The sequence below is a fragment of the Petromyzon marinus genome, chromosome 43 (assembly GCF_048934315.1).
Source record: "Petromyzon marinus isolate PM22_M1 ecotype Great Lakes invasive population chromosome 43, UKy_Petmar_22M1.pri1.0, whole genome shotgun sequence".
In the NCBI taxonomy this organism is placed as follows: domain Eukaryota; kingdom Metazoa; phylum Chordata; class Hyperoartia; order Petromyzontiformes; family Petromyzontidae; genus Petromyzon; species Petromyzon marinus.
In genome coordinates this window covers 9785547-9857635 of record NC_133709.1, presented here as the reverse complement: position 1 = coordinate 9857635, position 72089 = coordinate 9785547, and the positions used below count along the sequence as shown (strand labels likewise).

The window sequence follows — 72089 nt, the reverse complement described above, 5'->3', positions numbered from 1 at the left end:
AAACATCGCCAGGAGAGAGACAAAGGCAGCCGGGGCGTGGTGTTGGCCACCCACCCCCATCGTGTGCCGTTGCGGCTATCATAGGTGCTCGCAAACAGCACTTGCCCCTACACACTGTTGCAGGCTATACGGGGGCGGGGGGGAGGGGGGGTGGTGGTGGATCTTTGTATTTGGTGGCGATCTTTGTCTGCGTACCGTAGTATGCGCGCACGAGTGTGGGAGCGCACCGCATTACTCCCCCTCTAAGCCACTACTCAGAAGGGAACTCGCCCCTCCTAAGCCGCGGGTGTCACGGGAGGGATCGTGCGGGATTAGTCGCCCGCAGGTGTTCCGCCAGTAGGAGCAGTCTCCTGCACAGGTAAAGGTTAAATTTAGTCTCACTTGTCTTGACGGTTTGTTTCGGGGTTTGTTTTTTTTGCTGCTGCTGCTGCTGCTGATGCTGCTGATGCTGCTGATGCTACTATCGCCTGCGTGACAACACCAAACGCCCCATCGTGATGATGATCAGCAGCAGCGGCATCAGCATCATCAGCAGCAGCAAAGCATTCATCATCAGCATCACTATCAGCATCATCAGCATCATCATCAGCATCATCATCAGCACCATCATCAGCATCATTATCATCAGCATCATTATCAGCATCATCAGCATCATCGTCATCATCAGCAGCAGAATCAGCAGCACCAAGAGCAGGACAAAACTATCATCAGCGGCGAAACCAGCAGTGGCAGAGTGGGCGAGCGTCGTCGTCATCATCATCAGCAGCACCAAATCGTCAATACCTGTAGCAACGGAATCGGTCATCTTGATCAGTAGCAGAATATCAGAACATGTAGCATCAGCAGCTGAATCATTGATATCACCATGGGCATGAGGTGTAAAGTCATTCAGTGGCCAATACCATCTACATATTTAGAGGACTCCAGAGCTTTGAGCAATTGCTGGCAGCGCCGTCTCCTCGCTGTGGCTGCTGCTACCTCCCCGCTCGTCCGTGGTTCTTCCTCATGGCGCCTCTGAGTCGTCCTCTCTCTCTCTGAGTCGTCCTCTCTCTCTGAGTCGTCCTCTCTCTCTGAGATGTCCTCTATCTCTCTGAGTCGTCCTCTCTCTCTCTGAGTCGTCCTCTCTCTCTGAGTCGTCCTCTCTCTCTGAGATGTCCTCTATCTCTCTGAGTCGTCCTCTCTCTCTCTGAGTCGTCCTCTCTCTCTGAGTCGTCCTCTCTCTCTGAGTCGTCCTCTATCTCTCTGAGTCGTCCTCTCTCTCTCTGAGTCGTCCTCTCTCTCTGAGTTGTCCTCTCTCTCCCTGAGTCGTCCTCTTTCACTCCCTGAGTCGTCCTCTCTCTCTCTGAGTCGTCCTCTCTCTCTGAGTCGCCCTTTCTCTCTGAGTCGTCCTCTCTCTCTGAGTCGTCCTCTCTCTCTCTGAGTCGTCCTCTCTCTCTGAGTCGCCCTTTATCTCTGAGTCGTCCTCTCTCTCTGAGTCGTCCTCTCTCTCTTTCCGAGTCATCCTCTCTCTCTGAGTCGTCCTCTCTCTCTGAGTCGTCCTCTCTCCCTGTGTCGTCCTTTCTCTCTCCCTGAGTCGTCCTCTCTCTCTGAGTCGTCCTCTGTCTTCCTGAGTCGTCCTCTCTCTCTCTGAGTCGTCCTCTCTCTCCCTTAGTCACCCTCTCTCTCTCCCTGAGTCGCCTTCTCTCTCCCTGAGTCGTCCTCTCTCTCTGGGTCGTCCTCTCTCTTTTCCTGAGTCGTCCTCTCTCTCCCTTAGTCACCCTCTCTCTCCCTTAGTCACCCTCTCTCTCCCTGAGTCGTTCTCTCTCTCCCTGAGTTGTCCTATCTTTCTGGGTCGTCCTCTCTCTCTCCCTGAGTCGTCCTTTCTCTCTCCCTTAGTCACCCTCTCTCTCTCCCTGAGTCGTCCTCTCTCTCCCTGAGTTGTCCTATCTTTCTGGGTCGTCCTCTCTCTCTCCCTGAGTCGTCCTCTCTCCCTGAGTCGTCCTTTCTCTCTCCCTTAGTCACCCTCTCTCTCTCCCTGAGTCGTCCTCTCTCTCCCTGAGTTGTCCTATCTTTCTGGGTCGTCCTCTCTCTCTCCCTGAGTCGTCCTCTCTCTCTCCCTGAGTCGTCCCCTCTCTCTCAACGAGAGCGAGGAGCGGTTACCGTGTGTTTGCGTCGCAGCGTTAATAACTCAATATTTTACAGCCGCTTCTTATTGTTGTTGTTGTTGTGTTTTAGTGTTTTGTTGTCCATCCCCCGCACACTCCGATTCGCACGGCCGGCCACGTACGGTTGTGCAAGAAGTCCACCGCACGTACACGCACGTCAGTCTCTCTCCCTCTCGTATCACCACGCCTCCGTCTCTCGCCTCTTCTGTCACCTCGCTCGAAGTTGTTCAAACACCGAGGGGCGAGCGAGAGAGGCGCCTCCTCTGGAGCTCCCTCAAGCAGTGACGCCCCGCCCCCCCCATCCGCCAGCAGTGTCACGGAGCGAGCCGTTGCATGGCTGCGCCTTTACCTCTGCTGCAAAAAAAAACCACTCATCGATTAAGCGTGCCAATTATTTTGTTTGATCCACTCCACCCCCCACCCCACTTTGTCATCCTCCAGCACCACAGCCGCCGCCACGAAAGCACCACGCGCGTTCTCAACTCGCGACGGCTAAGTCGGGTCAAGCAAGGTCACCGTGCCTCGCACGCTTAGCGATTCTTGCTGTCAAACAGCAACTCGCGCGACTCACGTCTCTTACTCTCCTTGCCACCCACCCCCCCACCCCCACCGTGTGTGTGTGTGTGCGGGCACACTTGTTCATTTATTCACCCGCCTTGCTCCGCGCGTGCGCGCGTGTGGGGAGCGGTGGTGCAGCGGTTAGCGCGCTACGGACCTGGCGACCCGGGTTCGAGTCACCGCTCACGGCCAACGCCGGTGACGATTTACTTGGACCGGTCGCGGGCCTCCCCAAGGGTCGACTCAGCTTCAAATAAGTATCCGATGCGGTGTGTGTGTGTAGTAAACATCGGCACCGCGGGGGAGACAAAGGCGGTCGGGCGTGGTGCTGGCCACCCACCCCCTCGTGTGCCGTGCCGACCTTCATAGACGCTGCTCGCTATCACAGCACTTGCCCCTACAGTCTGTAGCAGGCGATGGGGGTTGGTGCTCTTTGCTGTTTGTGTGTGTGTGGGAGTTCGCGCGCTGCGTTGACAACCCTGCATGGTAGCCCGAGTTCGACTCCCCTCTCACTACTGTCAACGTCGGTGACGATTGTCTGGGCCGGTCGCGGGCCTCCCCTAGGTCGACTCAGCCTCAAGCGAGTACCCGGTGCGGTGTGTAGTAAACATCGTCACTGTTGGGGCCAGGCACGGTGCTGGTCATGCATGCCGTACCGGCCTTCATGGGGTGCTACTCACCAACAGAACTTATCCCCCGACATGATCAGAATCGGAGCAAGTATTTCGACCGCAGGAGCAATCCGATGAGCTGTGAAGCTCTTTCCGCTCCACAGACGTTCCAGCGCAGCCTGCGCATGTGCTGTGTTCGTGCTCACGTGGTCGCCTATCCATGATGTGCATCTCGTAATTGATCTACTTTCAATGCCGCTGTTTGCAGTTTAACCTCCCCCACCCTGCCACCACCACTTTAAGCCCCCACCCCCTGCGGCGATTATTGGGGGGGGGGGATTAGGATAGGGAGGGGGGGCTAAGGGGGGGGGGCAGGAGGAAGCGCCAATCTCGTGTCGAACGATTACCGCCTAAGTCCCCGCAGTGATTGTGGCGAGTGTCCCCAGCTCCCTCCATCCCTCCCATCCTCTCACCTCCGCTTCCCTCTGATCTCCCCCCCCCCCGTCTCCCTTTCTCTCGCTCCCCCCTCTCTCTCTCTGTCTCTCTCTCGCTCTCTCCCCTCGCGTGTCAGGCTCTCCTCAACTCGGTCAGATCGCTCCTGCCCACAGTTGCTCGTCCCACGCTATCTCCCTCTTGCGGTTCACAAGCCCTCCTTCCGCCCGTGACGTCTCATCGTCTAATAATTATCAGCTCTGCGCGATTGTATCGGACCGTGTGACTCGAGGAGCCTATGGGTCTCCGTGGGGGCTTATGGGTCTCCATGAGAGTCTATGGGTCACTTTGAGATCCCATCGGTCTCTATGGGAGTCTATGGGTCTCCGTAAAGGCCCATGGGTATCTATGTGAGTCTATGGGTCTCTATGAAAGTCAAAGGGTCTCTCTGGGAATCTATGGGTCTCTATGGGAGTCTATGGGTCTCTATGGGAGCCTGCGGGTCTCTATCATAGCACATGGGTCTATATGGGAGTCTATGGGTCTCTGTGGGGTTCTATGGGAGTGTATGGGAGTCTTTGTGAGTGACTGGTGACCATGCAAGGACTATCGACTCCCTTGACTCGAGCACCCAAGTTCCCGCAGTGGCTGTCAAACCACAATGCCTCCCCCCCCCCCAAACCTCTCCCCCCTCCTGTCTCATCTCCGCTTCACCTGATCCCACGCGTGTCACCTCTCCAGCTCAGATCTCCTCTCCTCGATTTCCTCCTCCTCCCACTCGCCCCGTCTCCGCCGCGTCTCCCCTCCGGCTGTGATTTCCCCTCGCCCCATTCTCAGCTCACGCTCTGTACGAGTGTGTGGGTCTCTGTGGGAGTATGTGGGTCTCTGTGGGAGTCTGTGGGTCTCTGTGGGAGTCTGTGAGTCTCTGTGGGAGTCTGTGGGTCTCTGTGGGAGTATGTGGGTCTCTGTGGGAGTCTACGGGTCTCTATGGGAGTGTATGGGTCTCTGTGGGAGTCTGTGGGTCTCTGTGGGAGTCTGTGGGTCTCTGTGGGAGTCTGTGGGTCTCTGTGGGAGTCTGTGGGTCTCTGTGGGAGTCTGTGGGTCTCTGTGGGAGTCTGTGGGTCTCTGTGGGAGTCTGTGGGTCTCTGTGGGAGTCTGTGAGTCTCTGTGGGAGTCTGTGAGTCTCTGTGGGAGTCTGTGGGTCTCTGTGGTAGTCTGTGGGTCTCTGTGGGAGTCTGTGGGTCTCTGTGTGAGTCTGTGGGTCTCTGTGGGAGTCTGTGGGTCTCTGTAGGAGTCTGTGGGTCTCTGTGGGAGTCTGTGGGTCTCTGTGGGAGTCTGTGGTCTATGTGGGAGTCTGTTGGTCTCTGTGGAAGTCTACGGGTCTCTATGGGAGTCTGTGGGTCTCTGTAGGAGTCTGTGGGTCTCTGTGGTAGTCTGTGGGTCTCTGTGGGAGTCTACGGGTCTCTGTGGGAGTCTGTGGGTCTCTGTGGGAGTCTGTGAGTCTCTGTGGTAGTCTGTGGGTCTCTGTGGGAGTCTACGGGTCTCTGTGGGAGTCTGTGGGTCTCTGTGGGAGTCTGTGGGTCTCTGTAGGAGTCTGTGGGTCTCTGTGGGAGTCTGTGAGTCTCTGTGGGAGTTTGTGGGTCTCTGTGGTAGTCTGTGGGTCTCTTTGGTAGTCTACGGGTCTCTGTGGGAGTCTACGGGTCTCCGTGGGAGTCTGTGGGTCTCTATGGGAGTCTGTGGGTCTCTGTGAGAGTCTACGGGTCTCCGTGGGAGTCTACAGGTCTCTGTGGGAGTCTACGGGTCTCTATGGGAGTCTGTGGATCTCTATGGGAGTTTGTTGGTCTCTGTGGGAGTCTACGGGTCTCCGTGGGAGTCTACAGGTCTCTGTGGGAGTCTACGGGTCTCTATGGGAGTCTGTGGATCTCTATGGGAGTTTGTTGGTCTCTGTAGGAGTCTGTGAGTCTCTGTGGGAGTCTGTGGGTCTCTATGGGGGTCTGTTTGTCTCTGTGGTTGTCTGTGGGTCTCTATGGGAGTCTACGCGTCTCTATGGGAGTCTGTTCGTCTCTGTGGTTGTCTGTGGGTCTGTATGGGAGCCTATGGGTCTCTATCGGAGTCTATCGATCTCTATGTGAATCTATTAATCTCTACGAAAGGCTATGCGTCTCTAGGAGAGTTTTTGGGTCTCTACGTGAGTCTATGGGTCTCTATGGGAACCCATGAGTCTCTATGGAAGTCTATAGGCCTCGATATGAGTCTATGGGTTTCCCTGAGAGCCTGTCGGTTTTTCTACAAGTGCACGTGGCCTGGCACAGGCATCATAGCGACGTGACGGCCACTTAGCGGCTATCGGTGTTGCTGTGAAACGAAGGGCAGAGGAGCGACGCTCACAACAACGAGCAGAGTGCCGGGGCGGCTAAAACGAAGCACGGCTGGCATAGTGGGGCGTGCACATCCGGTGCGTCGGCCGATTATCTCAATCAGTCAACCCATGGCACCTGCAAAGCTGTCAACCCCTTATCAGTGCCCTACCTTATTAAAGACCAATTCAGATATTATTGGTTACCCCGTGCCCCCTTATAAACTTGAACGCTCATCCTACAAAGTCCCATCACAAGTGAGAAACACAAACACATAGACACTTTTTTTGCATTGTATTGAAACGGCTGGACCTGAAAACTCAATTTCCTTGGACAAAATGTATGGGGTAAACCGTATAGGTTGACAGGTGTGCTGTCCCTATCACTATCCATATCACTATCTATATCATTATCCTTATCACTATCCCTATCACTATCCCTATCACTATCCCTAGCACTATCCCTATCACTATCCCTATCACTATCTATATCATTATTCCTAGCACTATCCCTAGCACTATCCCTATCACTATCCCTATCACTATCCCTTTCACTATCCCTAGCACTATCCCTATCACTATCTATATCATTATTCCTAGCACTATCCCTATCATTATCCCTATCACTATCTATATCACTATCCCTATTACTATCTCTATCAATATCCCTAGCACTATCCCTATCACTATCTATATCACTATCCCTAGCACTATCCCTATCACTATCCCTAGCACTATCCCTAGCACTATCCCTAGCACTATCCCTATCTGACACGCCTGTCAACCCCTTATCAGTGCCCTACCTTATTACAAACCAATTCAGACCTTATTGGTCACCCCGTGCCCCCTTATAAATCGCAACGTTCATCCTACAAAGTCCCATCACAAGGGAGAACACACAAACACATAGACACAAAATTAAACAAAAAATGTGCCCGTTTTCAGACGGCTGTACGTGGTAAGGACCTGAAAACTCAATTTCCCTGTGGGAGAATACGGCGTGAATCTTGATTTGAAGCTTTCGTGACTGCAGGAATCCATGCTCTTTGGTTCTTTCGGTAAAAGTCATCACGTAGGTAGCAAAACAAGAGATCGCGACGTTTCGATCGCAACTCAAGCAATCGTCATCAGGTGGGACAACCACAGCAGGACTTTACCGAAAGAACCACAGAATTCGGGGTGAGCCGTGTGGGTTGACAGCGATGGCACCTGGGTCTAGTGCGGGGGCCTCGTGGCCAGCAGCGAGCCTTCGACGCTTCGCGTGGCCTCAAAGTGCCACCCCCCCCCCAGCCTGGCACTAGCGCTGTGGCGACGTCAACACCACTTAGTGGCCAGTGGTGGCTGCTGCTGTTGTTGTTGTTGTTGCTGTTGTCGTTGTTGCTGTTGCGTGACCCTCGGGGTGTATGCGGTCTAGAGACAGACTGCTGGTGCATGCTGACCGCCGCGCGGTGTGGTGGTGGGTGGCCTCGACGCTCCACGCGGCCGCCTGTAACCCAACGCTGTGTCGGAGGCGGCAGCGGAGGGGTTGGTGGACCACCGCAGCACCGGAGTCCCTACAGCACTCCCTTCTTACCCGCGGATGGGCGTCGAGGAGCAGCATGGGGGAGTGCCGTAAAACCCAGCGGCTCTGCCAGGAGTCGGCGGTACGACACCGAAGCGCGAGACTACATCGCCATCGATTCGTAATCATCTGTACGGGGGGGGGCTTCCCCGAGTCCTCCGGGCTATGCTCCACCACGTGAATGATAAACGCGATCTCAGCAGTGTCATCGTCGTCGTCATCATCATTCGGCTGGACAACAACGACGACAACAACAACACGAACATCTTAGAATCGAAACGCCAATGGGGCAGCGGCAGGACCCTCCTGAAGAAGAGCCACGCGACTTTGCAGTGGCTCTCCCCTGGACCACGTGGTGCTGCTGCTGCTGCCCGCCATGGCGGTTGGTTAGTTCGGGACGGGAGAGGGGGGGGGTACGGCAGTGATGGGGTGAACACCACGACTATTAGGGTTAGGGGGAGGGGTTTAGAGGATTGGGGGGCACAGTGATGGGGTGGACACCACGACTATTAGGGTTAGGGGTAGGGGGTTAGAGGATTTGGGGGGCACAGTGATGGGGTGAACACCACGGTTATTAGGGTTAGGGGGAGGGGTTTAGAGGATTGGGGGGCACAGTGATGGGGTGAACACCACCGCTATTAGGGTTAGGGGGAGGGGATAAGAGGATTGGGGGGCACAGTGATGGGATGAACACCACGGCTATTAGGGTTAAGGGGAGGGGTTTAGAGGATTGGGGGGCACAGTGATGGGATGAACACCAAGGACTATTAGGGTTCGGGGGAGGGGTTAAGAGGATTGGGGGGCAGTGATGGGATGAAGACCTGGGACTATTAGGGTTAGGGGGAGGGGTTTAGAGGATTGGGGGGCACAGTGATGGGATGGGGACTTGGGACTCTTAGGGTTAGGGGGGAGTTTAGAGGATTGGGGGGCACAGTGATGGGATGAAGACCGAGGACTATTGAGGTTATGGGGGAGGGGGTTTAGAGGATTGGGGGGGGGGGGGCACAGTGATGGGATGGGGACCTGGGACTGTGAGCGATGCCTCGGGCTCACCAACCTCGCCCCTCGTGGCCAGGACCCCGCCCGGGCCCTGCGGGAACAATGGGGGACTGCTTCTGGTGATTGTGGCCGCTGCTGGGCGGCCCCCCTCCCCGGCCCCCCTCCCCGGCCCCCCTCCCCACCCACTCCTCACCCCCCCCCCCACCCAACTCACCCCCCGCATTGTTTCGCGCTGGGAAAAAAGCTGCAATAATTAGATTCTTTGGCGGTCGAGGGAGTCCGGGGGCGGGGGGCTCGAGGTACTGTGGGGGGTGGAGAGGAGGAGGCGGAGGGGGGGCTGGCCCAGTGTTTGTTTTGTTTACCGGTGGTGGTGGCGGTGGTGGTGTGGGGAGCGGTGGTGCAGCGGTTAGCGCGCTGCCCCTACGAACCCGGCGACCCCCCGAGTTCGATTTCACGCTCGCGGCAAAACGCCGGTGACGATTATCTGAACCGGTCCTGGGCCTTCCCTAGGTCGACTCAGCCTCAAATGAGTCGCCTGTGCGGTGTGTAAGCAATCAACATTGTGTTGGTTGCTCGCCACCCACCCGCTCGTGTGCCGTATCGTCCTTCGTAGGTGATCGCTAAAAGCACTTGCCCCTCCAGTCTGTGGGGGCTATACGGGGAGCTTTGTCTTTGTGTATGCGTGGTAGTGGTGTGAGTGAGTGTGTGCTCGTGTGTACACGTGTTTGGGTGTAAGTAGAACCCTCGTACAAGCTGTAACAGACTGTTGGGGGCAAGTGCTGTTAGCGAGCACCTACGAAGGCCGGCACGGCACACGAAGGGGTGGGTGGCCAGCACCACGCCCGGCCGCCTTTGTCTCCCTAGTGCCGATGTTTACACATCGCACCAGGTACTCAGTTGAGGCTGAGTTGACCTAGCGGAGCCCCATGACCGGTTCAGATAATCGTCACTGGTGTTTGCCGTGAACGGGAATCGAACTCAGGTCCGCCGGGTTCGTAGTGTATAGCACTAACCGCTACATATACATACATACAGACACGCGCATTCACACACGCACACCCCACATCTCATAGACGTTTCCCTTTGGGAGAAGCCAAATTAAAAACCAATATCACACACACACACATTTCTATAAATACAAAGCCATAAAACACTTAAAGCCCAATAGCCTTTGGTGGACTGTTGGGGCAAGTGCTGTTAGCGAGCACGTGTTTAGGCCCGTAGGAAACACGAGGGGATGGCCAGGAATACTCCCCGGCCACCTTTGTCTCCCCAGTGCTGATGTTTTTACACACCACACCAGGTACTCGTTGAGGCTGAGTCGACCTAGGGGAGGCCCAGTACCGCTTTAAATAATCGTCACTGGTGTTGGCCGCGATTGGGAATCGAACTCGGGTCGCCAGGTTTGCAGTGAGGCGAGCTAACCGATACACTACCGCACCCCACGTACACACACACATATACACACACACATACACACATAATACACACATACACACACATACACACATACATACACATACATACACATACACACATACATACACACACATATACAAACACACACATACACACACATACACACAAACACACACACACGCATTCACACACATACACACACATACACACATACATACACACACATACACACACATACACACACATACATACACACACATACACACACATATACAAAAACAAAGACACATACATGCACACACATACATACACACATACACACATAGATACACACACACGCACACATACACACACATACACACACACACATACACACACACATATAAAGACACATACATACACACATACACACATACATACACACATACACACACATACACATACATACACACATACACACACATACATACACACACATACACACATACACACATACACACACATACATACACACACATACACACACATACACACAAATGCACGCAGGCGCACACACAGTCACGTAGAGACTCAAACACACGCACGAACACACACACACAGATACAAACACACAAGGAGTTACAAAGGCAAGGACACCCATACAAAACACACACACACTCACACACACAGACACAGACGTCACTGCAGAGCACTTAATAGTTATTTCCCTCCGTGGAGAACTTAAGAGGAGCCTCACACACACACACAGAGAGACAGACGCGAACACGCACAAATCCCCGTGCGAGTCAAAGTCCGAAGCACTCATATGTGTCCGTGACCGTGAGGATTAGCGACGGCTTTACCCATGGAACCATCTCACCCCTATTCCCCATCCACACCCCATCCTCTCCGCCAGAAACGCAGCTCCTTCCAGCGACATCGCGTTATGTCACCTTTGCGTAAATTTCAGCTGCTCAATTTGACACGCAGGTGGGTGTGTGGGTTGGGTTGGGTGGTGGGGGAGGGTCAGAGGCTCTGATCCCCCTGCTCTGATTCAGAGCCCATCACGAGACGTTGTGAGAAACATAACCGCCGCCACCACCACCATCATCATCACCGCCACCACCACCATCATCATCACCGCCACTACCACCACCACCACCATCATCATCACCGCCACCACCACCACCATCACAAAAGCGGCTCCCTGCGAATCCCCTCGCGCTCGTTCACACGCGACGCAAGTTGGCGCACGCGTTACAAAGACGAAGGCAAAAAAATGCCCCGTGTAGTCTTTTTCTCTTCTTTTTTAAAAGAAAAAAAACGACAGACGGCCTCCCGTGGCGAGTAGCACACCCCACGAAGGCCGGCATGGCACACGGCGGGGGGGGGGGGGGGGGCAGGCAGGTGGGTGGATGGGGTGGGTGGCTAACACGACGCCCGGCCGCCTTTGTCTTCCCGGTGGCGATCGTTGCACACCGCACCGGGGTGCTCATTTGAGGCTGAGTCGACCGAGGGGAGAGGCCCAGGAACTGGTTCAGATATTCGCCACAGGTGTCGGTGGTCCGGAGCGGGTATTGAACTCAGTTTAACCGGAGTGTTGGTGGTCCGGAGTGGGTATTGAACTCAGTTTAACCGGGATGTTGGTGATCCGGAGCGGGTATTGAACTCAGTTTAACCGGAGTGTCGGTGATCCGGAGTGGGTATTGAACTCAGTTTAACCGGAGTGTTGGTGGTCTGGAGCGGGTATTGAACTCAGTTTAACCGGGGTGTTGGTGGTCTGGAGTGGGTATTGAACTCAGTTTAACCGGGGTGTTGGTGATCCGGAGTGGGTATCGAACTCAGTTTAACCGGGGTGTTGGTGATCCGGAGCGGGTATTGAACTCAGTTTAACCGGGGTGTTGGTGATCCGGAGTGGGTATTGAACTCAGTTTAACCGGAGTGTCGGTGATCCGGAGCGGGTATTGAACTCAGTTTAACCGGAGTGTTGCTAGTCTGGAGCGGGTATTGAACTCAGTTTAACCGGAGTGTCGGTGGCCTGGAGCGGGTATTGAACTCAGTTTAACCGGGGTGTTGGTGATCTGGAGCGGGTATTGAACTCAGTTTAACCGGAGTGTCGGTGATCCGGAGTGGGTATTGAACTCAGTTTAACCGGGGTGTTGCTAGTCTGGAGCGGGTATTGAACTCAGTTTAACCGGAGTGTTGGTAGTCCGGAGCAGGTATTGAACTCAGTTTAACCGGAGTGTCGGTGGTCCAGAGCGGGTATTGAACTCAGTTTAACCGGAGTGTCGGTAGTCCGAAGCAGGTATTGAACTCAGTTTAACCGGGGTGTCGGTGGTCCAGAGCGGGTATTGAACTCAGTTGAACCGGAGTGTCGGTGGCCTGGAGCGGGTATTGAACTCAGTTTAACCGGAGTGTTGGTGGTCCGGAGCGGATATTGAACTCAGTTTAACCGGAGTGTCGGTAGTCCGAAGCAGGTATTGAACTCAGTTTAACCGGGGTGTCGGTGGTCCAGAGCGGGTATTGAACTCAGTTGAACCGGAGTGTCGGTGGCCTGGAGCAGGTATTGAACTCAGTTTAACCGGAGTGTCGGTGGCCTGGAGCAGGTATTGAACTCAGTTTAACCGGAGTGTTGGTGGTCCGGAGCGGATATTGAACTCAGTTTAACCGGAGTGTCGGTGGTCCGGAGCGGATATTGAACTCAGTTTAACCGGAGTGTCGGTGGTCCGGAGCGGATATTGAACTCAGTTTAACCGGGGTGTTGGTAGTCCGAAGCAGGTATTGAACTCAGTTAAACCGGGTTCGTAGCGCAGCGCGCTCACTGCGACACTCTCAATGAGCAGTGCCCAGGTACTGCTCATCTAAGGCCGAGTCAGGGTCAGAATATTTCTTCGTGCTGGAGAAATCCGATGAGCTATGAAGCTCTTTTTTTCACAGATGTCCGGTAGGAGTCGACATAGTTAAGAGGAGGGCACCAGGACCGATTTCAAATAATATTCGCTGGGGTCGCTTCAAATATGACTCTTGCGTGCGATGGCGACGTGGTTCAGGAGCTCCATGCCCTACGTCGAGTTCTGCGTCTGCTGCTGGCCACGACGAGAGAGTTTCAGCAGAGAGAGAGAGCGAGAGTTCGTGTCTCGTGGCGTATCCTCCTCCTCCTGCCCCCTTGAAGGAACACAGAGCACAGTGGGTTTACTGTGCGCTCCATGGCTTGGCTTGCGTGTGCCACAGTTAGTCGCACTGCTGTGGCCGTGACTTTCAATCCATGTCGGTGCGTCTCTGTGGAGTCACTCCGTGGCCCAGTAGTTTCTCTCTGCGGCTACGGGCTTACTCAGTAGTCCATAGTTTGGGCTGCATTGCCACACTCGCACCATCGTGGCTTGCGTCTTTAATGTTCCATTTATTGCAGTCATTGTAACCGTCCGATGGGAATGAACTTGAGGGGTTGTTAGAACGGGCTTCATATGATATTCGGATGACAAGCATAACAACAAGACACATTTGTGAATAACAGTCTGTGTGCGTGGCCTTCAAATTAGACACTCATTATAGGCGACGTTCCGGGCAATGGGGCCTTTTTCATGGCACCACGTGGCAGAAGGCTTTCCCGAATAATTAATGCTGCAGGAGAGTTGGGCTCAGGGTAGCTATGGGCAAACGAGATGCCGATTGCAAGCAAGTCCGCTGTGCCACTTAGAGCTACCGTATGTGTACAGACTGTTCTCCGACAACTGCCGCGTGTTGCCTTACAAAACGCCAATTGGATTCAACGCGATGATGAATGCATCAGGGAACGCATTTTTGCGTGTGTGTGTGTATATCTATATAACGCGGACGCGAATTGGATATCACGCGATTGAGTGAACAGAACGACGTCGCGCGAGTCGGAATATCGCCACGGCGGGATGCTGCTGGATGCTTCTAGACCAGTGGTTCTTTACCAGTGGGTGCGAGATGCCCTTTCCGAGAACCGCAGGGCTGCAGTGACGGTGAAGAACCACTGTTATGGGGCTACTATCACGCCCGAGTCGTTGCCGGGCCTGCATACGCATCATGCCGCGTGCTATCGCGGGCTGAGCTTCAGCCTCTATTGTTTATTTTAAACGCGATTTATGTTTCCAAAGCGCGGCGTTCTTCAATAGCGCAACCACCGCGTGTGTCACAGGAGAACACACTGTACCTTTGAACTTCTTTCGCACCGTACGTAGCCAACCGTGCTCGTCGGAGATGCGGAGGGCAGGACAAAGGAACTGAACGCAACAAACAGCGCTAGAGAAACGAGTTTGTCGACTAGATGATGTCTTAAAAAGTGGAACGGCTCCCAGTGGCTTCCTAACATCGGAAGGAAACAGCGCGTTCCAGACGGCCGCCCGAATCGCCATCTGAAAGCGCCGCGCCACGATGCGGTGACCACCGCCGCCTCCGTTCGACGCTTTACAGCCACAAATCCGCCGCTGCTGCTGCTGCTGCTGCCGCTGCCGCTGCTGCCGTGAGGATGAGCGGAGGTTCGCGCGACTGTTTGTGCCCCTGGACGAGATCAGCGAGGTGTCGCGATGCGTTCGTGGCGAGCGAGAGGCACCCCTTGTTGCGATGTGGTCGTGCGGAAGGACTCGTGCAGGGCACGCGCGTCAACGCGCGCGCGTGCCCACTAAGGACGGATGCCAACGACCTGAGCAAAACGAAGGCAGACCGAGATTTTATAAAGATGGGAGACCACTGCATGGGGCCCGGAGGCTTGCTCGAAAGCCGGACTCGATATTGCAGCGCGCAACGTGGCAATGGGCAAGCACATACGAGCGCACGCATGCCCACCGTCTTGTAAGGGACACAGTAGACACCCCCGTGTGTAGCCGTTAGCAGAACTGCTGCGGTAAGGGCTGTTAGCGAGCACCTATTAAAGCCGTCACGATCATCACCATTATCATCATCATCACCACCTCCGTTAAATGTAACATCGTCAGCCACCACCATTCTCATCATTGTCAACACCATAATCATCACCATCACCACCGCCACCACCACCACTATTGTCAACATCATTATGACCACCACCATCATCATCATCGTAGTCGTCGTCAACATCACCCCCATTGTGTTGCAGCCTCACCCCATCACCATCACAACATCACACCATCACGCAATCACACTGCCGCCCTCCTCGCTGCCGTGAGTTACGACTGCCCAGGAAGTGACTCAACCCATTGTGTTGGGCAAGCTATTTAAAAATAAACAACACACACACACACAAATGCACACACACACGTGCACACAGAGCCTCTCAACACACGACCCACACAGTGACAAGGTCTCGATACAACACGCGCAGAGACACCGTCTCAACACAACAAAGACAAAGATCCCCCGTGTAGCCTTAACGGACTGTCGGGGCAAGTGCTGTTAGCGAGCAGCGCCTTAGAAGGCCGGAACGGTACACGAGGCGGGTGGGTGGCCAGCACCACGTCCCGGCCGCCTTTGTCTCCCCAGTGGCGACGTCTTTACACACCGCGCCAGGTGCTCATTTAAGGCTGAGTCGACCTAGGGTAGCCCCAGGACCCGGTTCAAATTGGCCGTGTGCGGGGATCGAACTCGGGTGGTGGCCGGGTTCGTAGCGCAGAGCGGCGCTAAGCGCTGCGCCACCGCTCCTCCCCCCCCCCCCAACACAGACAAGGGAAGAGGGAATCCCGACACGGCACCGGCGTCCTCTTGGCAACGCTGTGGGGCATCTCTGGAGGAGCAGAACAGAAGGAAGGTTTTTTTTCTTAATCTCCAACTCCAACGTTGTGATGAAGGGGGCTCTCTTAAAATGTAATCTCCAACGGAGAGAGATGACTTTAGACGTGAATGACGCTGATGATGCTGGTAATCGTGAGGCCACAGATGATGATGATGGTGCGGTACTGCTGATGGTGATGATACTGATGATGATGACGACGATAATATTGGTGATGGTGAAGGCACTGTAAATAGGATGCTGCTGATTGTGATGACGATGCTGCTAATACGGTGAGCGGTAGTGTAGCGGGAAGCGCTACGCTGCGCTACGAACCTGGCGACCCGAGTTCAATTCCCGCTCACGGCCCACATCAGTGACGATTGTCTGATCCTGGGGAGGAGGAGGGGGGGTGTAGGGCAATGCTACTCAGCCAAAAAATGGGTACCTGGTGCGGTGCGTAAAAACATCGCCACTGGGGGAGACAAAGGTGGCTGGGTGTGGTGCTGGTCACCCACCCCCTCGCGTGCCGTTTTGGCTTTCACAGGTGCTGCTCACTAACAGCACTTGCCCCAACAGTCTGTCAAGGCTATACGGGGGATCTTTGTCTTTGATGCTGCTAATGCGGCGATTGTGATCATCGTGGTGTTGATGGTGGTGATGATGGTGGTGGTGATGATGGTGGTGGCGATGATTGTGGCTGTGTTGTCTGATGGTATAATGCGATCCGCACCTCCGAGTAGCCAGCCGAGTGATCTGCCCCTTGACTGGACATCTGTAAACAACAACAGCAACAACAGCTTCATGGCTCATCGGATTCCTTCTCCCAGTCTGAATAAATATTCTGATTTCGATTCTGAGTAGTTTCTGGGGGCACTGGCAGCCCCTCGAGAGCGAGCGGTTACGAGTTAAGCAGCCAGCCAGCCTGCCGCTAGTAGCCCCAGGGGGGAGAGTAGGGGGGGGGGGTAGGGGAGTGGGGGGGGGAGTGGGGGGGGAGTGGGGGGCAGGGTGCACGTAAACGAGTTGTAAGTGAAAGGGAAAGGCCGGGGGGGGGGCTGTTTGTTTGGGGGGGGGGGCAGGGGTCGGGGTGATTCTGTGATCATTATGATTTTATTTTTAACCTAAACAGGCGAGGCGACGGGAAACAAGGGGGGGGGGGGAGTGGGGGGGGCACAGAGGAGGAGTTGGTGGTGGGGGGAGGGAGGAGAGTAGGGGGGGGCAGAAATGAGGCGTTGGTGGTGGTGGTGGGGTGTGGGGGGTAGAGTGGGGGTGGGGGGAACAGAGGAGATGTTGGTGGTGGGGGGAGGGATGAGAGCCAGGGGGAGGGATGTGTGGGGGGCACAGAGGAGGAGTTGTTAGTGGGGGGAGTGGGGGAGGAGAGTGGGGGGGGGGCACAAATGAGGCGTTGGTGGTGGGGGAGTGGCGAGGAGGAGGAGGGGGTAGGGCAATGCTGTTTAAGAGGATGTTGTTGTTGTTGTTGTTGATGATAGCCGCTGATAAATTATCGCGTTCGGAGTCGTGCGCGGCGTCGGTGCGAAGTGGGTGCCGGGAAACTGATGAAGTGGAGGCGTGACAGCAGCGCGCGTGGCGGGGAATCGCTATGCCCATAGACTGGCATAGAGACCCATAGACTGGCATAGAGACCCATAGACTGGCATAGAGACCCATAGACTGGCATAGAGACCCATAGGCTGGCATAGAGATCCATAGACTGGCATAGAGACCCATAGGCTGGCATAGAGATCCATAGACTGGCATATAGAGACCCATAGACTGGCATAGAGACCCATAGACTGGCATAGAGACCCATAGACTGGCAAAGAGACCCATAGACTGGTATAGAGACCCATAGACTGGCATAGAGACCCATAGGCTGGCATAGAGATCCATCCATAGACTGGCATAGAGATCCATAGACTGGCATAGAGATCCATAGACTGGCATAGAGATCCATAGGCTGGCATAGAGATCCATAGGCTGGCATAGAGATCCATAGGCTGGCATAGAGATCCATAGGCTGGCATAGAGATCCATAGACTGGCATAGAAATCCATAGACTGGCATAGAGATCCATAGACTGGCATAGAGATCCATAGGCTGGCATAGAGACCCATAGACTGGCATAGAGATCCATAGGCTGGCATAGAGATCCATAGACTGGCATAGAGACCCATAGACTGGCATAGAGATCCATCCATAGGCTGGCATAGAGATCCATAGACTGGCATAGAGATCCATCCATAGGCTGGCAAAGAGATCCATAGACTGGCATAGAGACCCATAGACTGGCATAGAGATCCATAGACTGGCATAGAGACCCATCCATGGACTGGCATGGAGTCCCATAGACTGGCATAGAGATCCATAGACTCGCATAGCGATCCATAGACTGGCATAGAGACCCATAGACTGGCATAGAGACCCATAGACTGGCATAGAGATCCATGGACTGGCATAGAGACCCATAAACTGCCATAGAGACCCATAGACTGGCATAGAGATCCATAGACTCGCATAGCGATCCATCCATCCATAGACTCGCATAGAGATCCATCACGTAGCGAACCAACCGCCCGTGCTTCAAGAGGCGTTTCGCGTGCAGAGAGTTCATGGTCTCCGATGACTGTGCACGACAAACAGCGACGCATTTGTATACAATTCCGGCGGTTACAAACACCGATGTACGTTTCGACTGCCATGCGACGAGCACGATTGGTAGGGCAAGACCATAGTCACGAGCAGTAGCTGCCGATCAAGCCTGCATGCAAGAAGGGAACAGACCAGTGCTGGATCAAGCTCGTGCGGGGCCTGTAGCTTATGTTATAAAGGGGCCCTAAAAAAATAAAACTTAAATATTAAAACACGTAATGTTTTTACTTGCACAGTAAAGTAATTGTATTTTTTCATTTGCTATACAGCCAGATAATACGACAAATCCCTAACCTTAAGCACCTAGTCGTTCATAAAAGTTGAAGGGCAGTATTGTACTATAGTAATAGAGCGAGTGCAGAATCAGTGAACCGGAATCGATTGCTTGAAAGCATTTAGCGTGGGGCCCTTGAAAGTGCGGGGCCCATAGTATTTGCAGTTACTTGTGCTACATGTGTAGCTACTTGTGCTACATATGTAGCTACTTGTGCCACATATGCAGCTACTTGTGCCACATATGCAGCTACTTGTGCCACATATGTAGCTACTTGTGCCACATATGCAGCTACTTGTGCTACATATGTAGTTACTTGTGCCACATATGTAGCTGCTTGTGCCACATATGCAGCTACTTGTGCTACACATGTAGCTACTTGTGCTACACATGTAGCTACTTGTGCTACACATGTAGCTGCTTGTGCTACACATGTAGCTACTTGTGCTACATATGTAGCTACTTGTGATACATGTGTAGCTACTTGTGCCACATATGTAGCTACTTGTGCTACACATGTAGCTGCTTGTGCCACATATGTAGCTACTTGTGCCACATATGTAGCTGCTTGTGCTACACATGTAGCTGCTTGTGCCACATATGTAGCTACTTGTGCCACATATGTAGCTACTTGTGCTACACATGTAGCTGCTTGTGCCACATATGTAGCTACTTGTGCCACATATGTAGCTGCTTGTGCCACATATGTAGCTACTTGTGCTACATATGTAGCTGCTTGTGCTACACATGTAGCTACTTGTGCTACATATGTAGCTACTTGTGCTACATATGTAACTGCTTGTGCCACACATGTAGCTACTTGTGCTACATATGTAGCTGCTTGTGCCACACATGTAGCTGTTTGTGCTACATATGTAGCTACTTGTGCTACATATGTAGCTACTTGTGCTACATATGTAGCTACTTGTGCTACACATGTAGCTACTTGTGCTACACGTGTAGCTACTTGTGCTACACATGTAGCACAAGTAGCTACACATGTAGCTACTTGTGCTACATATGTAGCTACTTGTGCTACACATGTAGCTACTTGTGCTACATATGTAGCTACTTGTGCTACATATGTAGCTACTTGTGCCACACATGTAGCTGCTTGTGCTACATATGTAGCTGCTTGTGCCACACATGTAGCTACTTGTGCTACATATGTAGCTACTTGTGCTACACATGTAGCTGCTTGTGCCACATATGTAGCTGCTTGTGCTACATATGTAGCTACTTGTGCTACACATGTAGCTACTTGTGCTACATGTGTAGCTGCTTGTGCTACACATGTAGCTACTTGTGCTACATATGTAGCTGATTGTGCTACATATGTAGCTGATTGTGCTACATATGTAGCTGCTTGTGCCACATATGTAGCTACTTGTGCTACACATGTAGCTACTTGTGCTACATATGTAGCTGATTGTGCTACATATGTAGCTGATTGTGCTACATATGTAGCTACTTGTGCCACATATGTAGCTGCTTGTGCTACACATGTAGCTACTTGTGCCACATATGTAGCTACTTGTGCTACACATGTAGCTACTTGTGCTACACATGTAGCTGCTTGTGCTACATATGTAGCTACTTGTGCCACATATGTAGCTACTTGTGCTACATATGTAGCTACTTGTGCTACATATGTAGCTACTTGTGCTACACATGTAGCTACTTGTGATACATATGTAGCTACTTGTGCTACATATGTAGCTACTTGTGATACATATGTAGCTGCTTGTGCCACACATGTAGCTACTTGTGATACATATGTAGCTACTTGTGCTACACATGTAGCTACTTGTGCTACACATGTAGCTGCTTGTGCTACACATGTAGCTACTTGTCCCACATATGTAGCTGCTTGTGCCACATATGTAGCTGCTTGTGCTACTGGGACAATCGGGCACTGGGACAGACGCGCGTGTGTTCGGACGCTGCACGGAGCGACACGCGAGCGCCGCCTATCGCTCGACCGCCCTCCACTCTTACGAACCGCCGGGCGAGATGTCAAACGCCTGACCGATGGACATTTACAACGAGGCTTTGAGAGTCCAATGAAGCGCAATAGGGCCGGGTGAGAGCCCCGTTGATTTGTTAGCAGGTAAGGCGCACTGAGCTACGTAACTCGTTTATTTTTTTCTTTCCAGAGGCAACCTGGCCACAAATGATAGCCCACCGAAGCGGCTTATCAAGTGGAAATTTCACAGCAGCCAAAAACGCTCGAAACCAGTGATTCTTCACCTTCACTGCAGCCTGCACCCTCTTGTTTCTCAATCTTAAAAAAAATAGCCATGTGCAATGTTAGTAAACGCACTTTTGTCAAATTTTCTTGTTGTGGTTTTCACACCTGACGATGATGATTGCTTGTGTTGCAGTCGAAACGTCGTGAGAATTTAATTTAATTTTTATTATTTAATTGTTTCCCTTCTAGGTGACTTTACCGAAAGAACCAAGAATATAAACGCATAGGGGTTTCATGAAACGAAGTAAGTTGTGCTTACGGGCCCGTGCTCATTTTGTGTTGTCGACGATTCGCCATCTAAAGAGATCTGGCCACGTATCGCAGGCCCCCAGGATTGGCACCTCGCACCGCCAGAGGCGCGCTGCGCGCACCCCAGGTCAAGAAGAGCCGCTGCTGCTAGACGCGCGATGTTGATTCAGCTTGACGAGGGAAGCCCCGGGGGACCCGGAGAAAAAGACTCCACGCGACTCCGGGGAGAGAATTGCTGAACACCAAATATGCAGCAGCAGCAGCAGCGGGCGTCAGGGTCGGGATCTGAACCCTCGGACCTCCTGTATACCAGGCGAGGTAGTTAACATCTCACCACGGCGGCGCCCACACGTGCGAATTTATCATCGCCGCACGGAGGAATTTATCGTAGCAGCCAGACAATAAAAACGTGCGTTGAATCTAAATGTGTAGGGGGGGGGGGGGGGGCGGTAGGGGCATAACCGGAGTGAGAACCCCGGAGAGCGATCCACGCAGAGAGAGAGAGAGAACACGTGTACTCCAGGTACACAACAAGAGAGAGAACACGTGGACTCCAGGTACACAACAAGAGAGAGAGAGAACACGTGGACTCCAGGTACACAACAAGAGAGAGAACACGTGGACTCCAGGTACACAACAAGAGAGAGAGAGAACACGTGGACTCCAGGTACACAACAAGAGAGAGAGAGAACACGTGGACTCCAGGTACACAACAAGAGAGAGAGAACACGTGGACTCCAGGTACACAACAAGAGAGAGAGAACACGTGGACTCCAGGTACACAACAAGAGAGAGAGAGACAACACGTGGACTCCAGGTACACAACAAGAGAGAGAGAACACGTGGACTCCAGGTACACAACAAGAGAGAGAGAACACGTGGACTCCAGGTACACAACAAGAGAGACAACACGTGGACTCCAGGTACACAACAAGAGAGAGAACACGTGGACTCCAGGTACACAACAAGAGAGAGAACACGTGGACTCCAGGTACACAACAAGAGAGAGAACACGTGGACTCCAGGTACACAACAAGATAGAGAACACGTGGACTCCAGGTACACAACAAGAGAGAGCGAGAACACGTGGACTCCAGGTACACAACAAGAGAGAGAGAGAACACGTGGACTCCAGGTACACAAGAGAGAGAGACAACACGTGGACTCCAGGTACACAACAAGAGAGAGAGAACACGTGTACTCCAGGTACACAACAAGAGAGAGAGAGAACACGTGGACTCCAGGTACACAACAAGAGAGAGAGAGAGAACACGTGGACTCCAGGTACACAAGAGAGAGAGAGAGAGAACACGTGGACTCCAGGTACACAACAAGAGAGAGAGAACACGTGGACTCCAGGTACACAACAAGAGAGAGAGAGAACACGTGGACTCCAGGTACACAACAAGAGAGAGAGAGAGAACACGTGGACTCCAGGTACACAACAAGAGAGAGAGAACACGTGGACTCCAGGTACACAAGAGATAGAGACAACACGTGGACTCCAGGTACACAACAAGAGAGAGAGAGAGAACACGTGGACTCCAGGTACACAACAAGAGAGAGAGAGAAAACACGTGGACTCCAGGTACACAACAAGAGAGAGAGAACACGTGGACTCCAGGTACACAACAAGAGAGAAAACACGTGGACTCCAGGTACACAACAAGAGAGAGAACACGTGGACTCCAGGTACACAACAAGAAAGAGAGAGAACACGTGGACTACAGGTGCACAACAAGAGAGAGAGAACACGTGTACTCCAGGTGCACAACAAGAGAGAGAGAGAACACGTGGACTCCAGGTACACAACAAGATAGAGAGAGAGAACACGTGGACTCCAGGTACACAACAAGAGAGAGAGAGAACACGTGGACTCCAGGTACACAACAAGAGAGAGAGAGAACACGTGGACTCCAGGTACACAACAAGAGAGAGAGAACACGTGGACTCCAGGTACACAACAAGAGAGAGAGAACACGTGGACTCCAGGTACACAACAAGAGAGAGAGAGAACACGTGGACTCCAGGTACACAACAAGAGAGAGAGAACACGTGGACTCCAGGTACACAACAAGAGAGAGAGAACACGTGGACTCCAGGTACACAACAAGAGAGAGAACACGTGGACTCAAGGTACACAACAAGAGAGAGAGAACACGTGGACTCCAGGCACACAACAAGAGAGAGAACACGTGGACTCCAGGTACACAACAAGAGAGAGAACACGTGTACTCCAGGTACACAACAAGAGAGAGAGAGAGAACACGTGGACTCCAGGTACACAACAAGAGAGAGAGAGAACACGTGGACTCCAGGTACACAACAAGAGAGAGAGAGAGCACGTGGACTCCAGGTACACAACAAGAGAGAGACAACACGTGGACTCCAGGTACACAACAAGAGAGAGAGAGAGAACACGTGGACTCCAGGTACACAACAAGAGAGAGACAACACGTGGACTCCAGGTACACAACAAGAGAGAGAGAGCACGTGTACTCCAGGTACACAACAAGAGAGAGAACACGTGGACTCCAGGTACATAAGAGAGAGAGAACACGTGGACTCCAGGTACACAACAAGAGAGAGAACACGTGGACTCCAGGTACACAACAAGAAAGAGAACACGTGGACTCCAGGTGCACAACAAGAGAGAGAGAACACGTGGACTCCAGGTACACAACAAGAGAGAGAGAGAGAGCACGTGGACTCCAGGTACACAACAAGAGAGAGAGAACACGTGGACTCCAGGTACACAACAAGAGAGAGAGAGAACACGTGGACTCCAGGTACACAACAAGAGAGAGAGAACACGTGGACTCCAGGTACACAACAAGAGAGAGAGAGAACACGTGGACTCCAGGTACACAACAAGAGAGAGAGAACACGTGGACTCCAGGTACACAACAAGAGAGAGAACACGTGGACTCAAGGTACACAACAAGAGAGAGAAAACACGTGGACTCCAGGCACACAACAAGAGAGAGAACACGTGGACTCCAGGTACACAACAAGAGAGAGAACACGTGGACTCCAGGTACACAACAAGAGAGAGAGAGAGAACACGTGGACTCCAGGTACACAACAAGAGAGAGAGAGAACATGTGGACTCCAGGTACACAACAAGAGAGAGAGAGAACACGTGGACTCCAGGTACACAACAAGAGAGAGAGAGAGAACACGTGGACTCCAGGTACACAACAAGAGAGAGAACACGTGGACTCCAGGTACACAAGAGGGAGAGAGAACACGTGGACTCCAGGTACACAACAAGAGAGAGAGAGAGAACACGTGGACTCCAGGTACCCAAGAGAGAGAGAGAGAACACGTGGACTCCAGGTACACAAGAGAGAGAGAGAACACGTGGACTCCAGGTACACAACAAGAGAGAGAGAGAACACGTGGACTCCAGGTACACAACAAAAGAGAGAGAGAGAACACGTGGACTCCAGGTACACAACAAGAGAGAGAGAACACGTGGATTCCAGGTACACGACAAGAGAGAGAGAGAACACGTGGACTCTAGGTACACAACAAGAGAGAGAACACGTGGACTCCAGGTACACAACAAGAGAGAGAGAATACGTGGACTCCAGGTACACAACAAGAGAGAGAGAACACGTGGACTCCAGGTACACAACAAGATAGAGAGAGAGAACACGTGGACTCCAGGTACACAACAAGAGAGAGAACACGTGGACTCCAGGTACACAACAAGAGAGAGAGAGAGAACACGTGGACTCCAGGTACACAACAAGAGAGAGAGAACACGTGGACTCCAGGTACACAACAAGAGAGAGAGAGAGAGAGAACACGTGGACTCCAGGTACACAACAAGAGAGAGAGAGAGAACACGTGGACTCCAGGTACACAACAAGAGAGAGAGAACACGTGGACTCCAGGTACACAACAAGAGAGAGAGAGAACACGTGGACTCCAGGTACACAACAAGAGAGAGAGAACACGTGGACTCCAGGTACACAACAAGAGAGAGAGAGAACACGTGGACTCCAGGTACACAACAAGAGAGAGAGAGCACGTGTACTCCAGGTACACAACAAGAGAGAGAACACGTGGACTCCAGGTACACAACAAGAGAGAGAGAGAACACGTGGACTCCAGGTACACAACAAGAGAGAGAGAACACGTGGACTCCAGGTACACAAGAGAGAGAGAGAACACGTGGAGACACAGACCTCCTGTATACCAGGCGAGGTAGTTAACATCTCATAGCCACCGTGGTGATGATGATGATGAGAGAGAGACACAGACCTCCTGTATACCAGGCGAGGTAGTTAACATCTCATAGCCACCGTGATGATGATGATGATGATAGAGACACAGACCTCCTGTATACCAGGCGAGGTAGTTAACATCTCATAGCCACCGTGGTGATGATGATGATGAGAGAGAGACACAGACCTCCTGTATACCATGCGAGGTAGTTAACATCTCATAGCCACCGTGGTTATGATGATGATGAGAGAGAGACACAGACCTCCTGTATACCAGGCGAGGTAGTTAACATCTCATAGCCACCGTGGTGATGATGATGATGATGAGAGAGAGACACAGACCTCCTGTATACCAGGCGAGGTAGTTAACATCTCATAGCCACCGTGGTGATGATGATGATGAGATAGAGACACAGACCTCCTGTATACCAGGCGAGGTAGTTAACATCTCATAGCCACTGTGGTGATGATGAGAGGGAGACACAGACCTCCTGTATACCAGGCGAGGTAGTTAACATCTCATAGCCACCGTGGTGATCATGATGATGGGAGAGAGACACAGACCTCCTGTATACCAGGCGAGGTAGTTAACATCTCATAGCCACTGTGGTGATGATGAGAGGGAGACACAGACCTCCTGTATACCAGGCGAGGTAGTTAACATCTCTTTTGCGACCGTGGCTGCAGGCACCAAACAACCACACTGGAAACTAGTCTCCCAACGCGCGGTTTATAGTCTTCGAGGTGCACCTCGTCTTGAGAACGCGGTCTCGTTCTCTCTGTCACACACACACACCTGTGTAGCACCACCGTGCGTGTGTTGCTGCACCAGTGTCGCGGTTTTCCCCGGGATCGTCATCTTGTTCGAGGTAGCCGTCCTGCAAAATCCTCCGGTTTTTTTTTACCTCCACATTTTTTTTTTAAAAAAACGTGCGTTTAGAATATTTGGCTGATATCAATGTCCACGCGATAAGCCGCTTCTTTGGGCTATCATTTGTGGCCAGGTCGCTTCTGAAAAGGAATCTCGTAGCTCAGTGGGCCTTACCTGGTAAAATAAACGTTTTTTTTGCGAGTGATTTGCTTAACTTTCCCATACTTTGCACTAATGTCGTGTTGTCGTATTGTTTGTTGCTGTAACTTTGTGACCCCCCCCCCCAAAAAAAAGAGCTTCATAGCTCATCGGATTCCTCCAGCATAAATAAAGATTTTGATTCTGTTACAGCTGTCTCCCCCCCCCCCCCTCCCAAGGGTGTGCTTTTAAAGTCCCCTTCCTATGATCACTGTTACATTGTTTTTATAAATGTATTTTGGTGATTTTGAAAACGTTTTGGTTTAGCCGTGTTTGTTTGTCGTAGTACAGAGTTAGCCTGACAACTTTAATCTACATTGTCTTGTGGTTGCTATTGTTTGACTTGCATCCCACTGGGATTTTTGCACACAGCGTTGAAATGCGGTGTCTTTTCTGGAAGACTTTGCTGGGTTTTTCCAGGATTTTTCTGTTGCGCGCAGTCACTTTAAGACAGGGGTGGGCAAATTTTTTGACTCGCGGGCCACAATGGGTTCCAAAATTTGACAGAGGGGCCGGGCCAGGAACAGATGAATGGAGTGTTTGTGTGAACTAATATAAATGACGTGTTAAAAATCATCACGTGAAAGGATTTGGCCTTTAACAGGTAGCAAAGCATTTATTTGCAAGGCAATTTAACATATTGCACGAACATGAACAATACAAAAACATGTCGTAACTCCCGGTCAAAGTGCGCCATCTAATGGGGAAATGGGGGCATTACAGGAGAAAGGTAAAATTTAATTTAATAATAATAATATTTGGACAAGTTCGGCGGACCGGATTAAAAAGCCCAACGGGCCGTACTTTGCCCATGTCTGCTTTAAGACGTTTTCTCTGTTCATGTTTTGTTTTGTTGCGGTTGCACCCGAGTCAAGAACCGCATGACTCACAGGGCTATACCGAATGAATGAAACTGAAGTGAAACTGAAGACGGTGGCTGCCTTCGCGTGCAGTTGCTACCCCGTCCAGTGTGGCGAGATCTCCTTCCCCACGACCGACCAGCTCAGCTGTGGCCTCCTGCTCAAAATGTGCACCGAGCGGATAGTAGCGCGCCCGCTCATCTCCCGTTTACAGCAACGGAGCCAGTGATGGAAATTCCACATTCATATAGCGGGGAAGGGGAGTGTGGTGGAGGGGGGATGGTGGTGGTGGGGGGGGGGCGAGTATAACCATAGGACAACCACTGTTAAACCACCCCACCCCACGACGTGGTACTCATTGTATTGACCCCGGATGGATGATATCGTCACGCGACATGTAACCCACAGCGGCGGTGGTTAACCGCCGCCTCGCGTGCGCTGCGAGTGAGCCCGTCTGGGTGAGACTCCTGCCCGCGGCTGATACCGCAACCACACCCCAGCTGACGGCGTACAGACCGTGGCGGGTTGGCCTTGATTCGTGTCGGGCTGATCAGGGTTCCGCGTGGGCTTCCTTTGTCACTCGATTGTTGGTGCTCACAGAAGCCAACACTTAGCGCCATCCCCACGCACACGAAACCTTCGCCTCTCGATTTGAAACGTACGCGCGCTCACTCACTCACTCATCCTAATCACCATTCACCCTTCATTCGAACAATACACCGCAAAAGCGGCCAGACTTTACAATGGGGGAATAATCGATTCACCTGCTGTTCAGTCCTCGTCCCGGTCTGCATTTGTTCTTCCCTTTCCCAGTGGTACAAGTGTCGGAATCTCTACAAAAGGTGACTGCAGAATCGGAGCGATCTCCCGCTGCTCAATTGAGCACCGACTGAAACATTGCTCACCTCCCGCTTACCAGCCCCGCTGAGCCAGCGGTGGAAATTCCACATTCGTATGTAAGAGGGGAGAGTCCTCTTCATGCGACAACCACTGTAAACTACCCCCCCTCCCCCGCCTCCAAAAATAGTATCTATTTTATTGACCCCGGGGAAATGATGGGCGTTACCTTGCCCCCCTGGAGTAAACGATGAAACCTTTAGGATCTACAACAAATCATTTTCTTTGTACCTTTCGGTGAAGTCACGTCGATAGAAAAAAATGAAAGTAAATATATATTTGTTTTAAAACTCCGACGTTTCGATCACAACACAGGCGATCGTCATCGGGAGGAAAAAGGCGGGCAAGGCACAATGAAGGCGAGTTCTTTATAAAGGTTTAAACATGGGCGTGGCACAAGCCTCCTGGCATCAGAACGAAGTTGGCGGGGCATCAGTGCCCTGTGGTAAGAGAGCACCGTGGGGCGGTTACGAGACGTTCCGAGAAGGACACGGGAGTTGGCTAGGAAGAAACATCACAAGGGACCGGCCATAAATGACGTCACGCGATTTTTGACGATTTTTCAACCCCTCCTCCCACCCCCCCCCCCCTTAGGTGCGTGACGTCATTTATGGACGGTCCCCAACCATTTTGATTTAAAGCTTTCGTGACTGCAGGGATTCAAATTCTTGGTTCTTTCGGTAAAGTCACGTAGAGGGGAAACAATAAAATAATAAGGATATAAAATAAAATTCTCACGACGTTTCGACTGCAACACAAGCAATCATCATCAGGTGTGAAAACCACAGCAAGAAAGTTTTAAAAAGTGGCGGGTTTTTTTTTCAACGTTATAAAAAAAACCCGCCACTTTTTTAATTTCCTTGCTGTGGTTTTCACACCTGATGATGATTGCTTGTGTTGCAGTCGAAACGTCGTGAGAATTTAATTGTTTTATATTTTTATTGTTTTATTGTTTCCCTTCTACGTGACTTTACCGAAAGAAGCAAGAATATGGTCCCCAACCAGTTATGGCTTAAAGCGGTTGATGACGTCCTTCCAATGGTTGCCGTGTTGGTACCCATTTCTCTCGGTTGGAATTGTGCCTGTGTCTATATATATGGATGGCTTCATGGACGATTCTTTGTCGATAGCCAGTGGGCTTGCACAGTAGCCATCGTGCTTTGGCAAAGCAGACCATTGTTTTATTTCGTGGGCTCGCATCTTTCTGCGTGTTCATTGTACACAGAGTCGGGCTGTCCAGGATCACATTCGCCTTTGCATTCCGAGATCCGACGAGTCGTCTGTGCCCGAGTCTGACGTTGTATTGCCCTTCTATGCTCCCGTGTCGAAATCCACCCCGCGACTTCACCCACCCGACTTGAACCCAGCAGCTTGGTCAAATAACCTCCCTCACCCACACGCTCCCGCCTCCACGCATACGGCTTGGGAGCGGTGGGGGGGGAGGGGGGGCTGCATCCAGCAGTGGATTGAACATGCACACAGTGTATTGTGTGGAGCGGTGATTTTATTAAATACACACAGACAGGCAGGGACTATGAGGAGGAGGAGGAGGAATAAAACGAGTTCCAAGGAGGATGCCTTGGTGTGTATTGGGTTATGCGACGTACAGGGTTAGGTCTGAGCGGGTTTTACCACGTGTTGTTCGTTCGGCACCACGACGTCTGACGTTTCGTGGGAGGGGGGTCTTCCTCGGCAAACTGAATCCCCCCCACAAGGGGAATCGCTGGAAGCGACATCGGTGGAGTGATGGTATCTTCCTCGCCAGGAATGCAGGAGGTCGGGGGGGGGGTGTTCGACCCCGACCCCGACCCCCGCTATAATTGGAGTTTGCGTGTCTCTCTCTCGCCGTGGTCACGTGGAACATTTTTTTGTATTTTCTCCCGATCCTCCGGGTTTTCCCCTCCTCATTTAGAAACATGCCCTTTGTGTTATTCGGGTGATTTTGTGCTCCGAATTTGCATACGTGATAAGCCACTACGTTGAGCTGTCATTTGTGGCCAGGTCGCTTCTGAAAAAGCGAATGGCTCTGTTGGCTTTACGTGGTAAAATAAACATGATTTCGATTTAAAGCTTTCGTGACTGCAAGGATTCATCTTCTTTGGTTCTTTCGGTAAAGTCACGTAGAATGAGAATAAAATAATAAATTGATAAAATAAAATAACACAATAAAATTCTCACGACGTTTCGGCCACAACACAAGCGGCCTTCATCAGCGCTGTCCTCCAGACAGTCTCGTCCCTTCACCTGATGAAGGCTGTTTGTGTTGTGGCCGAAACGTCGTGAGAATTTTATTGTGTTATTTTATTTTATCAATTTATTATTTTATTCTCATTCTACGTGACTTTACCGAAAGAACCAAAGAAGAAAAATAAACATGGTTATGTAATCCACGTGATTTGCTTTGCTTTCTTATACTTTGCACTGCTATCGTGTTGTCATATTGTTTGTTGTTGTAACGTTCTGACCGGCCCCCTTACTGGACATCCGTGGGGAAAATAAAAGGTGACAGCTTCACAGCTTATCGGATTCCTCCAGTATGAATAAAATGAGTCTGATTCTGACACCGTGGTTACAACACGGGCGCAACACCGGGGTGAGAGCGATGGAGAGAGCGAGGGGAGAGAAAGGGGGAGCGAGGGGAGAGAGCGAGGGGAGAGCGAGGGAGAGAGAGCGAGGGGAGAGCGAGGGAGAGAGAGCGAGGGGAGAGCGAGGGGAGAGAGAGCGAGGGAGAGAGAGCGAGGGGAGTGAAAGGGAGAGCGAGGGGAGAGAGCGAGGGAGAGAGAGCGTGGGGGGAGAAAGGGAGAGCGAGGGGAGAGAGCGAGGGGAGAGGGGAGAGCGAGGGAGAGAGAGCGAGGGGGGAGAAAGGGAGAGCGAGGGAGAGCGAGGGGAGAGAAAGGGAGAGAGGGGGAGAGCGAGGGGAGAGAGGGGGAGAGCGAGCTATCTCTCTCTCTCCCTTTATGATTGTACAAAATTACTCATCGCCATCGCACAACGTTGTGATGTTAGTGGAATACAGGACAGATCGCAACACACACAGTGGTCAACATGTCTTGTGATTCCCCCTCCCCCCACCCCCCAAATTGAATTCTCTAAAACTTTATATTTTTGGTAAGGTTTATTTAAAACAGAAATGAAAATGCAAACGTCAATGAATTGGGGGGCACGAGACATCCGGACCACCAAAACTAACAAACAAGCATTTGTTTTCATTGCCATAGCAACTGATACAAGTTCAATCACATCGGGCGATCATCAGCCCCCCCCCCCCCTCCCCCCCATTAATAACTGTTTCGCAGCAAGATTTGTTTTAAGCATCGCGGACCCTAGCCGGGTTTTCACTTGATGGGTCTCATCAGCAGCCTGTGGCCTGTTAAAACTATGCTGATGATGGATGACGCTGCTGGTAGTAATGACGGCGATGGTGTCAGGTGGGACTAGTAGCGACTGTTGTGGTGTGGATAGCGGTGGTGCTGGTGGTGAAGGAGGTGATACCGTCAATAATCATTATTCTGATGATGACGATGCTGCTGCTACTGCCGATGATGATGATGCTGCTACTGCCGATGATGACAATGCCACTGCTGATGACAATGCTGCTACTGCCGATGATGACAATGCCACTGCTGATGACAATGCCGCTGCTGATGACAATGCCACTGCTGATGACAATGCCGCTGCTGATGACAATGCCGCTGCTGATGACAATGCTACTACTGCCGATGATGACAATGCCGCTGCTGATGACAATGCTACTACTGCCGATGATGACCATGCCGCTGCTGATGACAATGCCGCTGCTGATGACAATGCCACTGCTGATGACAATGCCGCTGCTGATGACAATGCCGCTGCTGATGACAATGCTACTACTGCCGATGATGACAATGCCACTGCTGATGACAATGCTACTACTGCCGATGATGACAATGCCGCTGCTGATGACAATGCTGCTACTGATGACAATGCCACTGCTGATGACAATGCCGCTGCTGATGACAATGCCGCTGCTGATGACAATGCTACTACTGCCGATGATGACAATGCCGCTGCTGATGACAATGCTACTACTGCCGATGATGACAATGCCGCTGCTGATGACAATGCTACTACTGCCGATGATGACCATGCCGCTGCTGATGACAATGCTGCTACTGCCGATGATGACAATGCCGCTGCTGATGACAATGCTGCTACTGCCGATGATGACCATGCCGCTGCTGATGACAATGCTGCTACTGCCGATGATGACAATGCCGCTGCTGATGACAATGCTACTACTGCCGATGATGACCATGCCGCTGCTGATGACAATGCTGCTACTGCCGATGATGACAATGCCGCTGCTGATGACAATGCTGCTACTGCCGATGATGACAATGCCGCTGCTGATGGCAATACTGCTGCTACTGCTGCTACTGATGGTGATAATGTTGTTGCTACTGCCAAATGACAACGCTGCTGCTGATGCCACTGCTTTGTGATCGTGCTGCTACTGATGCTGCTGCTACTGCTGACAACACAGCTGCTGCTGCTGCTGCCACTGCTGCTGCTAACGCCGATGCAGACGACAACAACAACAAAGACACACATCAGGAATCAATACGCATGAGTTTCCAGTTCCTTATTTATTTATTCATCCATCGTTACTATCCCTCCAGCGCCCACCCGATTTATTGAGACTTCCCATCCCTGCCTTTGAACATCTTAAACAGCACCATGAGGGGTGTCTTGGCAGCCGGAGGCTCGCCGTGGACGTGGAAACCTCCGTAGCGCTTACTCTGTCGCCGCGGCCCAAGCCCCACTTCGTCTTGAGACCTCACAGGCCCGCCTATCCCGGCGGCACCGGCCATAGGAACGGCCCCGGGCGAAAGGATCCAGGGCCAGGAGGAGGCGATCGCACGGGACGCTTCGGCTGCAGTGAAACCGTTCTGCTCGACTTGGTGGTGGCGATGTTGCTGCTGCTGCTGCTGTTGATGATGTTGTTGTTGTTGTTCGTGTTGATGTGGCTGTAGGTCATTGTTTGAGATGATGGCTCTCTCGGAGAGATCTTGAGAGTCTTCCGAGCCGGGCTCCACGAAGACCTATCGGTGACATCAGCAGCAGCAGCAGCAGCATCATCAGCACTCAAACGGCAAGAGGTCTCTGGTTTCGATTTAAAGCTTTCGTGACTGCAAGGATTCATCTTCTCTGGTTCTTTCGGTACGGTCACGTAGAATGAGAATAAAATAATAAAATAACACAATAAAATTCTCACGACGTTTCGGCCACAACGCAGGTCTGTAGCTTTCACCTGAAGACGGCCGCTTGCATTGTGGCCGAAACGTCGTCAGAATTTTATTGTGTTATTTTATTATTTTATTCTCATTCTACGTGACCTTATCGAAAGAACCAAAGAAGAGGTCTCTGGTTGTTCTGTTTGTTTGTTTTTAGCTCAACATTAGCCCAACACAGAGCACGAATTGGGGGGACCACGCAGAGACTCCGCAGGACCACCTCATAGGGCAGCGGTCCGTATCTCCCGATTAGCATGGGTGGCTACGTACGGCGCGAAAGAAGTTCAACGTACATGCACAGAGGGGGTCTCCGGCAACCAAAATAACAAAAGTAAAATTTTGGGCGAATTCGGTAAAAAAAAATTAAACATCGTTATATCAAGAGCCCAAATGCAACGTGGTGAATACGAGACAGTGGCGCTCTCTTGATAAACAACGTCACGAAGCAAACTTTCTTAAGGGCGCCGCGTACGTATAGGGAGCTGCAGGCTGCCGGTCCCCTGCCCTGGAACGTAGTGCTCCTGCATTTAGAGCAAGGCCGTAGCCATGGAGTCAACATTGGGGGGGACCAAATCTTCCAGGGGGTCCGGGCCCCTCCCCGCCCCCCCCCCCAGAAAAAAAATCTAAATTTGAAAACTAATTTCCTGCCATTTCCTGCCTAAAATATAACAAAAAATTCACTAACACATGGGATGTACTTTTTATTTGTTTTGTTACAATAATGCCTAATAGTGCATATTGTATTATATTACTCCGTTTTTACTTTCTTACCATTTCTTGTTTCATTGTATGTAATGGCAGAGTTTAGGGATTAATAAAGTACAACCATAACCACAATCATATCAACAGAAAGCTATTTATAGCAATATATTGGGGGGGGGGCATTTTGAGTATATTTAAATATTGGGGGGGGGGATGTGTCCCCAAATATATATTATAATTACGGCCTCGATTTAGAGGAGTTGGGCTCATTGCCCCACCGTGATGTGATGACCGCAAGCGGGAACGTGGACCTTTGTTTCAATTTAAACGGGGAGGGGAAGACGATGGGAGAGGAACTGACAATGAAGAGGGATGGACGGGACAGGAGAAGGTTCGGTGGGGCCATGACGGTCTCTGTAAAAAAAAAATACTCTTTGGTTCTTTCGGTAAAAGTCACGTAGAAAAGAAAATTAGTAATAGAGTTCGACGTTTCGATTGCAACACAAGCAACCGTCATCAGGTAGAATTAAATTTGAGAGAGAGAGAGACAAAACACAGACACGGAGACACACAAGCAGAGAGAGACACAACATAGACACACAGAGACCCAATGCCTCTGTGTCGAGGCCTTAAATAGAGAGAGAGGGGCGGGTCTCTGTAAAAGGCTACGCGGTGGAGCGTTTGTCTTGCTGTGCGAGCGGGCTGAACGTGCGTTAATGCTTCCCGTCTTTATCTCTCCTCCATCCACAGCCTCCGCCTTCTGTCTTTGTCAACCACAAACGACCCCCTCCTCGTCATCCGCCTCTTCTCCACAACCGCTCACTCGCTCACCCATCCGCACCTTCCCACCATCATCTCAACATGAGCAGCATCAGCAGCAGCATCAGCAGCATCAGCAGCAGCACCATAAGCATGCACGTCACAACACCGCCGCTCGATTCGCCTTACGCTAACCACACTAGCACACCCTCATGCACAGTCATCCACTTTGTTCACCAGGAAAAGATGAAGTTCCCCCGAATAACCTTCCCAGGCTTTTGGGGCAAGTGCCGTTAGCAAGCAGCACCTATTAAGGGCCGGCACGGTTTACCAGGGGGTGGATTGTCAGCACCGCGCACGGCCGCCTTTGTCTCCCAAACTGGCGATGTTTTACGCACCGCACCAAATGCTAATTTGAGACCGAGTCAACCAAGGGGAGGCCCAGGACCGGTCCACATATTCGCCACCAGTGTTGACCGTGAGCTGGCATCGAACTCGGTTCATGGCGCAGTGATATACAAAGACAAAGATCCCCCATACAGCCTTTAACATATTGATAGGGCAAGTGCTGTTAGCGAGTAGCACCGATGTGATACTGTATACACAAACACACACCTCCGATGAGCACGGTTGGCTACGTACGGTGCGAAAGAAGTTCAACATACGCACTCGCATACGTGCGTGCTGTGCATACAGCACTGGGGGATTCGAAGGCGCTCGGGGCGTGGTGCTGCCCACTTTCCCCCCACACCCCACCAACCCTCGTGTGCCGAACTCCATCGGTGCTGCTTACTCGCTCATCATCAAGAAAAAAAAACTGGTGTTGGTTGGTGGCCGTGAGCAGGAATTGAACTCGGGTCTCCAACCCCCCCACCCACCCACCCCACCTTTGGCTGTCAATCTGTTACCGGTCTCGTCCATCGGTCAGCCATCATCCCTTAGAGGCTGATTGTTCGTCCGGCCTCAAACCCCCCCTCCCCCGCACCGTTCGATGTTCCTTAACTGCGCTCGAATGCGACGGATCCCGCTCGCGTTTGCTTCTCCGATCCGCCCGTCGCTTCCTCTTCCCGCTCTCCTAAATGCCAATTCCACAGCACGCCGAGCACGCCTCCTACCAATGCCCCTTTTGTTCACTTTTCCCCCTTTTTTCTGTTCCGCTTCTGATTGCCGGGTGTCCTTGTCGCCGATCCATGTCAAGAGGCAGGGCAACGTCGCAGCGATTGTCAACGGCCGTCTGACGGCCATGCGGGAATCTTTGCTTTTCATGATTGCAATTACATTTCTCAACTGCTCCCCGAATCTCCTCTCGTTCTCCCACCCTCCATTTAATCCTCATGATCTCGATCTGCCCGCAATAATTCCCCCTATTATATATATACTCTATACTCTATTGTGATTTCCAGATTTGGCCATCAAGCAATGACAGTATGTTTCATACGTGATTGATCATGTTGGTGACGGTGAAGGCACCGAAATAATAATTGTAACGATACCGATCTCGATGCTGCTCATCATCACCGCTATTAGTGTTGATAATAGCGGTGATGATGGCGGTGTTGATGGTAATGTGATCCGCACCTCCGATCAACACGGTTGGCTACGTGCGGTGCGAAAGAAGTTCAACGTGTAGATCTACAGCGAGGGAAAAAAGTATTTGATCCCTTGCTGATTTTGTACGTTTGCCCACTGACAAAGAAATGATCAGTCTATCATTTTAATGGTAGGTTTATTTGAACAGTGAGAGACAGAATAACAACAAAAAAATCCAGAAAAACGCATGTCAAAAATGTTATAAATTGATTTGCATTTTAATGAGGGAAATAAGTATTTGACCCCTCTGCAAAACATGACTTAGTACTTGGTGGCAAAACCCTTGTTGGCAATCACAGAGGTCAGACGTTTCTTGTAGTTGGCCACCAGGTTTGCACACATCTCAGGAGGGATTTTGTCCCACTCCTCTTTGCAGATCTTCTCCAAGTCATTAAGGTTTCGAGGCTGACGTTTGGCAACTCGAACCTTCAGCTCCCTCCACAGATTTTCTATGGGATTAAGGTCTGGCGACTGGCTAGGCCACTCCAGGACCTTAGTGTGCTTCTTCTTGATCCACTCCTTTGTTGTCTTGACAGTGTGTTGTGGGTCATTGTCATGCTGGAATACCCATCCTCGACCCATTTTCAATGCCCTGGCTGAGGGAAAGAGGTTCTCACCCAAGATTTGACGGTACATGGCCCCATCCATCGTCCCTTTGATGCGATGAAGTTGTCCTGTCCCCTTAGCAGAAAAACACCCCCAAAGCATAATGTTTCCACCTCCATGTTTGACGGTGTGGATGGTGTTCTTGGGGTCATAGGCAGCATTCCTCCTCTTCCAAACATGGCGAGTTGAGTTGATGCCAAAGAGCTCCATTTTGGTCTCATCTGACCACAACACTTTCACCCAGTTGTCCTCTGAATCATTCAGATGTTCATTGGCAAACTTCAGACGGGCATGTATATGTGCTTTCTTGAGCAGGGGGACCTTGCGGGCGCTGCTGGATTTCAGTCCTTCACGGCGTAGTGTGTTACCAAATGTTTTCTTGGTGACTATGGTCCCAGCTGCCTTGAGATCATTGACAAGATCCTCCCGTGTAGTTCTGGGCTGATTCCTCACCGTTCTCATGATCATTGCAACTCCACGAGGTGAGATCTTGCATGGAGCCCCAGGCCGAGGGAGATTGACAGTTCTTTTGTGTTTCTTCCATTTGCGAATAATCGCATCAACTGTTGTCACCTTCTCACCAAGCTGCTTGGCAATGGTCTTGTAGCCCATTCCAACCTTGTGTAGGTCTACAATCTTGTCCCTGACATCCTTGGAGAGCTCTTTGGTCTTGGCCATGGTGGAGAGTTTGGAATCTGATTGATTGATTGATTGCTTCTGTAGACAGGTGTCTTTTATACAAGTAACAAGCTGAGATTAGGAGCACTCCCTTTAAGAGTGTGCTCCTAATCTCAGCTCGTTACCTGTATAAATGGCACCTGGGAGCCAGAAATCTTTCTGATTGAGAGGGGGTCAAATACTTATTTCCCTCATTAAAATGCAAATCAATTTATAACATTTTTGACATGCGTTTTTCTGGATTTTGTTGTTGTTATTCTGTCTCTCACTGTTCAAATAAACCTACCATTAAAATTATAGACTGATCATTTCTTTGTCAGTGGGCAAACGTACAAAATCAGCAGGGGATCAAATACTTTTTTTCCCTCATTGTACATGATGGTGAGGCCAATGATGATGGTTATGATTCGTCCGTTTGTGTGTTTAATCACCATCAAATACTGTGTTCATATTTGGTTTTATTTTATGGTTATTTCGGTAAAGTCAGATAGATAGAAAAAATAATAACAATAAAATAATTACATTTTGATTTAAAGCTTTCGTGACTGCAGGGATTCGTATTCTTGGTTCTTTCGGTAAAGTCACGCAGAAGGGAAACAATAAAATAATAAAAATATAAAATAATAAAATTCTCACGACGTTTCGACTGCAACACAAGCAATCATCATCAGGTGATTTTCACACCAAAAATAATAAAATAATTATTTTGATAACAATAAAATAATTAAATTTTGAGAATAATAGTTTTATTTTTCTTGGTCGTTATCATCATAATAATTATTTTAATTATTTTCTTATTCTTGGTTCTTTCAGTAAAGTCACGTAGAAGGGAAACAATAAAATAAAATAATAAAAATATATTTTATTATTCTTGGTTCTTTCGGTAATAAAAATATATTTTTATTATTTCATTGTTTCCCTTCTACGTGACTTTACCGAAAGAACCAAGAATATGAATCCCTGCAGTCACGAAAGCTTTAAATGAAACTGTAATTATTTTATTGTTATTATTTAGAATATGAATTCCTGCAGTCACTGAAGTTTTAAGTCAAAATTTCATATTCGTTGTTGAGTTAGGCCAGGCAGAAAGTGGAGTTGTTTAATGCCAGAATCCTGGACATTCTTAACGCTCCACCACCCGACACAATAACGACGTTTATAAATATTTCCTAAATACATCATCATCACGTGATGTTCTAACTTCATCATCATCATCTATTTTGCCAGGCTCATTATTACCATAGATGTCACCATCATCTGTTATCAGAACGCCGCAGAGATGTTGATGACGGTAACGAAGATGCTGCTGCTGCTGCTATAGTTGTTGCTGCGTATGTTGAACATGATGAAGGATGTTCGTGGTTCTTTCGGTAAAGTCACGTAGAAGGGAAGTAATTTTTGTTTATTTTTTATTATTTCCCTTCTACGTGACTTTATCGAAAGAACCAAGAATATGAATCCCTGCAGTCACGAAAGCTTTCAATCGAAAAATGATGAAGGATGCTGCTACTACTCATGATGCTACTACTACTGCTGCGGATGATGTAGATGTTGAAGGTGTTGATGCCGATGATGATGATGATGCTGATACTCCTGCTGTTATGGAGTGACTCATGCTGCCAGCTATGGCTGCAAAGTTTGGTCGTACATGTTATGTGTATCGTTTATTGTTAAATTTGAATCATAGCTCCTATGATCACTGTTACATTGTGTTTACAGCTTTATTTTAGCGATTTCGAAAACGTTTGGTTTAGCCGTGTTTGTTTGTCGAAGTACAAAGTTGGCCTGATAACTTTAATCTAAATTGTCTTGTGGTTGTTATTGTTAAGACTTGCATCCCACTGGGATTTTTGCACACAGCGTTGATATACGGTGGGTGTTTTTTTTTTCTGTAAGACTTTGCTCGTTTTTTTCCTGGATTTTTCTCTTTGTGCGTAGTCACTTTAAGATGTTTTCTTGTTCATGTTTTTGTTGTGTTGCGGTTACACCCGAGTCAAGAGCCGCATGGCTCACAGGGTTATACCTAATCAATGAAACTGAACTGAAACTGTTTCTGCTGTTGATGATAATCTCGCTAATAATGATGATGGATTTCTGAAACTACTTCTGATCATACTACTGTTGTTGCTGCTACTGTTGATGATGGGGTATCTGTCGCTTGTGTGTGACAGTGATGCTTCTCTGGCTGCTGATAATCATGATCATTAGTATTATGACGATGTCTCTGCTGCTGCTGCTGCTACTGATGCTTGTTACTTCTGCTGATGATTGCTTCTGTCGATGCCATTGCTACCGCTGCTCATGACGAGGGTGATGCGCATGGTGATGCTACTGCTGCCACTGATGATGACAAATGGCCCGATACTTGCACCGACTTAGTGCTGTTCGCCTTTTGGCGTTGTTCTCTGGTCTGACACTGGGTACAGAGAGACAAGGCCTTAAAGAAGGCCGGCTTGTCTCTGGCGCAGGCAAAACCGGTTCCCAAAAGACAATGCCCATGTATCGTCAGAGCGCGTTTGCTTTGCACGTTTTGCCACAAAGCACGCTTGGCGAATGCAGCAAACTTGATTCCTCGCAAAAGGGTATCTACGTTGTGTTTGGACATCTTAACGGAAATCCGGTTTTATTGCCAGAAAGGGGTAAAAAAAAACCCCTATTGTTTTTTTTGTTGTTGCTTCGCGTCTCTCGTGTTGATTTCAAGATGATGTCACACAAAGTCACTTTAAGATGTTTTTCTTGTTCATGTTTTTTTTGTTTTTTGTTTGTTTGTCGCGGTTGCACCCGATTCAAGAGCCGAATGGCTCACGGGAGCTATACCAAAATAAATGAAACTATGGAACTGTGATGACTGTGATGATGCCCCGAACACCAAACCCTGCTCACCTTCACGGGCCGTTTCTTGCGGTTCGCCGGCTTGCCCCACCGAAAGTGCCCCACGGCGTAGCCCAGGGAGCGCCTCAGTGGCTCCTCCTCGTCCTCCATCACCTCGTCGTCCACCACCTCGTCGTCCACCACCTCGTCATTGCCAGCCTGCTGGCCCCAGGCCTCCGGGCCCGGCCGCTCGCCTTGGGCTCCCCGGGCGGCATCCGCCTCCTCCATTAGGGCGGCGCGCTCAGGCAAGAGCCAGGCTCCGCAGTCACCGTTACAGGCCCGAGAGCAAAGGAACTGCAAAATTAGAGGGGGGAGTTACAGCGTTAGAGTTAGACAAACTGGTTAGACAAGTTATACACGCAGGTTAAATAGGTATACAAATAATATGTAGACAAGTAAGATGTAGATACGTTGGCGCCAAATAGAAAGTGGGTGAGATGGGCCTATTAGGTGGACGTGATCTATGGAAAGGTGGGTAGGTTGACATTGACAGGTTAGGCGGACAGGTTTAAGATATGCAAGATTGTCTTAGGTTATACAGACAGGTGAGATATACATGTAGGGTAAGATATACACGTTAGATAGGTGAGGTAGACAGGAAGATCGAAGAGACAGGTCGGGGAAATGCAGGGGTATCGGATGGGACAGGTTAGGCCAGGGGCCTGCAACAAAAGTACTCAAGAAGAGGCATAAATTTCGATTTAAAGCTTTCGTGAACTGCAGGGATTCATATTCTCGGTTCTTTCGGTAAAGTCACCACCACGTAGAAGGGAAACAATAAAATAATAAAAATATAAAACAATAAAATCCTCACGACGTTTCGACTGCAACGCAACGCAATCATCATCAGGTGTGAAAACCACGGCAAGAAATTTTTTGAAACAAGTGGCGCTTTTTTTCTTATTGTTTAATATTTTTATTATTCTTTTATTATTTCCCTTCTACGTGGTGACTTTACCGAAAGAACCAAGAATAAGAAGAGGCATGTTTTGTGCGTTCGACTGAAACGTGTATTTCAAGAGCCACAGTGCATTGTGTGGTGAATACGGGACGGGGTGTCGGTCCTGCATAAACAGGTCCCTGCAGGGTGGGCTGGTAGGAACATTGGAATTTTGCGCAATTTTATGACATTGTTACGCATTCCTGTTACGTGACTTCCAAATGTTGGGTGCAATAAGACGTATCAAGTCTCTGCGCTGTCCATTGCTGATTTTACACCCCAACAGCACGAGATTTCACTTCGTTAAAAGTATTGAAAGGGGACGGACGGACGGACACATTAATCTATTGCAGGCTGGTACACTCAGTTTACAATCTTCCTTCCTACCAGTAACAACAAACGTCTCGAAGCAAGTTCCTTAAAGAGCCGCAGATCGCCCAGCACTGGGTTAGACGGATAGGTGGAACATCGAGAGGTTACTTAAGACATCTCGACTACAGCCATCAGCAACTGCACCGTCTGAGCGCAAAGAACCTGCAAATACAAAGATACCTTTAGATTAACTAGGCAGCTTTGATTGACAGGCGAGAGGAACATGGGGCTAGACTCATCGCTCGATAGATCCCACTTTTTTTTGTTACTGTCACATTTAAGGTCAGGATTATTTATATCGCCGAATTTTTTTTTTTTGGGGGGGGGGGGAATCGTTTCTGGCCATGTGGCCGGTTTTCAATGGACAGCTTACAATCATCGTCGGCGTGGTTAAGCCGGAGAATGCGAATGGCAAAGTATACACGCGGGCCAGGTGTCTCGTGTATTGTGTGTGTGTGTGTGCTGAACTTCTTCCGCACCGTATGTTGCTAACCACGTCAACTGAAGACACAGTAGTTGTGTGTGTGTGTGTTTTCCCGCACAAACCATCAGCCCGCGCTGCAGTTCATCACTGCAGCAGCCTTGAGTCAAGACAATAGGGTATAGAACACACGTTTGGACTGACAGGTTTCTTTCCTATAGTGGGGTCATCCGTTAAGAGCGTTGCAGTCCGACGGAGAGACGTAGAGCGGAACGATGCTAATGTTGCTGCAGATGCTGCTGCTGCAGATGATGATGATGAGAATTGTGTTACAACAGCACTCGTACTACCGTTGCTGATCCTGTTGCTGCTGCTCAAAATGATGTTGCCTATGAGAATGTTGTTAATACCACCACTACTGCTGATGTGCCTGCTGATTGCTGATGTTGATTGTGACGATGTTCATATTTTGTATTTAAAGCTTTCGTGACTGCAGGGATTCATATTCTTGGTTTTTTCGGTAAAGTCACGTAGAAGGGAAACAATAAAATAATAAAAAAACAATAAAATTCTCACGACGTTTCGACTGCAACGCAAGCAATCATCATCAGGTGTGACAACCACAGCTGATGATGATTGCTTGATTGCTTGTGTTGCAGTCGAAACGTCGTGAGAATTTTATTGTTTTATATTTGTATTATTAATATTGTTTCCCTTCTACGTGACTTTACCGAAAGAACCAAGAATATGATGTTCATATTCTTTGGGTCTTTCGGCAAAGTCACGTAGCTAGGTTCAAAGAAAATAACAAAAAAAACGACGACGTTTCGATCGCAACACGAGCGTACGTCATCAGCAAGAGGGGGGGATGAATCTCTGCAGTCACGAAAGCTTTACGTCAAGATGCATGATAATGTTGACAATGATAATTATATTCTTGGTTCTTTCGGTAAAGTCACGTAGAAGGGAAACAATAAAATAATAAAAATAAAAAAACAATAAAATTCTCACGACGTTTCGACTGCAACGCAAGCAATCATCATCAGGTGTGAAAACCACAGCAAGAAAAATGTGTTACTATCAGTACTACCACTGCTGATGCTACCGCTGCTGATGTTCCTGCCGATTCTGATGATGCTAATCGTGATGACGAGTACTGCCATATACTCATCTCCGTCTCTCTCTCCATATCACTCAAGTCACCTGTGCCACGGGGTCGCTCAGCTGGTCCACGCCGAGGCAGGGGCCGACCCCAACAGCGGCGCCTCCCCGCGGAGCCAAGCAGAGCAGGGCGGCTCCCAAGAGCCGAACCAGAGACCACTCCATCATGATGCCTGAGATCTCCTCTCCTCCTCCTCTCCTGCTTGATCCCCCTGCTCGTCTTTCTCTTGCTCCTCCTCCTCCCAGGTCCAAAGGCGAACGTCGCGAGAGGGCGGTGGTGGTGTTTGGTGGTGTTGGTGGTGGGATTGTGAGCCTGCAACATCGTTGACATCATCATGGTCGTCATCCTTTGACTGTAAACTTTCGCGACTGCCGTAATTCGTATTCTTGGTTCTTTCGGTAAAGTCACGTAGATAGAAAATAAATGGAAAATTAAAAAAACGCAAAAAACCCACGACGATTTTTATTTTTTATTTTATTTTTTATCTTTGCGACTTCACCGAAAGACCAAGAATATGCTCGTCATCATTGTATTTCATCGGCATCTCCCGGGATTGTTATCGTCGCTGTGATCGTTATGGTAAAAGACCATCATGCACTTGAAGTGAGACACTAATTCTCATCGTAAATCATCGTTATCGCAATTAATATAATGTCATCATTGTCATCGTCATTATCACCATCGGTATTCTCATAATTAGCGTCGTAACATATATGATGAATCATATTTGTTATCTTTATTATCGGCATTCTCATCTTTATATCCATCATCACCGTCGTTGTAATCATGATCCCCATCATCACCATGATTATCATCATCATCATGACCATCATCACCATCGCTATCGTATTCAAGTGGAACAATAGTTGGTTAGAAGCAGCAGTAGTATCCGTTCGCCATAGCAGCATCATAACCATCATCATCAGCAGTCACCGCATCATAACCATCATCACCAGCATCAGTATTCACATAACCATCATCACCAGCATCACCATCATCACCAGCATCAGTATTCGCATCATCACCAGCATCAGTATTTGCATCATAACCATCATTAGCAGCAGAAACGACATCACCATCATCATCTAAAACTATCATCATCATCATGGAAATATACTCGAAACTCAATCAAAAGTCTAACCCTGCTCGTGTGAGCCAGAGGTGGAAACTCCACGATCCCGTGGCGGGACCAGTCTATTCCGTTGACCTCCCAGCAGATATTGATGGTACTTACTGCGTATCGAGCCACATGGTATTTGCTGCTGATGCTTATGATGATGCTGCTGATGATGATGTTGTTGATGATGATGATAATTATCATTATTTAAATCCCGTCCGATGTTCAAAAGACGCAATAAATCTCAGCAGGTGCTCGTCTGGTCGGTAAAATCACGTAGGTAAAAAAATATTTCAAAAATGCACTTTAGTAAAAAAAAATTCTAGCTGTGATTTTCACACCTGATGATGATTGCTTGTGTTGCAATCGAAACGTCGTGATTTAATTTACTTTTATTTTTTTTACATATATTTTTATCTCTTATTTTTACTTTCTTCTATTTCTTACCGACGTGACTTTACCGAAAGAACCAGGGAGTGCAAATATAGAGGAGGTTGCTAAACCGCATTTCGTGTTTCCGTACATACGCAACACGCTCTTCCAAATGTGGCGTCAATGATCGTACTCACTGGCTGCGGACTCAGCGAGAGATGTCAAGTTTATGGTGAGACTAAGCAGCCAGGCACACGGGTAGGCAAACAGAGGAGTCAATCAACGCGGGCTAGTCGGACACACGCACACACACGCACACACACAAGAGACGAATTCACCCCGATAGCAAGACTCGCGCGTACACCTTCAGGTGCTCGGACACACGAGAGAGACGTACAGGTAGCCGGACTTGAGCGGAGACTGGACACGAAAGGGTGTTTCGTTGGGGCTATTATAAGGCGAATTGAACGGAGGCCGTTGTGACGTGCCTGCTTTATGATGCCGATGTTGGCACGATGGTGAGTGGGTGTGGGTGATTGAGCGGTAGTGGGAGAGAGGAGGAGGAGGAGGAACAGGGAGGTGAGGAGGTGGGGGCGGTGGTGGTGGTGGTGGTTGACAAAGACGGCAGAGGCTTTGGAAGGAGGAGAGATAGCGCCGGAAGCATTGACGCACGTTCAATCCACTCGCAGAGCGAGACAAAGACCCCCACGTATAGCCGTAATAGACGTTGGGAGCAAGTGCTGTTAGCGATCGGCACCTATGCAGACCGGCACGGCACACGAGGGGGCGGGTGGCCAGCACCACGCCCGACCGCCTTTGTTTCCCCATTGGCGATGTTCACACGCCGCACCAGGTACTCGTTTGAGGCTGAGTCGACCTAGGGGAGGCCCAGGAACGGTTCGCATAATCGTCATTGGTGTTGGTGGCCGTGAGCGGAAATTTAACTCGGATCGCCGGGTTCGTCGCGCAACGTGCTAACCACTGCGCCACCACTCCTCTCACACGCGCGAACACAATGACAGAGACAAAGATCCCACGTATTGCCTTGAATGGACTGTTGGGACAAGCACTGTTAGCGAGCACCTATTATGGCGTCCAGGGAACACGTGGCACTGGTGTGGCCATGCAGCACCCATTTAATCCACCCAGTAGTCATTTAAATCTGAGTCGACCTAGGGGAGCCCCAGGACTGATTCAGATATTCGTCACTGATGTTAGCCGCGAGAGGGGACTTAAACTCGTCCTGGTTCGTATAACCCAGTGCGCTAACCACTACACCACCGTGCCCCATGCAAAACACAAACACCCTCGTATAGACTTTGAATAGACTATAGGGCAAGCATTGTTAGCGAGCACCTATTGCGGCGGGAATGGCACACAAGCCGGTAGGTGACCAGCGCTACGCCCGGCCGCCTTTGTCTCTCCAGCGCTGATGTTCTTACAGACCGTACCAGGTAGGGTACTCATTGAAAGCGGATGGCCAGGAGCGATTCAAACATTCGCCACTGTCATTGATCTTGAGCGGGAATTGAACTGGGGCCCGCCGGGTTGGTAGTGCGCCAACCACTACATTACCCCACTCCCCGCACATATATAAACAGTATTTACATAAATAGACACAGATCCACCGTATAGCCCGTAACAGGCTGTTGGTAGCGAGCAGCACCTATGAAGGCCGGCACGGCACACGAGGCGGTGGTTGGCCAGCACCGCAGTCTAAACTAAAATTAAACTGGAATATATTTTTGTTATTCTACCAGGTAAGGCCCATTGAGATATATCGCTCTTTAACAGCAGCGACCTGGCCACAAATGAAGTGGCTTACGTGGAAATGTATCGCAGCCACACACTCTAAACGCGTAGTCACGATGTTGATTCTAAATGTGGAGGGAAAATCCGGAGGACCCGGAGAAAAAACCACGAGACCGAGAGGAGAGAGAGAGAGACACGCAAAGTCCAAATATACAGCAGCAGGCTTCAGGGTCGGGATCGAACCCACGACCTCCTGTATAGCAGGCGAGGCAGTTGACATTTCGTCAACGCTGGGCCCTCAATCACGCACGCACACTCGTACGCCAGCCAGTGTGACAAGGATAGGATGAATGTGGCCACGTGTCTGCATCAGATAGCCCCATCAATGCGCATGGCCACTCCGCCGCGTTGTACGGGGGCGGCACGGTTCAAATCCCGGCACAGGTCTGAGCGTATCGGACCATTGTTTCATTCCCGCAATAGGGAAGGCGGTGGCGGGGGGGAGTCTCATTATCCCAGGTCTCCTTTGCTCAATACATGTACGTGTCGTATCACCTGGTGGTAAAGGGCGTGTGTCTGTGTGCTGATATTCGGGCAGGTTTGACTGCGATCCATCCCGGGATTTACCAATCGGACTGCGTTCCAGTGTAAGGAGCTCGCATATCGTTTGACAAGTCTGGACACAGTCCCCGTCGTCAATAAGCTTCTCCGGCAAGCGAAGCTGTGTTGGCTGGGTCATGTAGCCCGCATTTCCAGCCACACGGCATGGCCAAGCAGCCTCTGCTTGGCCATGGATATGGGGGACTAAGCAGACGCGGCACGGGCTAGAGAAGTGATGGACTGGTACCAGCGGTGTCAAGATCGGCCTCCGCAGAGGAGGCTCGTGAAGGACGCTACTGGGGAGTTGGAGGCAGGCGACCCTCAAAAACAGCGGAGGGCGGAGGAGCCACGCTCACAACAACGAGCGGAGCGCCGGGCGGATAAAGCACAGCACGTTGGCACAGAAGGGGGCACATGTGGTGCATCGGCCAGTCATCTCAGTCAAGCAGACCCGTGGCACCTGCTGGGCCTGTCCCGTGAGCTCCTGACGGCGGCGAGTGGTCAACACTTCACGTGGCCTCAAGGTGCACCTAGCCTGGCACAACGGGCCGTGGTGACGTCACCGCCCCTTCGTGTTGTATATTTTAAGTGCGCAGATGACTTCATGTGGCGGTCCTGGCTTTCTCCTTGGTCGACACAGCTCGCCAACACGACGGAGCCCTAACAGTCTGGTAAAGTAAAAACAGGCTACACGGGTGACCTTTGTCTTTGTAGATGGGTGGGGAGCGGCTGCAGTGTTTGTGATAAGCGCACCGCGCTACTGACCCGGCACATCCCGAGTTCGATTCCCGTTCACGATCGACGTCAAGCACTCGTGTAAGTCTGAGTCGACCGAGGGTAGGCGGGCCCACGACTGATTCAGATGCAAGCCGCGAACGGGAATCGACTATAGGAACCGGTCCTGGGCTTCCGCTAGGTCGACTCAGCCTTCAAACCGGTGCGGTCTGCGAACATCAGAACTCGGGCGAGCGGGCGTGGTTTTTCGATCAGTGGTTCTTAACTTTTACTACAGCCGCGTCCCCCTTTGCTTCGCAATCATTCATAAATACGCAGGGTTTGATTGAACAAAGTAAGCTGGAGCGTAACGTACCCATGCTTCATTTGTGTTTTCGATTATTTACCTTCTGAAAATAAAATCTGGCCAAGTCTTGCACCCCGAGGGGATGATATTGGTCGCGAAAGCCTATACGTGTTAAACTATGAACCACTGTTCTAGAGTAACATAAACACCTTATTATGTTTTTTTTTGTTTAAATGTCGTGGTTTTCAAAGTTGTAACTGGAGGATAACCAGTGCGGGATTAAGCTAGTGCGAGGCCTGTAGCATATGTTATAAAGGTGCCCTGATTTTTAAAAAAACATCAATATTAAAACACAGACTTTTTTAACTTGCACAGTGAAGTAATTGCATTTTTTTCATTTGCTACGCAGCCAGATAATACGAAAAATCGCTAACCTTAAACACCCAGTAGTTCATACAAGTTGAAGGCGGTATAGTACTGTAGTAATAGAGCAAGTGCAGAATCACTGAACCGGAATTGATAGCTTGAAAGCGTTTAGCGCGGGGCCCTTGAAAGTGCGGGGCCCGTAGCTACTACACATGTGTAGTAGCTACTACTACACGTGTAGAACCCTCTACACGTGTAGTAGCTACTACACATGCAGATACTTTTGCGAGGATAATCCTGCCCTGATGATAGCAATGCGCGTAGAGGGTTCTTGATGTGAATAAAGGCGCGTTAAGTAAATAAATTAGTTTAACACGTAGGCTTTCGCGAACTTTATCATGAAAGAAATAAATGTTGATTTTCATCCGCACCACTCCCTCGACAAAAACCTTCATACCTTGTGGAATGTTGTTTCAAACAAAGTGTGTCACCCCCTTGTCTGATCCAACATGGTTTTTGAGAAATAAATGTTTTGAATAATGAACATTAACAATTCCACCAGTTGCCCGTTTTGTGAGGTAGCCTGACTAGCTAAGTGACTCCAAGCGAATAATACGACAACAGCAAACAGCAACAATAATTCAACGGACACTCTGCATGCATAACGTACATTGTTCCTGCTCGCTGGTTAATCTTGGCAATCAACATTGCTCACAATCAATGAGTTGACAAAGGTCTTTTATAGCGTTCTAGGTTACCACGTGGTTTTAAAACAATTTTTTTCTTAAATCGTAGTTATTTTTTTTGTTCTTTCGGTAAAGTCACGTAAGAAAATAAAATCAAATAATAATAGAATACGACGTTTCGGTTTGCAACACAAGCAACCATCATCGGGTAAGAATGAATGATAGAACACAGACACGGGAACAGCATAGGCAGATACACATGCAGAGAGAGAGACACACACAAAGACAACACCTGCAGTCACGAAAGCTTCCAATCGAGCTCGGAGTTGTTTGATATTGGCAGATTCACACGTGGTCGTGCACCCATGACTCCCACGCACGATGTCATTCACGCGTTGAGACGGCACCTCGCGTACCCCCTGGGCGCATTGCCCCGTAGCCCCCCAGGGGTCCCCGTACCCACCCCAGTTGAGCACCACTGGCTTGGGGCACTTTCATCAAAAGTTTGTTAAGGGGGGGGGGGTGGTGATGGACAGGAGGGGGGGATGATGGACAGGAGGGGGGAGTGATGAACAGGAGGGGGGGATGATGGACAGGAGGGGGGGGTGATGAACAGGAGGGGGGGGTGATGAACAGGAGGGGGGGGTGATGAACAGGATGGGGGGGGGGTGATGAACAGGAGGGGGGGTGATGAACAGGGGGGGAGTGATGAACAGGGGGGGGGGTGATGAACAGGAGGGGGGTGATGAACAGGGGGGGAGTGATGAACAGGGGGGGGTGATGAACAGGGGGGGAGTGATGAACAGGGGGGGGTGATGAACAGGAGGGGGGGGATGATGGACAGGAGGGGGGGGGTGATGAACAGGGGGATTGATGAACGGGGGGGGGAGTAATGAACGGGGGGGGGAGGTGATGAACAGGGGGGGGGAGTGATGAACAGGGGGGGGTGATGAACAGGAGGAGGGGGGTGATGAACAGGGGGGGGGGGTGATGAACAGGGGGGGAGTGATGAACGGGGGGGTGATGAACGGCGGGGGGAGTGATGAACAGGGGGGGAGTGATGAACGGGGGGGGTGATGAACGGGGGGGGGGAGTGATGAACGGGGGGGGGGAGGTGATGAACAGGGGGGGGGGGGTGATGAACAGGAGGAGGGGGGTGATGAACAGGGGGGGGGGTGATGAACAGGGGGGGTGATGAACAGGGGGGGGGGGTGATGAACGGGGGGGGGTGATGAACAGGGGAGGGGGTGATGAACAGGGGGGGTGATGAACAGGGGGGGTGGTGATGAACAGGGGGGAGGGGAGAGGACGGAGCAGCAGCCACGAGACTCGCGCGTCCTTGAAAGCGCGTGGAGTCGCTCGCCTCTCGCTCGCATTGAGCGAGAGGCGAGGCCTTGAACGCGCCATTGGTCGCGAGACGCGGTGCCAATTTCCCCTTTCTGTGTTGCACGCGGGAATAGCGAATAAAGGAATTCATAACTTTAGACACCTTGAATGGAGTGCGCGTGTGAGAGTGAGAGTGTGTGAGAGTGTGTGTGTGTGGGAGAGAGAGTGTGTGTGTGGGAGAGAGAGTGAGTGTGTGTGTGTATGAGAGTGTGTGAGAGTGTGTGTGTGGGAGAGAGTGTGTGTATGAGAGTGCGTGAGAGTGTGAGTGAGTGTGGGAGAGAGAGAGTGTGAGAGAGAGTGTGTGTGTATGAGAGTGAGTGAGAGTGTGAGTGTGTGTGGGAGAGAGAGTGTGTGGGAGAGAGAGTGTGTGAGAGAGAGTGTGTGTGTGTGTGTGAGAGTGTGAGTGTGTGTGTATGAGAGTGAGTGAGAGTGTGAGTGTGTGTGGGAGAGAGAGTGTGTGAGAGAGAGAGTGTGTGTGAGAGTGTGTGTGAGAGAGAGTGAGTGTGTGAGAGAGAGTGAGTGTGTGTGAGAGAGAGAGAGTGTGTGAGAGTGTGAGTGAGTGTGGGAGAGAGTGTGTGTGTGTGTGTGAGTGTGTGTGTATAAGAGTGAGTGAGAGTGTGAGTGTGTGTGGGAGAGAGAGTGTGTGTGAGAGAGTGTGTGGGAGAGAGAGTGTGTGGGAGAGAGAGTGTGTGTGAGAGTGTGTGTGTATGAGAGTGAGTGAGAGTGAGAGAGAGTGGGGAGCGATAGTGTAGCTGTTAACGTGCTGCGCTATGAACCCGGCGACCCGGGTTCGATTCCCGCTCACGGCCAACACCAGTGACGATTATCTGAACCGGTCCCGGGCCTCCCCTAGGTCGACTCAGCCTCAAATGAGTACCTGGTACGGTGTGTAAACATTGCCACTAGGGAGACAAAGGCGGTCGGGCGTGGTGCTGGCCACCCACCCCCTCGTGTACCGTTTCGGCCTTCATAGGTGCTCGCTAACAGCACTTGCCCCTACAGTCTGTTAAGGCTATACGGGGGATCTTTGTCTTTGTGTGAGAGTGTGTATGTGTGTGTAAGAGTGTGCCGGTTAGAAACATTTAGGCTGGCCTGCCTACGATCCATACTGGATTTAACCAGGCTGGATTGTGTGAGGAGTTCACAAATCCTTGAAACATCTGGGCACGGTCCCATCGGTGAGCTCCTCCGGCAGGCAAGGCTGTGTTGGCTGGGTCATGTAGCCTGCATGCCCAGCCACCGCATGCCGAAACAGCTTTTGTTCGGCCGGATTGAGGGGGCTAAGCAGGCGCGGCATGGGCTAGAGAAGAGATGGAGTGATGTGGTACAGGAGGACGTGGAGCTGAGTGGACTTGCCGATGACTGGTACCAGCGGTGTCAAGATCGGCCTCTGTGGAGGAGGCTCGTGAAGGACGCTACTGGGCAGTTGGAGGCAGTCGCCCTCCAACAACAACGGAGGGCGGAGGAGCGACGCTCACAACAACGAGCGGAGCGCCGGGTGGCTAAAGCACAGCAGGTTGGCACAGTAGGGGGCACAGGTGGTGCATCAGCCGGTCATCTCAGTCATCTCAGTCAGTCGACCCGTGGCACCTGGGTCTGCCCCGTGACCTCCTGTCACCGGGCGTTCGACACTTCACGTGGCCTCAAGGTGCACATGGCCTGGCACAAGCGTCGTGGTGACGTCACCGCCACTTAGTGGCGGTTGTTGTTGTAGTTGTGTGTGTTAGAATGCGCGTGTGTGTAAGAGTGTGTGTGTGTGTAGCGGTTAGCGCGCTGCGCTATGAACCTGGCGACCCGGGTTCGATTCTCGCTCACGGCCAACACCGGTGACGATTATCTGAACCGGTCCCGGGCCTCCCCTAGGTCGACTCAGCCTCAAATGAGTACCTGGTGCGGTGTGTAAACATTGCCACTAGGGAGACAAAGGCGGTCGGGCGTGGTGCTGGCCACCCACCCCCTCGTGTACCGTTCCGGCCTTCATAGGTGCTCGCTGACAGCACTTGCCCCTACAGTCTGTTAAGGCTATACGGGGGATCTTTTCGTGTATAAATGGGGAGCGGTAGTGTAGCAGTCAGCGCGCTGCGCTATGAACCCGGCGACCCCAGTTCGATTTTACCGCTCACGGCCAACACCAAGTGACGATCATCTGAACCGGCCCCGGGCATCCACTAGGTCGGCTAAGCCTCAAATGAGCACCTGGTGCGGTGCGTAAAAACATCGCCACCGGGGGAGACAAAGGCGATCGGGCGTGGTGCCGTACCGTTCCGGCCTTCATAGGTGCTCGCTGACAGCACTTGCCCCTACAGTCTGTTAAGGCTATATGGGGGATCTTTATCTTTGTGTCAGCGTGTGTATCAGGGACATTGCACAATGTTCTTTCCATTTGGCCAGGAATGTGTCCACGGATGCTCTCCCTCTCTCTCTCCCTCTCGTCTTATTATTTGCCTCTCCCCTTCTCCTCTCTTCTTCTCAACTCCTTCGATTCCACATCGTCGCGTCTCGGCGATGTGAAGTTTTTTTTTTTAATTCATCGTATCGCTTTCAATAGCCCGTATCAAGTTCTCCTGCCCGGGCCGAGAACCCATTCTACGTTCGTTGTCTCGTCCTTGGTGGATATAAAGGCGCCGCGAGAATAATTGGCTTTCATTCGAGATATGTACGTATTTGAAGCCAATTATCTCGTTGTGCTGCTGCTGCTGCTGCGTTGACAAACGATGCACAGGGAGAGTTGAACAACAACAGCGACGTTTCGGGAAATGGCCCTTTTTCAAAACACGCAGATGGAGAGGCCAGGGAGATGGAGTGAATTAAAGTTGCAATCGCGCGCTTTGTACTAAAGACTCACTCACTCATTCACCCACCCACTCACACACTGAACAAAGATCCCCCGTGTAGCCTTAACAGGCTGTTCGGGCAAGTGCTGTAGTAGCACCTGTGAAGACCGGCACGGCACACGAGGGGGTGGGTGGCCAGCAACACGCCCGGCCACCCACTCACACACTCACTCACACACTCACTCACACGCGCACACTCACTCACACACTCACTCACACACTCACTCACACACACTCACTCACATACTCACTCACACACTCACTCACTCAGACACTCACTCACACACTCACTCACTCACACACCCACTCACACACTCACACACTCACTCACACACTCACACACTCAGTCACTCACACACTAACTCACACACTCACTCACTCACACACACATACTCACTCACACACACACTCACTCACACACTTACTCACTCACACACTCACACACTCACTCACACACCCACGCACACACCCACTCACACACTCACACACTCACTCACACACTCACTCACTCACACACTCACTCACACACTCACTCACTCACACACTAACTCACATACTCACACACTCACTCACACACTCACTCACACACTCACTCACTCACACACTCACTCACACATCCACCCACACACCCACTCACACACTTACACACACTCACACACTCACTCACTCACACACTCACTAACTTACACACTCACACTCACTCACAAACTCACTCACTAGCTCACACACTCACTCACACACTCACTCACTCACACACTCACTCACACAATCACACACTAACTCACACACTCACTCACTAGCTCACACACTCACTCACACACTGACGTACTCACACACTCACTCACTCACACACTCACACACTAACTCACACACTCACTCACTAGCTCACACACTCACTCACACACTCACTCACTAGCTCACACACTCACTCACACACTCACTCACACACTCACACACTAATTCACACACTCACTCACTAGCTCACACACTCACTCACACACTCACACACTAACTCACACACTCACTCACACAGTCAAACACTAACTCACACTCTTACTCACACACTCACACACTCACTCCGACACTCACACACTCAATCACTCACACACTCACACACTAACTCACACACTCACTCACTAACTCACACACTCACTCACTAACTCACACACTAACTCACACACTCACACACTAACTCACACACTCACTCACTTACACACTCACTCACTCACATACTAACTAACACACTCACTCACACACTCACTCACTCACACACTCACACACTAACTCACACACTCACTCACTTACACACTCACTCACACATTCACTCACACACTCACACACTAACTCACACACTCACTCACACACTCACTCACACACTCACACACTTACTCACACACTAACTCACACACACTCACTCACCCACTCACACACTCACACACACACACTTACTCACACACTAACTCACACACTCACACACTCATACGCTCACTGACACACTCCCACACACACTCACACACTAACTCACACGCTCAATGACACACTCACTCACTCACACACTCACACCTTACTAACTCACACACTCACTCACACACTAACTCACACACTCACACACTCACACGCTCACTGACACAATCACTCACTCACACACTCACACACTACCTCACACACTCACACACTCATTCACACACTCACTTACTCACACACTAACTCACACACTCACTCACACACTCACTCACTCACACACTAACTCACACACTCACTAACACAAACACTCACACGCTCAATCACACACTCACACACTCACTCACACACATTCTCACACTAACTCACACACTCACACACTAACTCACACACTAACTCACACACACTCACTCACACACTCACTCACTCACACACTCACACGCTCACTGACACACTCACTCACACAATAACTCACACACTAACTCACACACTAACTCACACACTAACTCACACACTCACACGCTCAATGACACACTCACTCACTCACACAATCACACACTAACTCACACACTCATTCACACACTAACTCACACACTCACACACTCACACGCTCACTGACTGACTCACTCACACACTCACACACTAACTCACTAACTCACTCACTCACACACTCACTCACACACTCACACACTCAAACACTCACTCACACACTAACTCACTCACACACTAACTCACTCACACACTCACTCACACACTAACTCACTCACACACTAACTCACACACTCACTCACACACTAACTCACTCACACACTCACTGACTCACACACACTCACACACTCAATCACACACTCACTCACACACTCACTCGCACTCACACACACACTCACTCACACACTCACACACTCACTCACACACTAACACACACACACTCACACACTAACTCACAGACTCACACACTCACTCACTAACTCACTCACTCACACACTCACACACTCACTCACTCTCTCCTGTGACTCTCTCATCGCTCTAATCTCTCTCTTCTTACTCTCTCCTGGCTCTAATCTCTCTCCTGTGACTCTCTCCTCGCTCTAATTTCTCTCTTCTTACTCTTTCCTCGCTCTAATCTCTCTCTTCTTACTCTCTCCTGGCTCTAATCTCTCTCTTCTTACTCTCTCCTGGCTCTAATCTCTCTCTTCCTACTCTCTCCAGGCTCTAAGCTCTCTCTTCTTACTCTCTCCTGGCTCTAAACTCTCTCTTCTTACTCTCTCCTGGCTCTAATCTCTCTCTTCTTAAACTCTCCTAGCTCTAAACTCTCTCTTCTTAATCTCTCCTCGCTCTAATCTCTCTCCTGTGACTCTCTCCTGGCTCTAATCTCTCTCTTCTTACTCTCTCCTCGCTCTAATCTCTCTCTTCTTACTCTCTACTCGCTCTAAGCTCTCTCGTCTTACTCTCTCCTGGCTCTAAACTCTCTCTTTTTACTCTCTCCTGGCTCTAATCTCTCTCTTCTTAATCTCTCCTAGCTCTAAACTCTCTCTTCTTAATCTCTCCTCGCTCTAATCTCTCTCCTGTGACTCTCTCCTGGCTCTAATCTCTCTCTTCTTACTCTCTCCTCGCTCTAATCTCTCTCTCTCTTCTTACTCTCTACTCGCTCTAATCTCTCTCTTCTTACTCTCTCCTGGCTCTAATCTCTCTTCTTACTCTCTCCTCGCTCTAATCTCTCTCTTCTTACTCTCTACTCGCTCTAAGCTCTCTCTTCTTACTCTCTCTTGGCTCTAATCTCTCTCTTCTTACTCTCTCCTGGCTCTAATCTCTCTCTTCTTACTGTCTACTCGCTCTAAACTCTCTCTTCTTACTCTCTCCTCGCTCTAATCTCTCTCTTCTTACTCTCTACTCGCTCTAATCTCTCTCTTCTTACTCTCTCCTGGCTCTAATCTCTCTCTTCTTACTCTCTCCTCGCTCTAATCTCTCTCTTCTTACTCTCTCATCGCTCTAATCTCACTCTTCTTACTCTCTACTCGCTCTAATCTCTCTTCTTACTCTCTACTCGCTCTAATCTCTCTCTCTTCTTACTCTCTACTCGCTCTAATATCTCTCTTCTTACTCTCTCATCGCTCTAATCTCTCTCTCTCTTCTTATTCTCTACTCGCTCTAATCTCTCTCTTCTTACTCTCCTGGCTCTAATCTCTCTCTTCTTACTCTCTACTCGCTCTAATCTCTCTCTTCTTACTCTCTCCTGGCTCTAATCTCTCTCTTCTTACTCTCTCCTGGCTCTAATCTCTCTCTTCTTAAACTCTCCTAGCTCTAAACTCTCTCTTCTTAATCTCTCCTCGCTCTAATCTCTCTCCTGTGACTCTCTCCTGGCTCTAATCTCTCTCTTCTTACTCTCTCCTCGCTCTAATCTCTCTCTTCTTAATCTCTCCTAGCTCTAAACTCTCTCTTCTTAATCTCTCCTCGCTCTAATCTCTCTCCTGTGACTCTCTCCTGGCTCTAATCTCTCTCTTCTTACTCTCTCCTCGCTCTAATCTCTCTCTCTTCTTACTCTCTACTCGCTCTAATCTCTCTCTTCTTACTCTCTCCTGGCTCTAATCTCTCTTCTTACTCTCTCCTCGCTCTAATCTCTCTCTTCTTACTCTCTACTCGCTCTAAGCTCTCTCTTCTTACTCTCTCTTGGCTCTAATCTCTCTCTTCTTACTCTCTCCTGGCTCTAATCTCTCTCTTCTTACTGTCTACTCGCTCTAAACTCTCTCTTCTTACTCTCTCCTCGCTCTAATCTCTCTCTTCTTACTCTCTACTCGCTCTAATCTCTCTCTTCTTACTCTCTCCTGGCTCTAATCTCTCTCTTCTTACTCTCTCCTCGCTCTAATCTCTCTCTTCTTACTCTCTCATCGCTCTAATCTCACTCTTCTTACTCTCTACTCGCTCTAATCTCTCTTCTTACTCTCTACTCGCTCTAATCTCTCTCTTCTTACTCTCTACTCGCTCTAATATCTCTCTTCTTACTCTCTCATCGCTCTAATCTCTCTCTCTCTTCTTATTCTCTACTCGCTCTAATCTCTCTCTTCTTACTCTCCTGGCTCTAATCTCTCTCTTCTTACTCTCTACTCGCTCTAATCTCTCTCTTCTTACTCTCTCCTGGCTCTAATCTCTCTCTTCTTACTCTCTCCTGGCTCTAATCTCTCTCTTCTTAAACTCTCCTAGCTCTAAACTCTCTCTTCTTAATCTCTCCTCGCTCTAATCTCTCTCCTGTGACTCTCTCCTGGCTCTAATCTCTCTCTTCTTACTCTCTCCTCGCTCTAATCTCTCTCTTCTTACTCTCTACTCGCTCTAAGCTCTCTCTTCTTACTCTCTCCTGGCTCTAAACTCTCTCTTTTTACTCTCTCCTGGCTCTAATCTCTCTCTTCTTAATCTCTCCTAGCTCTAAACTCTCTCTTCTTAATCTCTCCTCGCTCTAATTTCTCTCCTGTGACTCTCTCCTGGCTCTAATCTCTCTCTTCTTACTCTCTCCTCGCTCTAATCTCTCTCTCTTCTTACTCTCTACTCGCTCTAATCTCTCTCTTCTTACTCTCTCCTGGCTCTAATCTCTCTTCTTACTCTCTCCTCGCTCTAATCTCTCTCTTCTTACTCTCTACTCGCTCTAAGCTCTCTCTTCTTACTCTCTCTTGGCTCTAATCTCTCTCTTCTTACTCTCTCCTGGCTCTAATCTCTCTCTTCTTACTGTCTACTCGCTCTAAACTCTCTCTTCTTACTCTCTCCTCGCTCTAATCTCTCTCTTCTTACTCTCTACTCGCTCTAATCTCTCTCTTCTTACTCTCTCCTGGCTCTAATCTCTCTCTTCTTACTCTCTCCTCGCTCTAATCTCTCTCTTCTTACTCTCTCATCGCTCTAATCTCACTCTTCTTACTCTCTACTCGCTCTAATCTCTCTTCTTACTCTCTACTCGCTCTAATCTCTCTCTCTCTTCTTACTCTCTACTCGCTCTAATATCTCTCTTCTTACTCTCTCATCGCTCTAATCTCTCTCTCTTCTTATTCTCTACTCGCTCTAATCTCTCTCTTCTTACTCTCCTGGCTCTAATCTCTCTCTTCTTACTCTCTACTCGCTCTAATCTCTCTCTTCTTACTCTCTCCTGGCTCTAATCTCTCTCTTCTTACTCTCTACTCGCTCTAATCTCTCTCTTCTTACTCTCCTGGCTCTAATCTCTCTCTTCTTACTCTCTACTCGCTCTAATCTCTCTCTTCTTACTTTCTCCTCGCTCTAATCTCTCTCTTCTTACTCTCTCATCGCTCTAATCTCACTCTTCTTACTCTCTACTCGCTCTAATCTCTCTTCTTACTCTCTACTCGCTCTAATCTCTCTCTTCTTACTCTCTACTCGCTCTAATATCTCTCTTCTTACTCTCTCATCGCTCTAATCTCTCTCTCTTCTTATTCTCTACTCGCTCTAATCTCTCTCTTCTTACTCTCCTGGCTCTAATCACTCTCTTCTTACTCTCTACTCGCTCTAATCTCTCTCTTCTTACTCTCTCCTGGCTCTAATCTCTCTCTTCTTACTCTCTACTCGCTCTAATCTCTCTCTTCTTACTCTCCTGGCTCTAATCTCTCTCTTCTTACTCTCTCCTCGCTCTAAACTCTCTCTTCTTACTTTCTCCTCGCTCTAATCTCTCTCTTCTTACTCTCTCATCGCTCTAATCTACTCTTTTTACTCTCTACTCGCTCTAATCTCTCTTCTTACTCTCTACTCGCTCTAATCTCTCTCTCTCTCTTCTTACTCTCTACTCGCTCTAATCTCTCTCTTCTTACTGTCTCCTGGCTCTAATCTCTCTCTTCTTACTCTCTCCTGGCTCTAATCTCTCTCTTCTTACTCTCCCCTCGCTCTAATCTCTCTCTTCTTACTCTCTCCTGGCTCTAATCTCTCTCTTCTTACTCTCTCCTGGCTCTAATCTCTCTCTTCTTACGCTCTCCTCGCTCTAATCTCTATCCTGTGGCTCTCTCCTCGCTCTAATCTCTCTCTTCTTACTCTCTCCTGGCTCTAATCTCTCTCTTCTTACTCTCTCCTGGCTCTAATCTCTCTCTTCTTACTCTCTCCTCGCTCTAATCTCTCTCCTGTGACTCTCTCATCGCTCTAATCTCTCTCTTCTTACTCTCTCCTCGCTCTAATCTCTCTCTTCTTACTCTGTACTCGCTCTAATCTCTCTCTTCTTACTCTCTCTTGGCTCTAATCTCTCTCCTGTGTCTCTCTACTCGCTCTAATCTCTCTCTTCTTACTCTCTCCTCGCTCTCCTCTCGCTCTCTCCGTCGCCTTCTGCCTCTCTTTCACTCATCACCGCCTTTGATCGCAACGGCGATTCCCTTCCCGATCCCACTCATCCCCCTCAGCTGAATCAGAAGCGGTGACCTCGTGTGTGTGTGTGTGTGGTACCCGTGTGTGCGTGTGTGGTACCCGTGTGTGTGTGTGGTACCCGTGTGTGTGTGTGGTACCCGTGTGTGTGTGGTACCCGTGTGTGTGTGTGTGGTACCCGTGTGTGTGGTACCCGTGTGTGTGTGTGGTACCCGTGTGTGTGTGGTACCCGTGTGTGTGTGGTACCCGTGTGTGTGTGGTACCCGTGTGTGTGTGGTACCCGTGTGTGTGTGTGGTACCCGTGTGTGTTGTGTGGTATCCGTGTGTGTGTGTGGTACCAGTGTGTGTGTGTGGATCCGTGTGTGTGTGTGGTACCCGTGTGTGTGTGTGGTACACGTGTGTGTGTGTGGTACCCGTGTGTGTGTGTGGTACCCGTGTGTGTGTGTGGTACCCGTGTGTGTGTGTGGTACCCGTGTGTGTGTGGTATCCGTGTGTGTGTGTGTGGTACCCGTGTGTGTGTGTGTGGTACCCGTGTGTGTGTGTGGATCCGTGTGTGTGTGGTACCCGTGTGTGTGTGTGGTACACGTGTGTGTGTGTGGTGCACGTGTGTGTGTGTGGTACACGTGTGTGTGTGGTACCCGTGTGTGTGTTGTACCCGTGTGTGTGTGGTACCCGTGTGTGTGTGTGGATCCGTGTGTGTGTGGTACCCGTGTGTGTGTGTGGTACACGTGTGTGTGTGTGTGGTGCACGTGTGTGTGTGTGGTACCCGTGTGTGTGTGGTACCCGTGTGTGTGTGTGGTACCCGTGTGTGTGTGGTACTCGTGTGTGTGTGTGGTACCCGTGTGTGTGTGGTACCCGTGTGTGTGTGTGTTTGGTACCCGTGTGTGTGTGTGGTACCCGTGTGTGTGTGTATGGTACCCGTGTGTGTGTGTGTGGTACCCGTGTGTGTGTGTGTGGTACCCGTGTGTGTGTTGTACCCGTGTGTGTGTGTGGTACCCGTGTGTGTGTGTGTGGTACCCGTGTGTGTGTGTATGGTACCCGTGTGTGTGTGTGGTACCCGTGTGTGTGTGTGGTACCCGTGTGTGTGTGTGGTACCCGTGTGTGTGTGGTACCCGTGTGTGTGTGTATGGTACCCGTGTGTGTGTGTGTGGTACTCGTGTGTGTGTTGTACCCGTGTGTGTGTGGTACCCGTGTGTGTGTGTGTTACCCGTGTGTGTGTGTGTGGTACCCGTGTGTGTGTGGTACCCGTGTGTGTGTGTATGGTACCCGTGTGTGTGTGTGTGGTACTCGTGTGTGTGTTGTACCCGTGTGTGTGTGGTACCCGTGTGTGTGTGTATGGTACCCGTGTGTGTGTGTGTGGTACTCGTGTGTGTGTTGTACCCGTGTGTGTGTGGTACCCGTGTGTGTGTGTGTTACCCGTGTGTGTGTGTGTGGTACCCGTGTGTGTGTGGTACCCGTGTGTGTGTGTATGGTACCCGTGTGTGTGTGTGTGGTACTCGTGTGTGTGTTGTACCCGTGTGTGTGTGGTACCCGTGTGTGTGTGTGTTACCCGTGTGTGTGTGTATGGTACCCGTGTGTGTGTGTGGTACCCGTGTGTGTGTGTGGTACCCGTGTGTGTGGTACTCGTGTGTGTGTGTGGTACCCGTGTGTGTGTGGTACCCGTGTGTGTGGTACTCGTGTGTGTGTGTGGTACCCGTGTGTGTGTGTGTGTGGTACACGTGTGTGTGTGTGTGGTACCCGTGTGTGTGTGGTACCCGTGTGTGTGTGTGGTACACGTGTGTGTGTGTGTGGTACCCGTGTGTGTGTGGTACCCGTGTGTGTGTGTGTGGTACTCGTGTGTGTTTGGTACCTGTGTGTGTGTGTGGTACCCGTGTGTGTGTGTATGGTACCCGTGTGTGTGTGTGTGTGTTCTCTCGCTCTCTCTCGCTCTCATCTCCATAATGTTTGTTTGCATTGCGTTGTATTTCCCAAACCCACCCAAGAGTTTGCATAACGAATTGTGTGCCCGTAACGTCCCCTGTCCTTGTACAACAACACAATGCGCGTTTATGTAACGTGTCCACTGGGGGTGTTTTGGCCGCGTGTTGTGTGAGTGTGTGTGATGTGCTCGCTAACGGCACTTGCCCCAACAGTCTGTTAAGGCTACACGGGGCGTCCTTGTCTTTGCGTGTGGCTGTATTCCTGGCGGCGGTGAGCGCTTCGCTGCGAAGTCGAGTTCCATTCCCCCTCGCGGCAGCCGACACCAGCGGCGAGTTACAGCAGAAGCCCGGTTTATGTCGGGGATACGTTCCTCGAATGAATGTCAAAGCGAACTTGGAGGGTAGTGGTGGGTAGTGGTGGGTGGTGGTGGGTGGTGGTGGGTGGTGGTGGGTAGTGGTGGGTGGTGGTGGGTGGTGGTGGGTAGTGGTGGTGGGTGGTGGTGGCTGGTGGTGGCTGGTGGTGGGTGGTGGTGGGTGGTGGGTAGTGGTGGTGGTGGGTGGTGGGTAGTGGTGGGTGGTGGTGGGTGGTGGTGGCTGGTGGTGGCTGGTGGTGGGTGGTGGTGGCTGGTGGTGGGTGGTGGTGGGTAGTGGTGGGTAGTGGTGGTGGTGGGTGGTGGGTGGTGGTGGGTGGTGATGGGTAGTGGTGGGTAGTGGTGGTGGTGGGTGGTGGCTGGTGGTGGGTAGTGGTGGGTGGTGGTGCTAGTGATGTCAATAAAGTGACGACGTACAGACTGGGGGGGGGGGGGAGACGTAAATCGGAATTTTGCTGTGTCCGAATCAATCCTTGGGCTCACCCTGGGTCTACTCGGTCTCAAATGTGCGTATCGCTTGCGGTGTGTGGACTAAATCGCCACCCGGGAGACCGCATCAGCCTGCGGCGAAGTGTGGACTAATCGCCATCTGTTGCACTCCGCGAGGGGTGATGGAGGGGGGGGTGGTTTCTGCGTCTCAACACGCGAGAAGAATAAAGATGGCTCTGAAGCAGCGGCGGTAGCGGCGGCAGCGGCGGCGTGATTATCGTCGTCGTAAGTATTAAAATTGTAAAAAAAAAAACTACAAAAACACCAAGGCGGCAGCGGCAGGACCCCCTCCTGACAGAGAGTCTGACCACTCAGTTGCGACTCTCAGTGCTAAATGAGTAAATGATTGCATTTCTAGTTATTGTCATATAGGTGCCTATACTGGAGTATTGTATTACGGTTGTCTGATGTTAGGTGATTATCGTCATTATCATTGAGTAGGTGGCGTAGTGGTCGGGTTGGGAGGGCATGTCCACCCCCACCCTGTCCACCTCCCCCCACCAACCTGGACATGTCCACCCCCACCCTGCCCACCTCCCCCCACCAACCTGGACATGTCCACCCCCACCCTGCCCACCTCCCCCCACCAACCTGGACATGTCCACCCCCACCCTGTCCACCTCCCCCCACCAACCTGGACATGTCCACCCCCACCCTGTCCACCTCCCCCCACCAACCTGGACATGTCCACCCCCACCCTGCCCACCTCCCCCCACCAACCTGGGCATGTCCACCCCCACCCTGCCTCCTCCCCCCACCAACCTGGGCATGTCCACCCCACCCTGCCTTCCTCCCCCCACCAACCTGGACATGTCCACCCCACCCTGCCCACCTCCCCCCACCAACCTGGGCATGTCCACCCCCACCCTGCCTCCTCCCCCCACCAACCTGGACATGTCCACCCCACCCTGTCCACCTCCCCCCACCAACCTGGGCATGTCCACCCCCACCCTGTACACCTCCCCCCACCAACCTGGGCATGTCCACCCCCACCCTGTACACCTCCCCCCACCAACCTGGGCATGTCCACCCCACCCTGCCAACCTCCCCCCACCAACCTGGGCATGTCCACCCCCACCCTGCCTCCTCCCCCCACCAACCTGGGCATGTCCACCCCCACCCTGCCAACCTCCCCCCACCAACCGGGACATGTCCACCCCCACCCTGCCCACCTCCCCCCACCAACCTGGGCATGTCCACCCCATCCTGCTTCCTCCCCCCACCAACCTGGGCATGTCCACCCAACCCTGTCCACCTCCCCCCACCAACCTGGGCATGTCCACCCCACCCTGCCAACCTCCCCCCACCAACCGGGACATGTCCACCCCCACCCTGCCTACCTCCCCCCACCAACCTGGACATGTCCACCCCACCCTGCCCACCTCCCCCCACCAACCTGGGCATGTCCACCCCCACCCTGTCCACCTCCCCCCACCAACCTGGACATGTCCACCCCACCCTGCCCACCTCCCCCCACCAACCTGGGCATATCCACCCCATCCTGCTTCCTCCCCCCACCAACCTGGGCATGTCCACCCCCACCCTGCCAACCTCCCCCCACCAACCGGGACATGTCCACCCCCACCCTGCCTTCCTCCCCCCACCAACCGGGACATGTCCACCCCACCCTGCCCACCTCCCCCCACCAACCTGGGCATGTCCACCCCCACCCTGCCTCCTCCCCCCACCAACCGGGACATGTCCACCCCCACCCTGCCTTCCTCCCCCCACCAACCGGGACATGTCCACCCCACCCTGCCCACCTCCCCCCACCAACCTGGGCATGTCCACCCCCACCCTGCCTCCTCCCCCCACCAACCTGGGCATGTCCACCCAACCCTGTCCACCTCCCCCCACCAACCTGGGCATGTCCACCCCACCCTGCCAACCTCCCCCCACCAACCGGGACATGTCCACCCCCACCCTGTACACCTCCCCCCACCAACCTGGGCATGTCCACCCCCACCCTGTCCACCTCCCCCCACCAACCTGGGCATGTCCACCCCACCCTGCCTTCCTCCCCCCACCAACCTTAAACCAACAACCAATGAACGAATCCGCACTGAGCAACAACAACAACAGTGGTGAAGTATGGTCAAACGACTCCCTACGACCGACAACAGCATCAGAACGAAACACATTCATACCGGAGGAATCTGATGCGCTATAAAGCTCTGTTTCACAGATGTCCTGTAGAGGCCGGGGTTAAGAACGTTACAACCACAAACAAAACCAAAAAAACACGACTGCAGTGCAAAGTACGAGAAAATCAAACAAATCACCCAAAAACACATTTAAATAAACTAGATTCGAAGCTTTCGTGCTACTGCAGTAATCACTCGTTGGTTCTTTCGGTAAAGTCGCGTAGGAAGAAATTAAGATAATTAAATCATATAATACGACGTTTCGATTGCAACACAAGCAACCATCATCAGGTACAAATGAGTGATAAAACAAAACCTAGTAAACTTAGAAATATAATGCGATACAACACAGAGAGTCGGCCAACACAAACACTCAACACCCCACCTGGTTCATTAACGTTCTTCCAAAGATTGTCTCTCTCTCTCTCAAATTTAGTCATCTTTACCGAAAGAACCAAAGAGTACATTTAAATGAAACTAAACCACCTTCATCCTACCAGGCAAAGCCCACTGAGGTATTAACTTCATTTTCAGAAGCGACCTGGCCACAAATGATAGCGCAACAAAGTGGCTTATCACGTGGAAATGTATCGCAAGCTACATCATCTAACTAATATCAATGCATGTTTCTAAATGTGGAGGGGGAAAACCCGGAGGAAAAAAAATCCACGCGACCACGGGGAAAAAGACACCACAAGCTCCAGGGGAGGGATCGAACCCACGACCTCCTGCGTACCAGGCGAGGTGGTTAACATCTCCTAGCCACCGTGATGATGATGAGAGAGAGAGACCACAAGCTCCAAATATACAGCAGCAGCAGCAGGCGTCAGGGTAGGGATCGAACCCACGACCTCCTGCGTACCAGGCGAGGTGGATAACATCTCCAAGCCACCGTGATGATGATGCGAGAGAGACACTGCAAACTCCAAATATACAGCAGCAGGCGTCAGGGTAGGGATCGAACCCACGACCTCCTGCGTACCAGGCGAGGTAGTTAACATCTCCTAGCCACCGTGATGATGATGAGAGAGACACGCAAACTCCAAATATACAGCAGCAGGCGTCAAGGTAGGGATCGAACCCACGACCTCCTGCGTACCAGGCGAGGTGGTTAACATCTCCTAGCCACCGTGATGATGATGAGAGAGAGACACTGCAAACTCCAAATATACAGCAGCAGCAGCAGGCGTCAGGGTAGGGATCGAACCCACGACCTCCTGCGTCCCAGGCGAGGTGGTTAACATCTCCTAGCCACCAGAAACTCCATGTTGAGGCCGCCGTCATCCAGCAGCGGACTGACAACGCGGTTTGTGTGGCTCTCGCGAGGAACGAGGACAAATACAACCACGGTGCCCGGCCTTGGAGGTATCCCACGGAGGTAATTTGCTGCTCCACGTGAGCGCATTGTAGACTCGAGACAGAAGGCGAGGGCTTGAGAATGGGGTTGAGTGGATGGGTGGGAGGCTGGGAGAGGGCCCCTGTATGGATGGGTGGGATACACAGAACGGAGGATGGGTAGGGGGGTGGGGGCTGCGACCTTCACGTGGGTTACAGAAGGGCCGAACCTTCATTGACAACGCGGCAAACCCACGAGAGAAGGACCGGAAAACATTAAATGATTCGGTGAATGATCAGACCTTCGGAGTTTCTTTGTGTTGACTTGTCGAGCGATGATGATGGTGGTGGTGGTGGTTTGGAGGTGCGTGTGTGTGTGTGTGTCAATGTGTGTGTGTCAATGTGTGTGTGTGTCAATGTGTGTATGTGTGTGTGTCAATGTGTGTGTGTGTCAATGTGTGTGTGTGTGTGTCAATGTGTGTGTGTGTCAATGTGTGTGTGTGTGTGTCAAATGTGTGTGTGGGAGCGGTAGTGTAGCGGTTAGCGCGCTGCGCTATGAACCTGGCGACCCGGGTTCGATTCCCGCTCACGGCCAACACCAGTGACGATTATCTGAACCGGTCCCTGGCCTCCCCTAGGTCGACTCAGCCTCAAAATGAGTACCTGGTGCGGTGTGTAAATATCGCCACTGGGGAGACAAAGGCGGTCGGGCGTGGTGCTGGCCACCCACCCCCTCGTGTACCGTTCCGGCCTTCATAGGTGCTCGCTAACAGCACTTGCCCCTACAGTCTGTTAAGGCTATATGGGGGATCTTTGTTTTGTGTGTCAATGTGTGTGTGTGTCAATATGTGTGTGTGTGTCAATATGTGTGTGTGTCAATGTGTGTGTCAATGTGTGTGTCAATGTGTGTGTGTGTGTCAATGTGTGTGTGTCAATGTGTGTGTGTCAATGTGTGTGTGTGTGTGTGTCAATGTGTGTGTGTGTCAATGTGTGTGTGTGTCAATGTGTGTGTGTCAATGTGTGTGTGTGTGTCAATGTGTGTGTGTGTCAATGTGTGTGTGTGTTAATGTGTATGTGTGTGTGTCAATGTGTGTGTGTGTGTCAATGTGTGTGTGTCAATGTGTATGTGTGTGTGTGTCAATGTGTATGTGTGTGTGTGTCAATGTGTATGTGTGTCAATGTGTATGTGTGTGTGTCAATGTGTATGTGTGTGTGTCAATGTGTATGTGTGTGTGTCAATGTGTATGTGTGTGTGTGTCAATGTGTGTGTGTGTCAATGTGTGTGTGTGTAAATGTGTGTGTGTCAATGTGTGTGTGTGTCAATGTGTGTGTGTCAATGTGTATGTGTGTGTCAATGTGTGTGTGTGTCAATGTGTATGTGTGTCAATGTGTGTGTGTCAATGTGTGTGTGTGTAAATGTGTGTGTGTCCATGTGTGTGTGTGTAAATGTGTGTGTGTGTAAATGTGTGTGTGTGTCAATGTGTGTGTGTGTCAATGTGTGTGTATGTCAATGTGTGTGTGTGTCAATGTGTGTGTGTGTGTGTGTCAATGTGTGTGTGTGTCAATGTGTATGTGTGTGTGTCAATGTGTGTGTGTGTAAATGTGTGTGTGTGTCAATGTGTGTGTGTGTCAATGTGTGTGTGTGTCAATGTGTATGTGTGTGTGTGTCAATGTGTGTGTGTGTAAATGTGTGTGTGTTAATGTGTGTGTGTGTCAATGTGTGTGTGTCAATGTGTGTGTGTGTGTCAATGTGTGTGTGTGTCAATGTGTGTGTGTGTCAATGTGTGTGTGTGTCAATGTGTGTGTGTGTGTTAATGTGTATGTGTGTGTGTCAATGTGTGTGTCAATGTGTGTGTGTCAATGTGTATGTGTATGTGTGTCAATGTGTATGTGTGTCAATGTGTATGTGTGTGTGTCAATGTGTGTGTGTGTCAATGTGTATGTGTGTGTGTCAATGTGTATGTGTGTGTGTCAATGTGTATGTGTGTGTGTGTCAATGTGTGTGTGTGTCAATGTGTGTGTGTGTCAATGTGTGTGTGTCAATGTGTGTGTGTGTCAATGTGTGTGTGTGTCAATGTGTATGTGTGTGTCAATGTGTGTGTGTGTCAATGTGTATGTGTGTCAATGTGTGTGTGTCAATGTGTGTGTGTGTAAATGTGTGTGTGTCCATGTGTGTGTGTGTAAATGTGTGTGTGTGTGTCAATGTGTGTGTGTGTCAATGTGTATGTGTGTGTGTGTCAATGTGTGTGTGTGTCAATGTGTGTGTGTGTCAATGTGTATGTGTGTGTGTCAATGTGTGTGTGTGTAAATGTGTGTGTGTCAATGTGTGTGTGTGTCAATGTGTGTGTGTGTCAATGTGTTTGTGTGTCAATGTGTATGTGTGTGTCAATGTGTGTGTGTGTGTCAATGTGTATGTGTGTGTCAATGTGTGTGTGTGTGTCAATGTGTGTGTGTGTAAATGTGTGTGTGTGTCAATGTGTGTGTGTGTCAATGTGTGTGTGTGTCAATGTGTGTGTGTGTGTTAATGTGTATGTGTGTGTGTCAATGTGTGTGTCAATGTGTGTGTGTCAATGTGTATGTGTATGTGTGTCAATGTGTATGTGTGTCAATGTGTATGTGTGTGTGTCAATGTGTGTGTGTGTCAATGTGTATGTGTGTGTGTCAATGTGTATGTGTGTGTGTCAATGTGTATGTGTGTGTGTGTCAATGTGTGTGTGTGTCAATGTGTGTGTGTGTCAATGTGTGTGTGTCAATGTGTCCGGCAAAACAACCCCCTACCTCCTCGCGGTGCCGGACGGGCAACTCTGTCGTGGACAGTGCTGTGGGGGGAGTTCCAATTTTGATTGGCTCCTCCCCTCATGGCATATGTGTCCACCACAGGGGCTAAACGGGGGCTCTGGACGGGTGCGAGGGGCTGGTAACCCCTCCACCTTCAATTAATTACCACAAAACCACGAATTAAAGTGAAATATGTAACAACTAAGCTTGTGCCGGAGGCCCCGGGGGGCCAGGCGTCTATGACGTCTCCTGGCCAAACCCCAATTGGCGGAGCCAGGAGATTGAATACCTACCCTCGGGGCTACTCCAGAAACAACGAAAAGCCACTACGGGTGGCCACGTGGAATGTTCGAACGCTCACTGCAGAGGAGAGGCTGCCACTCCTCTGTCGGGAGCTGGACCGGTACCGCCTGGATCTATGCGGCATTCAGGAGGTCCGGTGGACCGGCTCTGGCTCCTGCCACCATGAGGGGTGGACAGTCCTCTACTCGGGGCAGCAGACTGCCAAACAACAGGGTGTGGGTCTTCTTTTGAACAAAAGAATGAAGGGGGCGTGGGAGCGTGGCGGTGAGGTGTGGGAAGCTGTAAGCCCCAGGCTACTTTGGGCTCGCCTTCCCATCAACCGGAGGCGAGGAATGGTGGTCGTGGTTACTTATGCCCCCACCGAAGATGAACATCCGTGGAGGGATGCAGGCAAAGCCGATGAGTCAGATGCCTTCTATGACCTCCTGTCACAGGTGCTGGCTAAAGTGGCCCCTCGGGATAGAGTCATCATGTTGGGTGACTTCAATGCCCGAGTTGGTCATGATACTGGCACCTGGTCTGGAGTGATTGGAGGGCATGGGCCAGATCAGCTCAATAACAACGGTAGGAGGCTGCTAGATTTTTGTGCAGCCCATGGGCTTGTAATTACCAACACGCTGTTCCGGCATCGGCGCATCCACACAACATCATGGATGCATGCCGGGTCCAAGCAAGAACATCTGCTGGACTACATAGTGACGGACCAGCGAATGCGAGCCCATGTCCTTGACACCAGGACCTACCGTGGAGCTGATCTGCCCTCTGACCATCGACTAGTCATCTGTAAGATGCGCCTGCCATTCTTCCACTCCGGTGGTGGGTGTACACCCAGGACCCCATTCCAACCTAAAGTGGCCTGGTCTCAGTTATCTGATGAAAGTTGCAAGCGAGAATTTCATCATCGCTTGCGGCTGGGATTGGCATCGTCCCCGACTCCTCCTGATGTCGAGGGTAAATGGGCGAGGTTTAGGACTGTGACTCATGCAGCTGCAATGGCTGCTTTGGGTACGCGGTCCAGACCTCCCCAGACACCCTGGATGACAGAGGAGTTGTTCAGGATGGTTGAGAAAAAGCGACAGGCCCACTGTCATCGGCTACAGAATCCCACGTCAGAGAATGAGGAGGCTTACCGCAGCCTTCGCTCGGAGGTTCGGAGAGCCGTGAGGCGCTGCAAGGATGGGTGGTGGTCGCGGGTTGCTGAGGAGATGGAGTCTGCCTCAGTGGCCCGTGATCACAAATCGCTATTTAACTCCATCAAAAAAGTAACCTGCAGCGCCACACCTATTACCATCATTAGGGGAAAAAACGGTGATCCAATTTCCGACCCCCAGGAACAGGTTCGCAGATTTGCTGAGCATTTCTGTGAGGTCCTGGGGGAGGGAAAATCCCACAGCCAGGAAAACATCGTGGCACAAAGTGAGGATGACCCTGCTGAGGCTGCGGTGCCTCAAATATTGGATGAAGTCACCCCCTGTGAGTGGCTGGCTGAGGTGCCATCTGCTGAGGAAGTATTGAAGGCGATCAGGAGTCTGAGACCAGGAAAGGCAGCGGGCAGAGATGATCTCCCAAGCGAAATGCTGAGGGAGGGTGGCGTTTGTGCACAGACTGCCCTATATGACATCATAACAACAGTCTGGACCACTGGACGGGTTCCGCAGGATTGGAAGGATGCCCTGGTGGTCCCCCTTTTTAAGAAGGGGGACCGCACAGACTGTAACAACTACAGGGGCATCTCACTCCTCAGTGTGCCGGGAAAGGTCCTGGCAAGGATTATTCAGCATCGCCTTGCCAGGCACGCTGAGGAGAGGCTTGCGGAGCCCCAATGCGGTTTCAGGAAAGGGCGGTCCTGCACAGATGCCATATTTTCTGTCCGTCTGCTACAGCAGAGGTGTAGGGAATTCCAACAAGACCTACATCTCTGCTTTATTGACCTGGTCAAGGCCTATGATACCATCAGTAGGCCTGGGCTCTGGGTCGTTCTTCGTGCTTTTGGAGTACCTGACCCTCTGCTCACGATCATTAAGGACCTTCATGATGGTGAGCGGGCCCGGGTAAAACTACGTGGCCGGGAGTCAGAGCCATTCCCTGTACACCTTGGGGTGCGACAGGGATGTCCTCTGGCTCCCACATTATTTAACATCTATTTTGACCACGTAGTTCGTGAAGCCTTCAATAGCTGTACCGGGGGAAT

At 50.7% G+C, this 72089-nt stretch overlaps 1 protein-coding gene across 2 annotated transcripts; it reads right to left on the bottom strand.

The window, feature by feature from the left end:
• Positions 1–32859: 32859 nt before the first annotated feature.
• Positions 32860–45632, bottom strand: LOC116951642 (uncharacterized). 2 transcript variants are annotated; one of them, XM_032970422.2, is made up of 4 exons: positions 45514–45632; positions 43669–43939; positions 40745–41026; positions 32860–33334 (listed from the first exon to the last, which is right to left on the bottom strand). In XM_032970422.2, exons 2-4 carry the CDS (start codon positions 43792–43794, stop codon positions 32924–32926), a joined length of 819 nt encoding a protein of 272 aa, XP_032826313.2. In that variant the 5' UTR covers positions 43795–43939; positions 45514–45632; the 3' UTR covers positions 32860–32923. The 2 variants fall into 2 exon arrangements, with proteins under 2 accessions (XP_032826313.2, XP_032826312.2); XM_032970421.2 differs by having other exon boundaries at positions 45314–45603.
• Between the last annotated feature and the right edge of the window lie 26457 nt (positions 45633–72089).

What these genes read in the sequence shown, in the direction of transcription:
- LOC116951642 (XM_032970422.2), bottom strand. Translation starts at nt 43,794, where the DNA reads ATGATGGAGTGGTCTCTGGTTCGGCTCTTGGGAGCCGCCCTGCTCTGC. An exon ending in TGAGCGACCCCGTGGCACAG is followed by an intron (nt 41,027 to 43,668) that starts GTGACTTGAGTG and finishes CTAATTTTGCAG; the next exon opens with TTCCTTTGCTCTCGGGCCTG. An exon ending in GCAAGAAACGGCCCGTGAAG is followed by an intron (nt 33,335 to 40,744) that starts GTGAGCAGGGTT and finishes TGTCACCGATAG; the next exon opens with GTCTTCGTGGAGCCCGGCTC.